Source organism: Sciurus vulgaris (assembly GCF_902686455.1).
Source record: "Sciurus vulgaris genome assembly, chromosome: 15".
Taxonomy (NCBI): Eukaryota; Metazoa; Chordata; class Mammalia; order Rodentia; family Sciuridae; genus Sciurus; species Sciurus vulgaris.
In genome coordinates, this window is record NC_136476.1 from 881,488 (window position 1) to 953,576 (window position 72,089).

A 72,089-nucleotide genomic window follows, 5' to 3' on the forward strand; every position below is an offset into this window, starting at 1 on the left:
ACACACACACACACACTGGAATATTACTAAGCCAAGAAGAATAATAAAATTATGGCATGTGCAGGCAAATGATGAAATTGGAGAATATCATGCTAAGTGAGATAAGCCAATCTCAAAAAACCAAAGGATGAATGATCTCACTGATAAGCGGATGATGACACATAATAGGGGGTGGGAGGGAGGCAAGAAAGGAGGAAGAAGGGACTGTATAGAGGGAAAAGAAGGGTAGGAGGGGTTGGGGGGGAAGGAAAAAAATAACAGGATGAATCAAACACCATTACCCTATGTAAATGTATGATTACACAAATGGTATGCCTCTACTTCATGTACAGAGAAACAAGTTGTACCCCATTTGTTTACAATAAAAAAAATTAAAAAGAAAACGAAGAAGTAAAAAAAAAAAAAGATCATTGAAACCAAAATTTCTTCAGGTTGAATATGTAAGAGAGATATAGGTACCATTGTTAAGGTGTTAAGAATATTGCAGATGTTATAAGCATTATAGCAGGTCTAAGTAGTATTTTCTATTTTAAAAAGGACTAATAATACATGCGGTTATTAGCACTTTTTTTTTTTTTTTTCTTGCGGTACTGGGGATCGAACTCAGGGAGGCAAGCACTCTACCAGCTGAGCTATCTCCCCAGTGGTTGTTAGCACTTTTATGTTCAAGTCTGATCTCTGGAGTAATAAATACACTCTGAAGCAAATAAATATGTGTTGGTTAGGGTACATGCAATGCTTTGTCACTAAATTTGTAATTTTGCTCCATTCATTAGGAAACATGGTCAGGACTTTCACAATAACTTTTCATTAAAATATAGATCATTTTGTATATTTCTTGATTTTAAGTAGTAAAAGATTAGAGATAAAATAATGTGTGATCTTATTACTATTTCTGTATAATTTTGACCTGTGAGATGTTATGTATTGTCATTATTTATCATTGACTGTTACTTACAAAGTTGTTTTTTGCCTCCTTAAATTATTTATCTTCTTTTTACAAAAGATTTATGCTTGCTTGCTAATGAGTTCAAGTCAGAAGGGGGAACTATGGGCCAGCTAGTTTTAAATTTTCATTTTAGGTTAAATTAAATGTTCTAGATCCCTAGCAGTGTCCTAATTTAAATATTCTTTACCCATAAATACATTTGTTATACATATTCAGAGATATTTCATAGAAACCAGATAAGTTGCAGTGGGGCACAACCTGATGTTAATCAATTAAAAATTTATGTCAAAAGCACAAACAAAAAAAAAGAAATATCCTCAGCTAAATATTTCATGTAATTGTTCACAAATTCCATCTTTTACAAACACTAGAACACAAACAATTTAACCAAGTGCCTTGCCACTTTATAACAATAGTCATCTTAAGACATTATATTATGCTAATAATATGTCTATTTCTGTATATGATGTTATTGAAGTAGCTACTTTGCTCCCAAATTTCATGAGAATTTAATATGTAAAGATGACATTGCAGATTGCTGGAGAAGATGGTTTTTAAATTAATGATGTGTCAGTTAGCTTCTCCTGGATAACAAAACTTTCTAACACTTAGTGGCTTAACCCGAAACCACAATTCTTTCTTATCAGGGTGAGGGTTGTTTGGGCAGTTTTTCTGGCCCCAAGGCACAATCTCATTGTAGAAGGAGTGGTTGAGGACTGTTGAGTTGTGGAAAGGTTAGTTGGTTGACTGAGGCCAGAGGTGGCCCACAGTCACTGGGCCAAGGCTGACAGGTGTAAAAATGTGACATAGGACTGGCTAGCAGAAAGGCTGCAGAGTGCTGGCAGACAAGGAACTGCAGGTCCAAAACAACTACTCTCCAGGGTGCAGGCAGGCAGAGGCAGCCATCACACATTCATGGTGGCCCTGCTGTGAGTTGGGCACATTCTGGACACCAGGGATTGAAGCAGGTGTGGTCCCCCATTCTTATTGACTGACTGCCTACAAAGGATGATCTCAAATCCATCTGAGACTTCTCCAAGGATATTTTTCATGTACAATCTTGCATTTTCAAAATGGAATTCTCAAGTGTTTTAGTGCTAAATGCCCAACTTACTTACAAGTTTCCCATTAGTGACTCCACCAAGGTCTCTTTCCATTATGAATGCACGGATTTTGTTTTTTATTGAGTTGTGAGAATCAACCATCTTAGTCTTTGCAAACATGGTAAAAATAATAGTCAGTCCTTTCTTGGTGATCCAGACCCTTCTTGAGCCTGAATTTCTTCTTCAGAGAAAGGAGTAGCATCCACCCAGTGGGTGATTAAAAGATGATGTGAAGTCTGGTTATAATTTCTGGTGCACAAAAAAGTAGTTACTCAATGGTAGCGAAGATCATGACTGAGACAAGGCAATGAAGGAGGACATGATCATACTGTGGAGCCATCGAGGATATAGTTTCTTTTCCTCATTTCATGTGACTCTAGTCTGCAGGGTGGTAGCGTCACTCCTATTTTGCAGTTTTACCCAGGCAAGTTCCTTGAGAAGAGTTTGGCTTAGCCGAATGGTATGCAATGGACAATGGCTTGCTGTAGGGCCACCACAGCCTGCCTGGCTTTTGCCACCACTGTCCTGTGCAGTAAGAGTCCACAGTCACTCATGCTGCCCTTGGTCACTCCAGAAGCTGGTTACCTCCTACTCAGTGTCTCAGTCACAGAATGACTTTTAATCTTTGCCTTGTTCAGATCTTGAAAATATTTCAGATTGGGTAGTTTATAAACAATAGAAATTTATTTATCACAGTTCTAGAGACTAGGAATTCCAAGATTAAGGCATTGAAAGATTTGGTGTCTGTTAAGGACTTTTCTGCCTGCTTCCAGGATAGCACTTTGTCACTTTTCTTGACTTGGTGGAAGATGGAAGGGAAAAATGCACTAGGGCCCTTCATTTAAACTCTTTTATAGGATCACTAATCCATTAATGAGAGAAGAGCTCTCATGACTTTATCCACCTCTTAATGTCTTCATTTTGGGGCTTAAATTCCAACATATGAATTTTGGAGGTACATATACATTCAAACCATAACAACATCCATATTTCTATAAACATTCTGTACATGATTATTCATGTATTCTTTTAGAAGATGGAAGCTCTTCTCTCACTTTCCTCTCTTCTTTCTTAATAGTAGACATATGAGAGGCTGGGAGATCAATTTGCATTGTGATTCAGCCATTTGCAGGATGAGATTCTACATTTGGTTTTCACCAATCTTAGCCCTATAGCTATAGGATATAAGGTTCTCCTTATCCTCAGGGCACATGTAGAAGATTTTTGGGACATGATTTGGATATAGAATTAGCAAAAATCCCCGAGCTCATAATTTTTCTTTTCACTGCTTTGTCCAGCAAATTAGGAGAAAACAATTCTGTAATATTCATTAGATTTTCAAAAATGTTCAAAAGCAAAATTGATCAAATTATGTTGTGTTCATATATGAATATGTAACAACAAATTCCACTATTATGTATAATTAAAATCCAGCAATAAAAAAAAATTAAAGTTTCATATGCAGTTACTCAGTTTCTCGCTTCCTTTAAGTGTTTGATTAGGAGTATCCAGTAGAGATATTTTTTGTCTCTACTGCCAAATCACACCAAGGACTATAAGCACTCTCTTTATTTCTGAAAATAGAGAAATAGAGTCATTAGTTTCCTTAAATATAATCATTATATTTGTTTTCTAGGTATAAATCTGATTTCCACTAGCTTTCATTACATTAGTACAGCATGTCTGGGTAATATTCTGTTCTGAAGTGAAATGAATTGTTGTTAATTTGATGGTGATGTCCTCACCAAGTTCTGTCAGTTCATAAAAGCAGAGATTCTTGGTGGTAGCCAAAGGCTCATGCCACACTTTGGATCTGGAATGACTTCCAAAGGCTTAGGTGTTACTGATTTAGTTTCCTACTTAGTGCTGGCTCTTGAGAGGTGGTGGAAATTTTAAGAATTGGGGCCTAGTGGAGGGCTTCTGGTTACTGGGGACATGTCCTTAAAGAGGATACTGAAGTGTCAGACCCCCCTCTTCCTTTCTTTTGCTTCCCAGCCACCCTGAGGTGATCAGTTTTGCTTCACCATGTACTCCCTGCTGTTGATGACTGCCTTGCCACAAGTCCAAAAGCAACGATGAAGGTGGACTGAAACCTACAACATGGTAAGCCAAATGGTCCTTTCCTCTTTATATGTTGATTATCTCTGGTATTTGTTACAGTGACAGAAGGCTAACACTGATAATGGGTACTGAGAAATGGGGCAATTTTTCTGTGCCTGAAACAATATGAAGAAGTCTTTAGGAATTGGTTTGTAGGGAATTTGGAAGAGTTTGGAGAAGCAAGATAGGGAAAGCTTTAATGTTATAAGCAGAACTTAATGGGCAATTAAGATACTATAACTGTGTGTCCCTTCCCTTCCCTGCCACAATTTATATATGTTGAAGTTCCTACACCTGATGCCTCAGATGTGACTACATTTGGAGATAGCATATTTAAAGTGGGCATTAAGTTAAAGTTAGGTTGTTAGCATGGACCCGAATCTGATATGACTAGTGTCCCTATAAGAAGAGGAAATTTGGACACAGACATGCACAGAGGGAAGATCATGTGGAGACACATGAAGAAAGAGAGTCGTCTGCAAGTCAAGGAGGGGTCCTAAAAAGAAACTAACCCTTCCAACACCTTGATATAAGACTTCTGTTCCCAGATTGTGCGGAAATAAATTTCTGTTGTTTAAGCCAACCAGTCTGGGGTACTAATACCCTAACAATGAATACTAGTAGTCGCTTCTAGGGGATCAAAATCAATCATCAAATCTAAAAGATTTGTTTCAGTATCTTTGACATACAAATCATACAGGCTCCATTCTTCTAGAGGTGGAGTAATTTTAATATCCTAAAGAAGTTCAGACAGGTATATTTAATTTGACCCTCAAACTACTGGTCTTCTATGTGGGGTGTGTGGCTTTTCTGTTTGTTATCATCTTCTACTTCCCTTTTCTTTCCCCCCTTCTTCTTGGAGACATTTCCTTTAAAGTGAGAGCACAAAATCACTTCTCAAGTTGGGCCACTTAAAGCTGCTCCCAGCTGGAGAGCAATAACAGTATTTCTACCAACTGTGCTTAGCCACTCTATCCATATGTGAACGTTCTAAGTACAGTGCACTGTGGCAAGTTATATTATGGTGGATCCAAGGCAATCACAGTGTTTTGTGTGCTTACTGTGTTCCAGGCACTGTGCAATGGGAGAGGGAAGCAAAGATGAATGAGACACTATGCTTGCCTTTATGGGTGTAAATTCCTCAAATACAATGATGTCATCTGGTAACAGTAAGTGGGAAATGATATAACAGGGTACTTGGAATTACTTAGCAGGAAACTAAGAGGAATCCCTTGGTAATGGATAATGAGATATGGCCTTTCTCTGCTGATAAATTTCTGTGTATATTTGCCTGTGTAGTCCCTAGATCCCCGATGTGCCTGCATTATCAAAGTACACCAGGATAAGAGAGAAGTTGGAGAAAGATAAATGCCTAAATCTTTCCATGGAACTAGGGTCCCTTGCCTGTTTTTGGAGCGGGGGAATCACTCTGGGTTGTATAATTTAAGAAGTTTTCTACAATGTTCTGGGCATTTAACATGGCATAAAAGAGCACATTATTTGCTCCCAATGCATTGCATGCTACAATTTAGAGAGAATGGGAAATATCTCAAACAAAGACCTTGGTAGAAACAGGGGCTGTGCTGGAAGAGCAGAGAAGTGGGAGGCAAGGCAGCTGATAGTGAGTGGTATTGTGCACAGTCTGGCAAAATGCAGGAGGGGAGAAGAAAGCCTGTAATTTTTTTTTTTTCAAGTTTGGAAAAGAAATCAGATGCTATTTCTTGGTTCATGAGCTTTGGTATGGTTTGAGTTTGCCCTCAGAAGGTTGATGGTGTGGGCGGATGGCATTGTTTGATTGCAAAGTAGGGCAGCATTTGGTGAGCGGCTAATTTAAAAGTCATTGGTCTGACAGAACAACCCATGTGTCCTCTCCCATATGCGTGGGAAACGGAGCCAGCACTGCATTTACTGTTTGAATCAACTCCATGTAGCAGATCTTAGCAACCCTATTTTGCAGAAGACATAGATTTAGAGAGTTAAAACAACTTAGCCAAGGTTAAGTTGGGAGCAGAGCTAGGATTTGAATTTAGTTTAAGCTGTTCACCTTCCACCAAAGAATGGTTTTTTCTTATCTTTATCAATATTATTATTTAATGCTAAATAGAAGATACTCAATAGTTCCTAGCTGAAGGGAGAGAAAAGGTACATGTGTGACTTCCCAGTGGAAACCGCGACTGGGCACAGGCTTCCCCAGGTGAACATTCTTCTGGAGCAACTTCTTTCTGATGTGTGGTCAGCAGGGCCACCTTTATCCACTCACATATGGGGCAGAAATCTCCATGTTGGAGAACCTTCAGCATGTCAGTGGGTCACGATGGTAACTAATGACTAACCAGCCCTTCTTAGAGGCTCTCCTCAGGCTAAGGAAGATCAGGTGAAGAGGGCTTCGATTGATCTGAAACAGTCATTAACTTGAAGATTAGCAGATAGGCATATGAAATGTAATGTTCCTGAGCCATTTTCAAAGTAGTGAGATCTTTTTTCAAATATTAACTAAGAATCCCTGTTACCATGTTCTACTCTATTGCTGCCAAATCTGAGGAACAGGGAACCCTCTATTCACCACTATAAGGAAAAGGCAAAGCAACAGTAAGAGGAGAACAATGAGATTGGCTTTTTTTTTTTTTTTTTAAAGGCAAAATTATTATTTTTAAATAATTGTAGTTGCAGGTGGACAGAATACCTTTATTTTATTCATTTATTTTTAATGTGGTGCTGAGGATCAAACCTAGTGCCTCACACATGCTAGGCAAGTGCGCTGCCACTGAACTACAACCCTAGACTCACCACTTGGCTTTTAAGTTTTGTAATAGTGACATAAAAATAAAGTGAAGAATACTCTTGTGCACCTTAAGCAATACAATAAATTTAGAAGAACACAAATAACTAGAGAACAAAGCTTTTCTTCCCTTCTTCCACCTAGAAAAAAACATCCTGGACCAAGGGAGTGGAGAAAGGGAACAAGGTTTTTTAAGGTTCTAGATGAGAGTCTGGGGTCTTAGTAGACCCTAAGCATACATGTCATCAGAGCTCAAAAATCACCAGCCTCCCCTGGAGCAAGCACCATCAGTTACTGCATCCACGCAAGAGCTAAGAAGTATCTGGAAGCCACTGGCACCATGGGACAATATAGCCACACTTCTCATTGCCTTCTGCTAAGGACCTCATTTGACAGTGGTTGTAACTCATCAGTCCCCATCAGGAACATCATGCGTTTGGGCTCTGAGTCTTCTTTCTAAGTCTTCATTTGACTTAACCCACATTTAAAATCTCTGCTTCCAGTTTTCTCCAGATAGAAACTGGGGTCCCAGACACCTAGTGAGGATTTTGGTGGAGGAAGTCAGAGATTTTTTTGAATATGAATGGGCTTAGAGAAACCCAATTCATTAGGCCTCACTGCCATACCCTGCAGCATCTACCTCAGCATGACTTTCTGTAGGTTCTTTCTAAGGACACACATTTTTCCAGGTACAAGAATAGGCAGACATTACCTTGCTAAGACATCAGCTCATGTGTTTCTGTTGCTCTTGTAGGACCAGCAGAAATCTGTCATGAGACAACAGCAGATCTTCTGGCACAAACACTTCAGTGTTTTATGTGCTTAAAATTCCATCTGTGCAAGTTTAGACATGACCCAAGTGCTTGTCAATTCTAGTTCAGTTCAGCCCTCCCAGGGAGTTCAGACTCAGAAGAAGGAAAGTTTCCTCCCTCTTTCTTGCACACCCACCCTGCTGAGCCAGCAATTTCATCTGCCCTGAACTATGTAGCTTTGGACTTGTTGACAAACTTGGGCAATTTCATTATCTCTGCCCGTTACTTACTAAGAGTCAGCCAGGAGCTGCTCCAGGAGCCCTGCTGGCTGCCAGATAAAGACAATCCTTCTGGGAAAGGGTGAGCTATGCTTGCCAGACTTGGACCAAGTTACTAAGCATACAACCCATGAATGGCATCCAAGTCATGGACTTTCTGGAAACCCAGGAAAAAAATATCAGCTTCCCTCGTTATAGTCTGAGATTCTAGAATTCCAAGCACCTGGGTAATACATGGAGGGGTTATATAGTGTGCTGGATATGTACTCCCATTCAGGGAGGACCTATTGCCAGGGCTGCTAGGAGTCAGGTTAGTAGACAGTCTTTGGTTTCCATTTTGTTTCTGGGCTGTCCTCAGTTGCAGAGAGCTGCCTTATCGAAGAGTACACCCTTCCTACCATAGGGCAATGTATTAGCTTTTTATCATCATAATGGAATATTGGAGGTAGCTAGTGTTATACAGAGAAAAGGTTTATTTGGATCACAGTTTTAGAGGGTGAAATTCCAAATGGCATATTATAGGCTTGGTGGCTGCCTTTGGCTTCATCACCTCATGGCACAGATGGCAATGGTGGCTGCATAGCAAGCAAGTGATATGTCTCCAGTCAAGACCAGAGAGAGAGATAGGGCCAGACCCAGCAATTTTCTGTGAAGAACTACTTCCTGTGGGCAAACCCACAGTAATATGAGGACCCCCTGCTAGCCCCATCTTCCTAAAGTTTCCACCATTGCCCAATAGTACCATCCTACAGACCAAACCTTCAATCACAGTGGACCTTTGGAAGACACAATTATACAATTAAACCACATTCAAATTATAGCAGACAGCAATATATACCAATCCCAAATATGCCACTGTGAACTAAGGATTATTTTGAGCTGAAGGAAACTGAGAAGAAGCAGATATAAGAAAAGTTCTCTGACCTCTCTTGATTTGCCTAAAAGCAGAGCATAAATTCATAAAGGTGTCTCCCCTCCCTTCCCTATTAGGAAGGACAGATGCTAATCACTGGAAAAAACTGTAGACCTGTATCTGCACCCTGAGGGCTATCCAGAATTCAGGGATGGGAAAGAACCTGTTCTGGGCTTTGACTGGAGGAGAGTGGAGGTTAAGAGAAAGCATTCTGCACAGGAGGCTGGGCCCAGGCAGGGACAAGAATTCAGGAGTGTTGTTGGTGAAGTTAGTAAAGGATAAAGAGCGGGAAGGGCTAGACCAAAGCTGTAGGAGAGTAGTCGAAGGCTGTCGTGTAGTGGGGGGCTTGAGCTCCTGAGCTATGCTCACAGTAGTCCAGAGGTATGGGCCTATAGGGCCAGCCATGTCTTCTGCATAGCCTTGCGCCTGCTTTGGCTTCTTTCTCCAATTGATGGCACAGATGCTGTCTGAATATAGTTTGCTCTCCTGATCTGTGGGTTCCATATCCACAGATCCAACCAAACACAGATCAAAAATATTTTTAAAAGATGTCTGTACTGAACATGTATGGATTGTTTACCTATTGTTACTCTCTAAACAAGACAGAATAATAACTATTTTCATAGCATTTACATGGTATTAAGTGTTACCAGGAATCCAGAGATAATTTGAATTATGCAGGAGGATGTGTGCAGGTTATATGCAAGTGCTATGCCATAAGGCACTGGAGCATCTTCAGATTTTCGTAGCTGTGAGGTTCCTGGAACCAACACCCTTGGCTACAGAGGAACAACTGTCTTCTTATTCCTGTTCTTTTGCTGGCACTTTCTCAGAGTGCTGGCTGAGGCTATTCCCCTGTATTCCTACCCTCTCCCATGTGTTCACTCCTGGGAGAGCTCAAAAACATCAGAAGAAGCTCCATCCTATCTCTTATTTGTAGAACTGCCTTCATTTGTATCCCAGTCAACACTTTCAACTGTGTTGATACACTCCAGCTTGAATCTCTGACATCCCAAAATAAAACTCACTTTTCTCTGTAAAATGAACTCAGCAGACTCCCACAATTTCATTATATTTTTCAGTCTCAAACTGGAAGACTTAGGTCGTCTTTGATTTTTTTTCTTTTTTTTCTCCAATGTTTCTACTAAACAATTACAAAAACCCTACATTTTCTTCTGTAGATATTTTTCATTCCTTTTTGTTTCAAACACAGCAGTTTCTGTTATGTGTCTCAAATATAGTCCCCTTCTCCATTTCCTTATCTCCAAGCCCCATGAAATCCATCAAACTCTCAGGATGTATTTCCCAGAAACTTGTATTCCTAATAACCTTCTAGGTAATTAATTTGTCCTGCATTGAAATCAGGATTGTGATCCCTGTTGCAGGAGGAATATCAGTGCATTGTCAAAAGAGGTTAGGTTATGCTCCTGTAACAAATCCATCCTGAAATCTCAGAGGCTTAACATAATAAAAATGTCTATTTGTTGTTCAGGCAAGTTCCAATATGGGTTTGTGGTCTCCAAGATGTTGAGACTGGGGAAGAAAGAGCTGAAGGGACATTTCTAAAGGACAAGATTGGAATTTGCTAGAACTGTGACAAGAACTTGATCTAAATTGAAAGTGCATCTAGAAAATGCCCAGAAAGTTCCCAAGAGGAGAGAAGCATCATTGAAGAAGCTGATCAGCAAGGTACGTCTGAGTTTCTTACTCTCTATGAAGGTGGTTGTTCCCAAGTATCCAGCATTGGCTTTTACCACTTTCATCAACTTTGAATGAATCCCTGGTTCTTGTAACAAAAAAAGCTGGACACCCTAGGGCCCTGCTGCAAACACCTCACTAGCAGAGAGTGACCACTTTCTGCTTTAGTGACCACTTTCTCCCAGCTTTCTGCTTTAGCTGCTCAGTTCCTTATGGGTTCTTCAAAATTTTCCCTTGAGTTCTCTGGGATTTCTGGCTGAAGAAAAAATAAGAACTTTCTGGGTATTCCCTGAAGGAAGATCATATATTGACTTAAGCTTTTCTGAGACAAAACAAAGAAGACTTTAGGAATGTGGATCAAAAGTTGAAAGTGCAGACAATCCCCCAGATAAGCATATTAAAGACAAAATTATAACAAATCTAATTTTGCAGATGTTAATTGGCTTTACTTCAATTGTAGAATCAGGCAGCAGTCTGGAGAACACTCCATCCCACCACATGAACAGTTTATATTTCTAACCAGAGACAAGGAAGTGACATACAGGAAACAAAGGGAGGTACAGAGATAGCTTAATTGGATATAGCTTATGTCTTATTTAAATATGATTTGAACAGCTGACTGTTTGTGATTGACCAATACTCAGTTACAACAGTAGGTTACAATCTTTTAAAAATCAAGTGACATTTCACTATATATGAAGGGACCTTTAAGCCAAATTTAAAATATGTTTGCAGGCAGCTTTAGGCCAAACTTGATTGGTGTGAGTTCCCGTGTCCAGAGTGGCTTTCTGGGTGCTGTCTCTAGGCACCCCAGAGTGCTTGCTCTCCTGGATTCAAGGATCTGAGCAGCTTTGGGACCCGAACTGAGCCGCATTTTTCTTATAGACTTACTGCAGAGCAACAGAAGGAAGTACTTAATGTTGTTATAAAACCCTTTTTTACTCTTCAACTGAACATCTGGACTTTCATTTTTGATAGATAACCTGTAAATGTTGATTTCAACAATGAACATAGATCATTTACCCCCAAAATTGGTTCTATGCATGTACTGAAGGAAATTCTGTGAAAAATGAATTCAGTTACCATAGAGGAGAAGGCAGCAATGCAGGGCTGCTGGGATAATGGAGCCCTCTAACAACAAAGAAGCAGCTACTGCTCTTGCTATATACCAACCATCTTCATTTGCCAAGTGACAAACATATCATAACATTGTCTGAGAGAGAGATGATTTTAACCCATCTGAGGTCTTCATAGCTTTTCCTGGAGCCTAGGCATGTCCTAGGTCTGATATTGTCTCTGCTTTTAAGAAATGGATGGAAGTAATGGAGGTGAAGGGTGGGAGTATCCTGTAGGGATCCCCTTCATCATTGCCATGTCTGTTTACTTATCTTTTTCTTCACTCCAAGACCCTGGGTGATGGGAACAGCAAGAAAAGGTGATATTAAGAAAACTAAGGAGTGTGCCTCCAGATCTTCACAGTGGTATTTCTTGGCAGCAGGGTCTCCCTTCTGCTGCGGTGCATGGTGGAGTTTTTCAGTTCGATTTTGCTCTTATATAAAGGAAGTATTGATACCGCCATTTATCCCTGATGAGTTTTGCTTCCACAGATGTTGAAGTATAATGTCAGAGAAGCACGCCAAGGCAAGCATATTATGCAGGTTTTATTTCAAGATAATAATACAGACTTCTCCCAGGAGGGAGAAGGAGGCCATAGCTGAAGTTCTAGAATCCCAAGAAGTGAGTGCACCCCCCACCCCCATCTTTTATAGACTAGGGTCTCCTTTGTTCTCCTATTCTCCCTCCCCACCCCCTACTTATCTCCTTCCATGACTAGGCCCAGGAGATGCAAGGCCCAGGTGACAAGGCAAAAAGGTGAAAAGCAGATGGCAGGGGGAAGGGTCATTAATTAGCAATTCCGCGCCTGTAGCATTTTGGAAGGGGCAGTTAGGCAGGTAACCTTGGTGATCAAAGGGCTCTGAAGACACTGACATTCCAATCTCTGAGGGGTGGTCTCCAACTTCCCAGACTCAGATGGCCTTCATTCCTCAATTTGACCATAATTCTGGCTTCAGTAATTGGGAGGATCTTGGCGTAAGTTGACTTTTGCCATAGAATAAACATGGACTGAAGTATTTTCCACTGATGAGGATAGAACAAAGTATGGTATGCATGAGCTACCTCTGATGGTCAAATAAAATAAGGTGAGCAAACTCTTCAAGTAATTTCTTGACATTTTTTCTCTTAAGATTTTATTTTTTAATCAAAGGTTTGCTAAGACTTCGTTAATTAGCTTCCTTAGTGCACCAACTCACATTTCTTAATATTTTGAACTTAAAGTTAGCCTAGGACAGTTGTACATTCAGTAATATCAGAATTTACAAGCTTAGTTCAATTACACCAAAGTCCAAATAGCCGCAGTATGTATTTTCTCCTTTTCATTATGCTTTCACTCTCCATTTTGATTATGGCAAGTTATGCAAATCAAGCTAGAGAAAAGATTTAATTTAATCAACTGTGGGTTTGCTTACAGTAATTTGAATATTAGCTTCCATCTACATGTAAGAGACTAGAGAGATGAGAACCTGTTGCTATGCACTGGGACCAATTTCTGATGCTGTCCTGGCTGATTAACCTTGTCAGATCTCCATGCAGGCTCAAGGTTATATTTGTTGCTTTGTGAGCCCTGGAGAAAGATACCCAACTTCCTGGTTTCTGTGCCTGTGCCTGGGGTGCTTCTAAAAACTGGCTGCTCTTTTAGCCACTCACAGAGAGAGAAAGAGGTTTCTCTCAACCTAGAATTCTCCATTCATTCCAGGGAAGTTTCTGCATTCTTAGCATTCCAGGCCAGAGGTATCCATCCCCTGAGGACAAATGAGAGACTAGGTTAGGATATTTGAAGCTGTTAGCAACCTAGGAGACAGAAACTTTCTCCAAGTTGCAAATGACCCCAGCGTGCTCCACTGACAAGGCAGCAGAGGAAAGCTAAGAAAGGTAGTTCCTCAGGGCCACCCTTTAGCTAATCCTAAACAAAATTTTCATTTCTTCCAAGTACTAACATTGCTTTTTGTAGGAGAAAGAAGGAGAGGGGATTTCACAGGGTTTGTAAACAAATTTTCAGTTCATCTTAAAGGTACTGGGGGAAGTTTCCAGCACAGATGTTGTTTTGCTTTAGAAAGCTATAGATGTGTTCTTCATAGGAAGGCTGAAAAAATTCTAAACTAATTTTTTGCCGTCTTCTTTTTTTCCCTACCAAACTGGGTCAGGAAGAGAGTTTCATATTTTTGTTGCTGTTGCTACAGTGCCAAGTCAGAAGCAAAATGATTGGCTGAGATGAAGAGCTTAACAATTAACATTAAATACAGGCAGCTGGTTGTGTTTTGATTAAAAGCCACAATCAAGAAATCTGGCAATCTGGAATTTTGTGAGGGCCAAAGCTGTTTTTTTTTTTTTTTTTTTTTTTTAACTCTATTTGCACAGTTGCTAGTCTTTTGGAGTCTTTTCCTTTACTGTCAACTATGATTTTACCTGTTTAAAAAATTGGCAGAAATCTTCTGAGGTAATGCAATCAATGTTCCTTGGTGTCTGACATGGCCAAAGTTGAGCTTGTTGCTGGTGCTATGGTTTACAATTGTGCTCTATTTGGTGAAAATAGTGAAAATGAATGAACACCAAATGTATCTATCAGTTTGTTAGTGCAATGTTTAATTATGCTTTTCCTCTACTCAATTAATTGTTCGTAAATGTTTCAGAAAACAAAAAAGAATTTAACTTCATAATTATAGTGGCCCTGCTTTTCAGGAGGCAAATTGCATTTTGTTGCTTTTAGGGCCACCTTGTGGACAGTTGTACTTAGAAATTGGAAGTAAGGAATGGATTCATTTGGAAAGTGTAATATACTGTTAATGTAAATTTGGAATTCTAGTTATGAAATATGTGTAGGAAATATATGAAATTTTGTACAACATGGTGACTGTGGTTAATAATATAATGTATTCTTGAAAAATTGTGAGAAGAACATGTAAAATGTTCTCACCACAAAATAATAACAGTATGAAGTAATGCATATGTTAATTGGCCAGATTTAGTCATTCCACAATGTGAGTACTTCAAAACATCATGTTGCAGCTGAGCACAGTGGTAAATGTCTGCAATCCCAGCGACCTGGGAAGCTGAAGGAGGAGCATCACAAGCTGGATGCCAGTCTGGGCATTTAGTGATACCCTGTCTCAAAATAAAAAAATAAAAAGAATTGGGGATGTAATTCAGGTTGAATAATCCTTGGTTCAACCCACAGTACTTCAAAAAATGGGACCAACTAACCAACCAACTTCCCCACAATCCCATTTTGTTTTACATAGTAAAAACATATAATTTTATCTGTCAATATAAATAAAAGAGGAAAATAATTACTCTTTCTTGTATGCTGCTTCTGTAACAACCCCCCCCCAAATAAACCCAGAATAAAAAAGAAAAAATATATAGTAGTCCCTCTTACCTGCAATCTTTCTTTTTTCTGTTTCTGTTACCCATGGTCAACTATCATTCAACAATAGTAGTATTTGTTTTGACTCTTTCAAGAAAGACCATGTTTTACATAACTTTTATTCCAGTAATATCATTATAATTATTTTGTGAATTAAACTTTATCTATGAATGTATGTGTATATGGGAAAAAACCATAGTATCTATAGTGTTTGATGGTATTTGATGTTTCAGGCATCCACTGTGGGTTGTTTTTTTTTTTTTTTTTCGCTTAGTATTGGGGATTGAACCCAAGGATGCTCTACCATTGAGTTATATATCCCCACCCACCCTCTTTTATTACTAAGTTACCAAGACTGGCCTCAAACTTGCAAATCTCCTGTCTCAGCCTCCTGATTCGCTGGGATTGTAGGCATGTATCACTGTGCTCAGTCACTGGGGAATCTTAGAACATGTACCCAATGGATAAGGGGGATGACTCTATGTAGAAAATCCAGAATTTGTACTTTATTATAAATCATCTATATTTCTTTACATGTCCCCCATGTTCTGTGGCTGAGAAAGATGAGAGAGGACCTGTTTTCCAATTACCTCAGAATTTCAGATTTCTTCTCACTCTACCTCTCCCCCGGCCATGGCATATGGCTATGCAAGAGTGCTGACATGATCTTAGGGTGGTGGCAAGGAGACCTTGGGTCCCTGGGTACTGAACCCACATCTTTAGTTAAAGGTGAGCCATTCTCTGGACCTCTGCATGGAACCTGTCATGTGCAGCAGATTCCTTCTGGCTTCATGTTGCAAATGGGTCATGAGTCTCCATGCTCCACATAGACCAGATAATCTGTGACCTTTGGTCAGTATATGCTCTCTCAGAACCTTTGAATCTCTCTACTGAGGAAGGGACCAAGGGATGCCTCACCTCTATATATTCACAAATTCCTCTCTTGCAATGGGCAGCTCACTCGCAATCCCCACCTATACCCCCCTGGGTTGCCTCTTAGTTAATATAAGAGTCCCTCCACCTCACCCTGGACTTCAAACCAAATGACACTTTAGATCTCAACATTTTTAGGAATCTTTTTATTTTCTGAGAGCACTAGGGAAATGGAAAGAGATTTCCCTACATTATCTTTACTCTTCCTGCAAACCCAAACTTTCTCTCTCTCTCTCTCTGTCTCTCTCTCTGTCTCTCTCTCTCTCTCTCTCTCTCTCTCTCTCTCTCTCTCTTTGTCCTCCCTCCCTCTCTCTGCCTTTCTATTTCTCACATTCTCATGCTATTTTACTAAAATAATTAATGGCCATTATCATTTTTTCTTCTAGGACTCTTGTTTTGCTTTTCTTAAATGCTATATTTTTCGAGCTCATAATTTTGATCCTATATACCTAGGTTAATGGTTTTTTGATCAGTTCTATTTTTATTCAACTCTAGAGTTATTTTTGAACATGTTACATTGCAATGGAGATTCATCTATAAAAGGCCACAGGTGGGCTGGGGCTATAGCTCAGTGGGTAGTAGTGCTTGCCTTGCATGCACTAGGCCCTGGGTTCAATCCCCAGCACCAAAAAAAAAAAAAAAAAAAAAAAAGCCACAGGCTTTTGCTTTTGTGTTATGTGTATATAGTATTGTCTAATGTGTTGTCTATGTATGTACTTGATAACAAAATTGACATAAATAATGAATGCTCATAAAATTAAAATTTTAAAAATGGAGCCAGATACCCATGTGATTTAAAAGGTTAAATTTAAATTGGGTAAATAAATGGAAGTAAAATGTCTTTGAAATTACCTACCTCACAAGTCTCTAGGTGGTCATATTAATAAAATGTTGATGTTTATAAAATGTCTAATATCAATTGTTTTTAGGACTTTTCTTCCATAGGAAAGAGATGGCAGATACTATTCAATGCACTTGTCTGATATCTTGTTAAATCAGTAGATTTGACAAGTATGAGATTAATCAAATGTGTTTGTTAGAGACATCTGATTAATTTACAAAGTTAAAATGCTAACTGTTAAATGCTCTGTCAAGTACTCTTAACTCCTTAAATTCCATGGTGTAACATAATTAGACATTATTGGTGTTTTCATAGATTGGTAAAATTGCCTTGTATCATCACTAAAAACAATATTACTAAGACTTAAGTTCTAACAGGTATAATTCTATATACAAAGGGATCCAAAAATTTCAACTGTGTTTCAATTAGAGTACTGTACATAACAAAACATTTCATCTTATTAAAATGGAGTAATTGATCTAAATTCAAAAATTTCATAAGAGTTGTTTCAGAATGTGAACAATAGGGGACACAATCTAAAATTCTCTGCAACCCCCACTCCCTCAGCTCAAAAATATTCGGCCTCTCTATTTGATTCCAGATCTCAAACCTTGCAGTCTTATTTTCTATTGCAACATAATCTGACCCCGATATAAGTTAGATAATGACTCCTCTTGGCCAGAGAACGGAACTTATACAACTTCTGTCACTGCAGCAAGCTCTTTCAGCCTTTCCTTGATTTATTTTTTGGATGTAATGTCATTATATTAACTAATATTCACATAGACTCAGGAAAAAAATACATGTAAACTTCGTAAAATGATATTTAAAGAGGAGGCAGAGATCAACTTCAGAACTAGAACACATTACCTAAGATTTGTAAAGAGCCCCACCTTACTTGAGATAAGGCTCTGCTTCCCACCCTGCTACATGTCAGAATGGCTCCAAAATAAGCCAGACTTCAGCTTATTTAAATTTATATTCAAAAGATTATTTTTTTGTTGTAAAATTACTGTGATCTCAAACAGGGGATATAATGTATAGCTCAGCCAAATTCAAGATAGTCATTACACAAACTAAATGTTTTACTGTCGTTAATTCCATTTTGTATTTTATTTGTAAATTCTATAACTGTTGCCTAATTAATGTTTTGCAGAAGTCCTACTTCAAGAACAAACTATCTAAAGTAATTTGAGATAATAAGCCATCACCTATAGGACAGATAAGATAGACCCCAATTAAATAAAAGGGGGTAAGTAACTGTAAAGTCATAAACATTAAAATTAAAGCCCAGTACTCTTACTTTATGATGGGTGAGACTGGCTGGCTGGATGTTTAAGACTGAATTTAGAGATTGAGATTAAAATATAGGGACCAAGAAAACCAATATTTGGTTCTTGCCCTCTATGTCAGCCGGAACCCAGGAAACGAGAAAAGTTTTCTAAGGAGCTTTGCAACTCTGGGCCACATGACCTCTTGATCAGGGAGATTAATGAGACCACTAAAGGATAAAAAGCCAATCAGTGCACCTGCTGCAAAGAGGATGGTCATTGAAAAAGGGAGACATCCCTGATGCTTCCAAAGGAAGCTACTGCATCAAGGAGACCCTACCTAGTGAATGGCACTAAAGGAGCTAAGAAGCTGCTTTCCAATTCTCCACAAGTAACCCCTGTGGGAACTCAGCTGACCCTTAACAACAGATAAGAACAAGGTCAATTTGACCAGCTTGATCTTGAATACCTAGCAAAACAGTTAAAACTAAAACATAGCCATTCCTGGGCATTTAAAAGAAGAAACAATAGTTAAACATATCTTAATATGTACACTTATGTTAGCCCCAAGAATAAGTAAGACTGGAGAAATTCTTTGGCAGGCGTGCCTGATAACCATCAAGAGAAACTGCCAGAGTCAGAAATTTTGGGTTGTTTTAAGGTCTACATATCTTCCTAAACAGGACCATGCCTAATCAGTTGCCTACAGAAGTTCCTACAAGATCAGATACACAAGTTCTGGACCTGATGGACACATACAAGTTCACCAACCAATCGGCCAATCAACTGTTTCTCCTCCAATACTACCAGCACCTGACACCCAAAGTGAAGACCTGTGATTCACTATTGACACCTCTGGCTCCAAAAACTCTGCTCCCACCTAAAGCCCTTCCTAATCCTCTTTTTTACAGGAATGAGACTTTTCATCCCTAACCAGCAGGAAGAAACTACAGAAGAAAGACCATCGTCCCACCCCCCGGTATCTACAAAAACAAAAAGGAAGGAATATTGACATCAGAACTGCTATTTTGCTGCCGCCATTATTCTGCCTCCCCCACACCACTTTAAAACCCAGATTGTTAGCCCATGAACTTCCTAGTCAGTCATTGGTCCATTGTTATTAGCCAGCGAAATTCCACTACTTAAGAATAGCTCCCCCACCATTTTCTCTCTCTCCTCACTCTTGCTACCTCTCTCTCTCTCTCTCTCTCCCTCACTCTCTCTCTCTATGTTCTCTCGATCTCATTTTCTCTCTCACCCTGCAGTCAGACACTCTGCCTGTCTGCTTAATAAAATCTCTTGTGTGAGTTCCCACATCTGAAGTAATGTCTGGGTGCTTTCAGTAAAAGCAAGAAAACTGAGAGAAACTGGTGCATTTTAATAGGGACCCAACTTCCCATTGCAAAGAGCTGAGCCCTCTCATAGACAGTCATTTGTCAATTAGTTCCTACACCAAAACAATATTGATATTTCTAAACAGTAAGACCTTAATTGTGCATTCCTTCCAAAACCTTCAAGGTTCCCCCCCAAAATCTGAAGTTCAGATTTCCAAGTTCCTTACAATAGATAACTTTACCTTTCCAGATATGCCTCCCATTACACTCTACTGGATTTTTTTTTTTTTTTTTTTTTTTTTTGTATACAAACTAGGTCAGCTTGCCCTGCTCTGTCCCTTCCCAGGACCCCACTCTGAACATCCATTTTTTTTTTCTTATACTACTTAGATTTCATTAACTCTCCCAGGCTCAATTCAAATTCATTCTCATCTTTCTCTAATTAATCACCCTCTCTCTTGTTTGAGTGTCTTTGACTTAGTAATTGTTACCTGTAGCTAGCCTGGAATCATCTATGTTTTCTAAGCATGTTCTCGCCTCAGAAATCCCAATTCACTTGTTCTGGGATAGGGTTTACATAGTTCTGAGAACACCCCAAATCTGAGGCTAGTTTACAATCTCATAGGTTTTATAGATTCTGTTGCTTTGTGCTAATCAGCTATCTCTTTGTGGGCAATAAGCTGTCTTGGCTGAGTCTGAAGGACCAGCTATTGAACTGGTCAGAGTGTGATGGTCATGCTTTTCCCCACAGTCTTCTTCATGTTCTAGATACTGTAGGGGCAAAGGGAGCTTCCTCTGCCATCTCTTCAGGTACAGCAGTTAAGCTTCTGAAAAACTTGTATTAAATTAACAGAAGACAATGATGTTTAATTTATCATTGTGCATGGGGCCATTGCATGAAGGAAAGTGAACACCCAAGCCCACTGTAACCTAAAACTTTTTATATCCCCTTTTCAAAAAAGGGAGTAGGTATATGTAGTAAAACTGGGAGAGAAAATGATGATGGAAAGAGCAAACAATCGGGCTCTCAGATGATCAGGTAATAGCTCGTCTGGACTCTATATAATATTCTAGTCTCATCCTCCTGTGGTGTATTGGTTGTTCCTGATATACAGGAATTCCAGGGAGGGTTTTCATGACACTTGGATTGTATCTGGAAGATCCATAGACAGAGGAGATTTAGGGGATGCCCTGCCTATGCTGTGCCCTTCATTTTGATGTCATCAGCACACCAATGGGATGACATTTCTTGGACTACTTCAATTTACCAGCCCTCTAGTTGTTCACAGAATGCTCTGGGGATTCCAGGATGTCAAGGAACACTAAGATTCCTGAATACTTCTCTTGATTTACTCAAGTTGGGAAGACTATAGGCAAGAACAGGAAAGTTTCTACCACTGGACTTCATACCTATAGCACCCTGATGGTATGTGGGATAAATATACACCCAGAAGAAAGAAAAATTGCCACAGAAGAGGAAGAAGTGGTAATTCATTAAACTAATTATCAACAAACAAAAATTAAAGTAATTGCATATATTTAAGGAGCATCTATCATGTATCTGACACTGCACTGGAGATTTGTGACAATAAAGCAGATGAACTGTGTCATTTCCATGGCTCATGAAAGAGGACAGACTAAAAATTCAAATGAATAAATACACAAGACAATTTCAGGTAGTGATGGGACACTAGATTGGCAGTGTACCACATGAAACAGAAAGGACTCTGGTGAAAGAGGAGTGGGGTTTGTTCTATGTGGAGTTGTGGCTCTCCATGGGGTGACATCAGTGGAGAATAAGCCCAGAGCCATGAAGGATAGAATGAGGTTCCTAGGGACCCACATGACAAGGCTGAGGGACCTTTCTCTGAAAACGAGACATAAGGCTTAGCAGAGGTTAGCTGCCTGGGGAAGGTAAGTAGGGACATGAACATAAGTGCCTGGGGCACGAAGGTCAAGGGTCTGATGTAGATTGTGAGCAGTTCAAGGCCAGGACAGTGTCAGTGGGTGCCAGGACAAGAAGCATGGAGGGCCTGGAGCACTGGAACTGCAGGGTTCTCTGTGAAAGATTTTCTCTGCTCCCACCTGCTCAGAATGTGAGCAGGAAAGTGATCCTAGCAGGGACCCTGGGGCACTAGGGTCCTCTCTGTATACAATCCTAAGGACTTGTATAAATTCCTATAGTCAGCAGTGGCTACAAATGAGCTAGTGAGTGCTCAGAGTAAGGAAATCGGTGTATGAGGAGAAATGTGATGGCTAGGTCAAGCTTACTCTGAAGCCTGGCTTGTTTTTATCTCTCTTATTGCAAGCATGTTGAGGCCTCAGATTCTTATATTCTGAGCACCAAGAAAGTGTCTCTGAAGTAGGAACTCAAGTTTCTATTTGATCGCTTTGACCTTGTGCTTTGTTTTTAATTTTTCTCCCATCTGAGGAAGCATTAAAATAAAAGCTGGTGTGTCAATCAGATTTATGTGGATAATTCAGTGGTTAATGAAATTAAGATTTTTTTTTTTTTCTTCCTGATCCTCTTGTAAGCACAACTTGGGTAATTTGCAATTATATCCAAGGAAGAATTAAGCAATCAGATGATGCAAATGAGCTTAAAATGATGCTCTTTGGGATTAAACGCACACAACTGCTCCATTACTGGAGTGTTGCCCAAAGTTTTTGTTTTAGTTGTCTAAGGTTAGTAACAAACCATCCTAAATCTTAGTGATTTGAAAGAACAAATATTTTATTATGTTTCCCTATTCTAGAAGTTAACAAGGTTTATTTGGAAGAAGTTTTTGCTCCATGCAGTTCTGCCTGGTGTACAGTTATTCAGGGGATCAATTGGGTTGAAATGGCACAGAGTTGACCTTTGCATGTCTGACCATTGACTGGGATCTTGGTTAGGACTGTTAGTCCTAGTTCTTTTTCATATGATCCTCTCCATGTGCAGCTTAGGCTTCCTCCTAGCCTGCCATCTCCATTCTAACAAGAGGAATTTAGAAGGAAGGAAAATTGTCAGTTCTCTTAAGGCTGAACTTACCTTCACTACATTCTGTTAGCCAAAGAAGAATGGGGCCAGCACAGATTCAAGAAGAGAGCAAACGAACTTTCCACTGTGAGAGTGGCATACATGTACTGGGCATCTCCATCTTTGGTAAAAACTATCTATCATACTTTTTACTCTGCCTGCCACTGTTCACATCCCTCCCAATTGTAAAGGAATTTCCTTCCTGAATTACCATCATGGTATCAGCTTAAAGTCCAGGATCTCATTAATGGGTCCAGATATGGGAAGAGACCTGTGGATATGACTTTCTGGTATGATCCCGTGAATACACAACTTCTCACATACAATGTGAGAAAGGAACAAGGAAACTGCAGTAAATGCTCCTATTCAAAAAGAGGAAAGACAATAGGCATGATTTTGACTACTTTGCTGTAATTCTGAAATCCAGTCAGACATAGGTTGCCAGTTTTTTGTTTGTTTTAAGTAGGTTCTAGTTCTGCTCCTGGATAGTGATTCTTTATAGCTTTTTTTTTTTTTTTTTTTTTGGTGCTAGGGATTGAACCCAGGGCCTTGTGCTTGCAAGGCAAGCACGCTACCAACTGAGCTATATCCCTAGCCGCCTCTATGGTTCTTGACTCAACTCTGAGAGTCATTCTTTATTTTTCACTGGGAATAATCTGTGCTTGCAGTTGAGTAGCTTTCTCAGCCTCCGCCTTCTCCACTTTTATGGAGAAGAAGCTTCTTTTTATTTTGAACTACTTTCATCTTCCTTTTGGTTCAGGTTAGTATGATTCTTATAAAGACTACAGATTTCTTGTATATCAAATTATAAATCTACTCCATTAAACAAATGCTATTCCTAGAAGTGTCTTTGAGACAGGCACCTCTATACCTTGGACTGAGAATCAGAATGCTGCAGATTAACTCCTTTAGGATTCTTGGGAGACCTATTGTCTATCTGAGAAGCTCTTTGAGACACTGTCTTAAATATTCCTGAAGTCTTACACCTGTATTTTTTATTTGAACTGTTTTTGGAGACAACATTTTACTTGTAGCAACATGAACTTAATTGGTCTTAAGGCCATGTTTCCCTTTGAGAACCTTTTGTTCTCCATGTTTTCTAAACTGTAAACTGAAAAAATTATTTTTTCTTTTCCTTTTGATTAATTATTCTTCCTCTTTATCTCTTTCTTTTTTATTTTTTTGGATTTTTTCACAGACAGCTAAATGAAGCCAGCTGTCACTTTTAACATTTTGCCTTTGCATTGGTCAGCTTTCTAGCACTAAACAAAAAATTGAGATGATTTTAAAGAAAGAAGATTGGGCTGGAGGTGTAAGCACTTTCCATGGTAGAGTGCTTGCCTAGCATGCACTAGAGGCACTGGGTTTGATTCATGGTACTACAAAGAAGAACAACAGCAAGAAGGTGGAGGAAGCTTGAGGGAGGTTTTGGAAGTTTCAGATCACGATTGGTGGTTTCTGTTTCTTTTGGGCCTGTGGCGAATCAGCACATCTTGGCAGGAGTGTGTGGTGGAATAAAATCGCTCAATTTTATGGTCATATATATATAAAGATCTATCTATCTATCTATCTATCTATCTATCTATCTATCTATCTATCTATCTATCTACCTACCTACCTACCTACCTAGGAGCAAAGCTGCTAAGGCATAGACCCAGTGGGGAGTACGACCAACGGGCTCCAGGCCAGGTGGTGGGATGCCTTTGACTTCCGATTCCTCCCACTTAGTGATTGCAATGGATGGGTTGGATGTTCTAGGTTGCGCACTTGCACCTCCGGGGCTTCCAGGGTTGACGTGAAGTGTAATACATGGGGAAGTACTTCCTGACCACAGACAAGGAATTGAAGAATCTGACCTGCTGGCGAATCCAGCCTAGCCAACAGAGCGGGCAGAGCACCACCCTCAGGTTTGGCGGGCGGCTTGGAAAACACTGTGGAGTCTGTGTAGCGGTGCACAACCGTGGGTAACTCCCTGATGGGTCCTCCTGACAATCTCTTGGAGCCCTCTTTGCACGGCAGCCTGTGCCCTACCTTTCCTTTGCACCCACATGCATTCCTGGACTGGAGAAGGAATAGCTGTTGCTCTAAGTTGTCAACCCCTATTTCATTCTCTTACGGTACACAACTTAATGAGAGGTGATTCCCGATCAGCTGGGAACCCGAGGATCTAAAAGGGGCCATAGGATATGAACTACAGTATAAAATCCCAAATCAGAAGTTGAAGGATTAACCATTGACCCATCTCACAGAAACGAAAAGAAACTATACATTGAAGTAAAATAGACAGACTTAATTATTTTTCTCCAAAAAATGAAAAACTGAGAAGAAAAAAATGAACAAATTTTAAAATCTCAGTTACCCTGAAATATTAGCATCATTTGTCTCGAGTATAATCTAAATGTCTAAATGTTTCATGCACTTGAGGACCAAAAGATGGAGTTGATTTTTTTTTTTTTTTTTTTTTAGGGTTATATATTTTTTTAAAAATTTTAATTAAAAATCATAAATTTACATAGGCAATGTTGTTTGATTCATTCTGTTATTTTATTCCCTTCCCCCCACCCCTCCCACCCCTCTTTTCCCTCTATACAGTCCTTCCTTCCTCCATTCTTACCACCCTCCTTATCCCTAACCCTAAACCTAACACTAACCCTAACGCTAACCCCTCCTACCCCCCCCCCCCCTTATATGTCCTCATCCGCTTATCGGCGAGATCATTCGTCCTTTAGTTTTTTGAGATTGGCTTATCTCACTTAGCATGATATTCTCCAATTGCATCCATTTGCCTGAAATGCCATAATTTTATCATTCTTCATGGCGGAGTAATATTCCATTGTATATATATGCCACAGTTTCTTTATCCATTCATCAACTGAAGGGCATCTAGGTTGGTTCCACAATCTGGCTATAGTGAATTGAGCAGCTATGAACATTGATGTGGCTGTATCTCTGTAGTATGCTGATTTTAAGTCCTTTGGGTATAGACCAAGAAGTGGGATAGCTGGGTCAAATGGTGGTTCCCTTCCAAGCTTTCTGAGGAATCTCCATACTGCTTTCCAGAGTGGCTGCACTAATTTTCAATGCCACCAGCAATGTATGAGTGTACCTTTTTCCCCACATCCTCGCCAACACCTATTGTTGCTTGTGTTCTTGATAATCGCCATTCTAATTGGGGTGAGATGGAATCTTAGGATAGTTTTGATTTGCATTTCTCTTATTACTAGAGATGTTGAACATTTTTTCATATATGTGTTGATGGCTTGTAGATCTTCTTCTGTGAAGTGTCTGTTCATTTCCTTAGCCCATTTGTTGATTGGATTATTTGTATTCTTGGTGTAGAGTTTTTGAGTTCTTTATAGATTCTGGAAAGTAGCGCTCTATCTGAAGTATGAGTGGCAAAGATATTCTCCCACTCTGTAGGCTCTCACTTCAGATTACTGATAGTTTCCTTTGCTGAGAGAAAGCTTTTTAGTTTGAATCTATCCCAGTGGTTGATTCTAGCTTTTATTTCTTGTGCTATGAGAGTCCTGTTAAGGAAGTCTGGTCCTAAGCCAACAAGTTGAAGGTTTGGACCTACTTTTTCTTCTATAAGATGCAGGGTCTCTGGTTTGATTCCGAGGTCCTTGATCCATTTTGAGTTGAGTTTTGTGCAGGGTGAGAGATAGGGATTTAGTTTCATTCTGTTGCATATGGATTTCCAGTTTTCCCAGCACCATTTGTTGAAGAGGCTATCTTTTCTCCATTGCATATTTCTGGAACCTTTGTCTAGTATGAGAAAATTGTATTTATTTGGGTTTGTGTCCATGACTTCTATTCTGTACCATTGATCTACCTGTCTATTTTGGTACCAATACCATGCCGTTTTTGTTACTATTGCTTTGTAATAGAGTTGAAGATCTGGTATTGCGATACCCCCTGCTTCGCTCTTTCTACTGAGGATTGCTTTAGCTATTCTGGGTTTCTTATTCTTCCAGATGAATTTCATAATTGCTTGCTCTATTTCTGTAAGGTATATCATTGGGATTTTAATTGGAATTGCATTGAATCTGTATAGCACTTTTGGTAGTATGGCCATTTTGACAATATTAATTCTTCCTATCCAAGAACATGGGAGATCTTTCCATCTTCTAAGGTTTTCTTGAATTTCTTTCTTTAGTGTTGTATAGTTCTCATTGTAGAGGTCTTTCACCTCTTTTGTGAGATTGATTCCCAAGTATTTTATTTCTTTTGATGCTACTGTGAATGGGGTAGTTTTCCTAATTTCTCTTTCTGAAGATTCATCACTTATGTATAAAAATGCATTGGATTTATGAGCATTGATCTTGTAACCTGCTACTTTACTGAATTCACTTATGAGTTCTAAGAGTTTTCTGGTGGAATTTCCTGGTTCCTATAAATATATAATCATGTCATCAGTGAACAGGGATAGTTTGAGTTCCTCTTTTCCAATTCGTATCCCTTTAATTTCTTTGATTTGTCTAATTGCTCTGGCTAGAGTCTCAAGACCAATGTTGAATAGAAGTGGTGAAAGAGGGCATTCCTGCCTTGTTCCAGTTTTTAGGGGGAATGCTTTCAGTTTTTCACCATTTAGAATGATATTGGCCATGGGCTTAGCATAGATGGCCTTCACAATGTTAAGGAATGATCCCACTACCCCAATTTTCTCTAGTGTTTTGAGCATGAAGGGATGCTGTATTTTATCAAATGCTTTTTCTGCATCTATTGAAATAATCATGTGATTCTTAACTTTTAGTCTGTTGATATGGTGAATGACATTTATTGATTTCCTGATGTTGAACCAACCTTGCATCCCTGAGATAAAACCCACTTGATCGTGGTGCACTATCTTTTTAATATATTTTTGTATGCAATTTGCTAAAATTTTGTTGAGAATTTTTGCATCAATGTTCATTAAGGATATTGGTCTGAAATTTTGTTTCCTTGATGTGTCTCTGTCTGGTTTAGGTATCAGGGTGATATTGGCTTCATAGAATGAGTTTGGGAGGGTTCCTTCCTCTTCTATTTTATGGAATACTTTGAGGAGTATTGGAATGAGCTCTTCTTTAAAGGTTTTGTAGAACTTGGCTGAGAACCCATCTGGTCCTATACTTTTCTTTGTTGGTAAGTTTTTGATGACTTCTTCTATTTCATTACTTGAAATTGATCTTTTTAAATTGTGTATGTCCTCCTCGTTCAGTTTAGGTAATTCATATGTCTCTAGAAACTTGTTGATGTCTTCGAGGTTTTCTGTTTTGTTGGAGTATAGATTTTCAAAATAGCTTCTAATTATGTTTTGTATTTCACTCGTGTCTGTTGTGATATTCCTTGTTCATTCCGAATTTTAGTAATTTGAGTTTTCTCCCTCTTTCTGTTTGTTAATGTGGCTAAGGGTTTATCAATTTTGTTCTCCCTCTTTCTGTTTGTTAGTGTGGCTAAGGGTTTCTCAATTTTGTTCATTTTTTCAAAGAACCAACTATTTAATTTGTTAATTTTTTCGATTGTTTCTTTTGTTTCAATTTCGTTCATTTCGGCTCTGATTTTAACTATTTCCTGTCTTCTACTACTTTTGGTGTTGGTCTGCTCTTCTTTTTCTAGGGTTTTGAGCTGTAGTGTTAAGTCGTTTATTTGTTGATTTCTACTTCTTTTGTTGAATGCACCCCATGAAATTAATCTTCCTCTAAGTACTGCTTTCATAGTGTCCCAGAGATTTTGATATGATGTGACTTTGTTCTCCTTTACTTCTAAAATTTTTTTTATTTCCCTCCTGATGTCTTGTGTTATCCATTCATCATATAATAGTGTATTATTTAATCTCTAGGTATTGGAGAAGTTTCTGTTTTTTATTCTGTCATTTATTTCTAATTCCAATCCATTATGATCTGATAGAGTACAAGGTAGTATCTCTATCTTCTTGTATTTGCTAACAGTAGCTTTGTGGCATAACATATGGTCTATTTTAGAGAAGGATCCATGTGCTGCTGAGAAGAAAGTGTATTCGTTCTTTGTTGGATGGTATATTCTATATAATTCGGTTAAGTCTAAATTGTTGATTGTGTTATTGAGATCTGTGGTTTCTTTATTCAATTTTCGTTTGGACAATCTATCCAGCAGTGAGAGAGGTGTGTTAAAATCGCCTAGTATTATTGTGTTGTGGTCTATTTGATTTCTGGACTTGAGAAGGATTTGTTTGATGTACATGGATGAGCCGATGTTTGGGGCATAGATATTTATGATTGTTATGTCTTGCTGATTTATCCTTCCCTTAAGCAGTATGTAATGTCCTTCTTTATCCCTTCTGACTAGTTTTGGCTTGAAGTCCACATTATCTGAAATGAGGATGGATACTCCAGCTTTTTTGCTGTGTCCGTGTGCATGGTATGTTTTTTCCCATCCTTTCACCTTTAGTCTATGGGTATCTCTTTCTATGAGATGAGTCTCTTGCAGGCAGCAAATTGTTGGACTTTTCTTTTTAATTCATTCTGCCAGTCTATGTCTTTTGATTGATGAGTTCAGGCCATTAACTTTCAGGGTTATTATTGTGATATGCTTTGCATTCTCAGTCATTTGATTCATTTTTGTTTTTTGACATGATTTGGTTTCTCCTTTATTTGGCTATTCCTTTAGGTTAGTTCTTCCCGTTGCTGATTTGCATCATTGTTTTTCATCTCTTCCTCATGGAATATTTAGCTGAGAATGTTCTGCAATGCTGGCTTTCTTTTTGTAAATTCCTTTAGCTTTTGTTTATCATGGAAGGATCTTATTTCATCGTCAAATCTGAAAGGAAGTTTTGCTGGGTATAAGATTCTTGGTTGGCATCTGTTTTCTTTCAGGGCTTGGTAAATGTTGTTTCAGGCCCTTCTAGCTTTTAAGGTCTGGTTTGAAAAATCTGCTGAAATTTTTATTGGTTTCCCCCTGAATGTAATTTGATTCTTTTCTCTCATGGCCTTTAAAATTCTGTCTTTATTTTGTATGTTAGGTATTTTCATAATAATGTGCCTTGGTGTGGGTCTGTTGTAATTTTGTATATTTGGAGCCTATAAGCCTCTTGTACTTGGTTTTCCATTTCATTCTTCAGATTTGGGAAATTTTCTGATATTATTTCAGTGAATAGATTCTTCATTCCTTTGGTTTGTTTCTCTAAGCCTTCCTCAATCCCAATAATTCTTAAATTTGGCCTTTCCATGATATCCCATAATTCTTACAGATTCTGTTTATGATTTCTTACCATCTTTTCTGTTTGGTCAACTTTGTTTTCAAGATTTAATATTTTGTCCTCAATATCTGAGGTTCTGTCTTCCAGGTATTCTATCCTATTGGTTCTGCTTTCTATGGAGTTTTTAACTTGGTTTATTGTTTCCTTCATTTCAAGGATTTCTGTTTGGTTGTTTTTCAATATCTCTAACTCTTTATTGAAATGATCTCTTGCTTCCCATATTTGCTCCTTTAACTGTTGATTGGTGCGATTGTTTAATGCCTGCATTTGCTCTTTCATCTCCTCATTTGCTTCTCTGATTGTTTTAATTATGTACATTCTGAACTCCCTTTCTGACATTTCTTCTGCTGTGCTGTCATTGGGTTTCATTGATATAGTATCTAGGTTTGTTTGGGACATTTTCTTCCCTTGTTTTCTCATATTGGTCAGGTGTCAGTGGGACTTTGTGATATTGCAGGATTCTTCTATTGGCTTATATTGTCCCTGTAGATTTCCAGTGTATCACCTTCCTGCCTTCAGTAGCCTGAAGTCTTGGAGTAACTTGATAATGCAGTGCTTCCAAGGAAAGCTGCCCCTAGTCCTCTACTGGTTCCAGGACTTGGAGCTGGCTCTTTGTGGAAAGGCTCTCACTGGGGGGTTTGTTTCCGAGAAGCTAGCCTGGAAAGGCGCTTCCCACCGGAGGGGGCCCGGCTGCGGGCTGCTTGGGGAATTCCCTGGCTGCCCTGTCCTGGTCCCTGAAGCAACCTGTGGGCAGGAACTCACCGCCCTGGTTCAGGGACTTGAAGCTTGGTTGTGTGCAGAAAGGCTCTCAGTGGGAGGCCTGCTCCGAGATGCTGGAGAATCTGGCCCTGTGGGAGGAGCCCACCACCGGAGTGCACAGGGCCGCCTGGGGAGGACTCTAGCTGCTCTGCCCTACTCTAATAAGCCACCCGAATCTGGGCCTGCCGCCCGGGCAGCGCTTCACTGGGTGGGGGAGACTCACCCCGAGGCTCTATTTTAGTCTGAGTCTCTCAATGCCTCCTCTTCTTGAATCCTGGGTTCTGGAGCGACTGGAGATGCAGTCACCCTCTAGTCCGCCATCTTGGATCGCCCCGTGGAAAAAGCCTGTGGCGGGGGGACCAGGGGGCAGGTCCGCCTGGAGAGGTTTCTGGCTGCCTTGCCCTGGTCCCAGAGGCTGCTTGCGGGCCAGAGGTCACCGCTGGCTTGGGGACTTGTGGCTGGCTCTGTGTGGAAAGGCTCTCACTGGGCGGTCTGCCCCGAGAAGCTAGCCTGGAAAGACGCTTCCCGCCGGAGGGGGCCGGGTGCGGGCTGCTTGGGGAAGTCCCTGGCTGCCCTGTCCTGGTCCCTGAAGCAATCTGCGGGCAGGAACTCACCGCCTTGGTTCAGGGAATTGAAGCTTGGTTCTGTGCAGAAAGGCTCTCACTCTGGAGTTGGTTTTTATCTTTAAAATGATATTGTCAATGATCTGATACAACTGTAAATATTCACTTGATGAAGATGCATGGACCTGTCTTTTGTTTGGACTAGTTTATGACAGTTCTTCAATCAGTTTTTATTTGAAAATTCAAATATTTAAAGAATATTGGGTTAAAAATAGCAATAATGTTGCACTTTCTCGGAAAATTTTACTTTGAAAAGTCTGCAGTTGGATTCCAATAATTTTCTCCAATCAAAGTGATTGATGTCAGTCTTCTGATAACTTAATTTTGAAGAATTTTATATTTACCTACAACTCCAGAAGATGGGAGAAAAAAAATGGTGATGCAAGAACTTTCTGGATGAAACTGGAAGTTGATGGAAAAGTGAACTTTGTATTTGAAAAAGTGCAAAATATGTTATAGTCACTGAAACAAAAGATCAAAGATAGGTCTGCCACAAATAAAGAATACATACAAGCAATGATTCTAGTGAATGAAGCAACTCTAAGTAACAATTCAACATTGATTAAAGATCCTAGGCCTGTGACTTGGAATGAATGGGAAAACAAATCAAATGTATTTTCCTCTTCATCATATGAAAACTTCTTCCCAGCAAACTGTATATTTCTGTCTAAGAAAATAAGGGAATTCTCCCTCTGGAAAATAGTTATAGACTTCAGGGGAAAAAAGTCATCTTTGAATTTATCTTATCAAAGTCATGGTTGCTCTGGTGCTTGTCTGATGAAAATACCACCAAATTTCAAACTCTCTACAGCTACCATTCAAGTGTCACTTCCAAAGACAACATGCAAAGACAAATTCTCATTCTTGTGCACTCCATATGAGTTATAGAACTTCTCATGGAAGAAGTCCATGAAATGTGGAGGAAGTCTTTCATTACTTGTTTGAGATAGAGTGTAACTTTTTTTTACAGATAACTTTTCTTTCAATACCTAGGTTCAGTTGACTTGGAATTACCCAAAACAAGAAGAAATTATTTCTGATGTGGATATTAGCAATGGAGTGGAATCAGTACCTATTTCTTTCTGTAATGAAATTGATAGTAGAAAGCTTCCACAGTTTAAGTACAGAAAGACTATGTGGCCATGAACATATTTTCTAAACAACTTTTCCAACATGTTCACGGATTCATGTGACTGTTCTGAGGGTTGCATAGACATAACAAAATGTGCACATCTTCCACTCACAGCAAGGAACGCCAAAAGTTGTCCTTTGTCAAGTAATAAAAATAACCACTGGATATAAGTAGAAAAGGCAAATACCTACTGGATACCTTGAGGATTTGTTGTAGGGTGTTTGTATCTTTTGAGCATTTATGAATGCAACCTGTTGTGCAAGTATAATCTACAAAGGTGTCAAAACTGAGTCATCCAACATGGTCCTCAAGTGAGGCTACAGGTGTTCAAAACTGAGAAGAAAGTATGGGGGGTATGCTGCTTAGATGACATTGACAGAGGGACATTTGTTTGCATCTATTCAGATTGCTAAATGGAGTTAGTCTTCAGAAACCTAATGCTGTTGATGAAGATGGAAGAGAATGTTAAGAAAAATATGTTTTCAAAAAAGAGGAAAATAGAAGTTACATGTTCAGATTGTGAGGTTGAAGTTATCCCACTAGAATTGGAAAAGCAACCTAGAAGTGCTAAAACTGAGGAATATCCACCTAAGTTTAGTAATAAATAAGAAGGGCCTATTATGGAGATGAGCTATAACAATATCTCAAGAACTCAGTATCATTCAGTTATTAGAAGTCCTAAATCCAAGACAGCCATTTTTCCACACAAAGGGAAAAAGATGGGATGCTGAGACTCATTGTCCTGAAGAATAAATTTTTTTTGACTTCCACTCCTGGATTATGTATCTTCTGATTTTTCTTAACATATAATTTTATATATAGATATACATACATATATATAAATGATTTGGTTTATCTTTGTCATATGAAAATATATTTAAGTATTCATTTCCTAATTGACCATCTTTAGGAAGTTTCCATTGGCAACCACAGCTATGAAATATGAGGAAACATGCAAATTATTTCTGCTTTATTGCTTTTATTTGCATTATAAATTATATATTTTTAAAAAATTGCATTTTAAACATTCAGTGCTATTACAGAGATTGCGATTTTTTCCTTTAGTATGTCTGATTTTTGACTCGGTAAGATTGTGCATGTTAAAGTCTGCAATTCTAATTCATTAATATTTATTGTTATATATCATCTTTGCTGATTATGCTACAGAATTATAATTCATTTTTATATTGATGGACATTTAGATAATCTGGGTAATCTCTTCTTCATCTTTTTGCTCCATCTCTTTTTTTGCTATTTCACAATAATGCAACAATAAAATTTTAAGTTTCTTTGTAGACTTGTGTGAGATTTTTCTTTTGCAAGATGTTCCAGCAAGTGGAACTACTGGGCTGAGGAGATTCAGATACCTCTTCTGTACAATTCATAGTCTCTTGACCTGACCTGTTTTTCCAGTTATTGTTATGACAACCAGCTCTCTGCCAGCTTGCCGTGTTTTTCCCCAGGCCCTAACCAATATTCCCCACCTCATGCTTCAGGTGCCTAATTTACCTTGGCTTAGGGAGAGGAACATGTTCAAAGTATACATGAGCATGAGCTCAACTATGAAGTGTGGGGGAGTTTCTGTTACCTGGGGCAACCATTTGACTAGGAAATTGGAGCAGGTGGACTTCTTTCTCTTCTTACATTAGACTAACTGCTCTGTAGTAGTTTCTATGGGTTCCTGAAGGGTGATCTCATTAGACAGTAGCCAGCAGTGCCCTCTTCTGGTGCTCCCCTGTCCCTGCCTCACTCTTCTGTCTCAGATGTCCTCCAGACTCCCTCTGATGGCTTCTAAAGAATTTTCTCTTGTGTACAATGAATCAAAATAATAATAATGATAATAATAAATAAAATAGGATAAAAAATAATTTTCTCTTAGGGAAGTCAAGCAGAGTTTGCAAGGCTTTATCTTCTTGCCCTAGAGAAGTTGCTCTGAAATATTCATAGGTTATAGAAGGAGCACAGAGGAGCTATGGAGAGATAGTTTGCATTATTTGAGTTTTTATGGCATAAGTCAGGCAGAATTCTGTGCACAAAAAAAATGTCTGGAAATCTGTAATTCAGCTCTTTTTTTAATACTAGGCAAAATAGGTGCTATCAGAGGTCCCAGCTTGAGTACTGATTGGAGTAATGGCAATCAATTAGGGACTTAGTTGTATGTTCAACATCAAGAGCTTGAAACCAATGTGACTTGACCCCCTTTACAGGCATGGATGAGTAAGATCAGTGTCAGAGTGGATGACCTAGCAAGGCTTGATTCTGCCTACTTTACAGCTGACACAATTTGCTGGTTGAATGTGCAGCATCATAATGTGTAAAATGATCACTTATAGTACAAGCAATAAAATATATATGTATATATGTTTAGCAGTACTGGGCATTGAATCCAGGGATCCTCTACTATTGAGCTACATATCCCCAGGTCTTTCTGTATTTTTTTTTTTTTTTTTTTTTTTTTTTTTTTTTGAGACAGAGTCTCAATAAATTGCCCAGGCTGGCCTCAAACTTACAATTCTCTTACCTTAGCCTTTAGAGTAGCTGAGATTACAGGTGTGCACTACTGCACAAATATTTATCAAGAAATGTTATGCAAGATGTTGTTCTACATGCTTTATAAACATTATTTTATCCTCATAGCAATTTTCTTTTCTTTTGTTTTAATATCCTAAAGGATTTTACCTACTTCATCAATATCGATATTTACAGGACAGCATGGGTCATAAAGCAATTTTCTGAAACAAGGAGTATTATCTCATTTACAGATGAAGAAATTGAGGCATAGAGAAGATTAGTAAGTTATTTCCTGTCTCAGAGTGGTGGAACTCTCTTTAAACCCAGGAACTCTATCTCTAGTCCCACTTGGCTACACGATTCTCTTGTTAGTCCTTCCTCTTGCCTCCCTTCCTTCCTCTTTTTCTTTTCTTCTTTATATCTCAGGATTGTTGAAGTATAATCAACAATAAGGTACAAACTACCCTTATAAGGTGTAGAGTTCTATGAATTAAAAAAATTTTTTTTTGTAGTTGTAGATGGTCAGCATGCCTTTATTTTATTTATTTATTTTTTATGTGGTGCTGAGGATCAAACCCAGTGCCTCACACTTGCTAGGCAAGTGCTCTGCCACTGAGCTGCAGCCCTAGCCCCAAGTTCTATGCATTTTGAAAACATATATAGTCAAGTATCTACTCCCATAACCAAGTTACGCATATTTTCATCAACCCAAGAAGTTCCTTGTATTTTTTCCTCTATTTCTAGCCTCTGGCAATGGCTGTTCTACTCTGCTTCCCTGTCCTTTTTCTTTGTGGAGACTGCCATGTGAATCGAATCACACCGGGTGAATCCTTTTGAGTGGCCTTCTATACTTAGCTTAATGCATATGATTTTTGTTGCAGGTATTAGTAGTAGTTTGTATATGTTTAGGATGGGGGAACATTCCAATGTATGAATGTATAACATTTACTAGTTAATGGATATTTATATGGAACCCAGGGATGCTCTACTACTGAGCTGAGTCCCTTTTTTATTTTGAGACAGGGTCTTACTAAGTTGCCCAGTCTGGCTTTGAATTTAACATTTGTATTATTATTTCCAGTATCTGGTGATTATGAATGAAACTGCTCTAAGTATTTGCCTACAGGTATTTGTGTAGATGTATATTTTCATCATGTTGGGTAAATATCAAGGAGTAGAACTGCTGGGCCATATAAGTAAGTACTGAATGTTTAAAGAAATAGCCAAACAGTTTTTTAAAAAAATGCTGTCCCATTTGAAATTTTATCACAATGTGTAATTTTTTCCCCAGTAACTCTACATCCTTTTCAGCACTTGGTACAGTTAGTTTAAAAAATTATTTTAGTCATTCCAATAGATGTGTTCTTGTCTTGATATTCATTTCCCTAAGGAGGAATGAGCATGTTAAATTGTGAGGTTAAATGTATGTTTGTTGGTTTACTTGCTATCTAGAATGCTTTAAGTAAAAAATGTTTTATGCAACAATTTTCTTCTTGTAAAAATATTTCAACTTCATCAACTATATGCTTATTAATAAATATGATTAATTTTAATGCTGCATATGGATATTCATGTACCATTCTTTTCTTTTGGTACCAGGGGTGCTTAACCACTGAGCAACATCTTCAGTCCTTTTTTTTTTTATATTTTACTTTGAGACAAGATCTTGCTAAGTTGCCCAGAGCCTCACCAAGTCACTGAGATTGGCTTTGAACTTGGTGATCCTTCTGCCTCAGCCTCCCAAGCTGCTGGAATTACAGGTGTGCATCACTCTGCCTGGCCCATTCAAATATTTTATTTCTAATCATTACAGAAGAAGCAGAATAGTGTAGTGTTTAGGGACAGAAGGAAGGTTCAAGTTGCAGGTCAGTAACTACCTATATGTATTTGAACAAGTGGCTTTGAAATTCTGTGACTCTGTTTTCCCATCTGTAAATGAGGATAACAAGAGTATCTACTAAAAAAGAGTTCTTGTGAGGATAATATGATTCATGTAATATTACATGTAATATTACATGTAATATTACATGTAATATGATTCATAAATTACACATGTAATTTATGTGTATAAATAATGACTGACAAATAATAAGCACTATAGAAGTGTTAGCTATCATCTTCATCTTCATCAACATCATCATCATCACCACCATCACCAGCACTATCATCATCAGCTGGTCCATTTCTAAATTCCATAAAAGTATTCATTAACTGTTATACATTTAACTTAGAGACATTCAGAAGTCACCCGTTTTAACCTAATTCCAGAACAGCAAAGAAATGTAGTCAAACCATTATGCAACAAAATACCTGAGATAATCAGCTTATAAAGAATAAAGGTTTATTTTGTCTTGGTCCCACTGTTTTATGCCTGTGGCAGCACAGTACATCATGGCAGGAGTGTGTGATGGAAGAGGCACATTTACCTTATAGTGGGAATGAAAGGAAGAGGAGGAAGGACCAGAGTCCTGATATCCATTTCAAGGGCACTGTCCCATGTGACCAGAAGACGTCTAAGGAGACCCCAGCTCTTAAAGGTTTCACCGCCTCCCATTAGCATCCTGGACTGGGGATCAAGTCTTCAACACATAGGTCTTTGGGAACACTTGAGACCCAAACTATATCAGGGAGGTAAGGAGGTTTTGAGCATTCATAGCTCACATGGTGAGCAATTGAAAAATCCTGGGAATATTTTAGGAAATGTCAAATAAAATATGGAAAATTCTAAAGGTTTCCAGACATACCTTGGAATCTGGAGGAGTAGAGAATCTTTTGATTGCTACTCCAGATTCTCTATAGACTGATCAATAGACCCATACTACTGGAATTCAGATGATCCTTAAAGCATCTAGATTGACATCAATCAAGTTAGATAGACGTGCAAACCATTTTGCCCCTCACAAACACAGTGAGGAAAACACACATGATTTTATTAGGTGAAAATATGGCTTTGGTTTTTGTTGGATACAGCTCAATATTGACTGTATTTTAGAATAGGATAACACTCCCATTACAATTATGAGATAGTAATGGAGTTTGAGTTGGCAGACTGAATTTTTTGAATCATAAATTTATGTGCAAACCATTTAATTTAAAGCTATAAAACAATTATTAATGTTGGTGACCACTCTAAGCAGGACTCCTAACCTGATGAGGATGTAGTTATGCAGTGATTCCACTGAGTGGAGCCATTTCCACGGCAAAGGTACAATTGGTGGAATGGGGATTATGTTCAGGACTCAGCATCAACTTTAGTGTATAAAGATTAAATTGCTTATACAAAATAATGCTACAATAATGCTACAATAATCAGAACCATGCTCAAAAAGTGAATACAAACAATTAGCTGCATTGATTTAAAACAAAATTCTTGTTGAGTTTTGGTGGTGGTATATCTCCCCAGGGGAAAATAAAGAACTTTTTTTTTTTCCCCTCTTTTTCCATTTCCTTCAGAAATACCCAGCACAAATAAAAGTTAATTGTGGGTAACAAGAGAAGTGGAGATGTTTCTTGAGGAATTTCTATGTGCTAAGTGCATTGTAAGCAATGACTTATTCAGTCCTCACAATGATCCTACAATGTTGGAAATAGGTATCATCATTCCCATTTCACAAATGGGAAATGGAGGCACAGAGAGGCTGATCAACCACCAAGATTCACAGAGCTAGTCAAAGCAGGCAGCCTGTACTCACTGAAAGGAAGCCTTTCAATCTTATGGTCCACAAAATGAGACAGTAAAACAGTTCAATTAGGCAATTTAAAAAATGAATCCAGTGATCAGAATCAGAAGTTTTTTTCACTTGAAACTCAGAGAAAAAGGTCAAAGTAGAGAAGTTGGCCTTCTCTAAAATTGCATGAACACAGCACAAATGTCTAAAGAAAATAAATGAAGATGAACTTGTTTGGAATATATTTTAATACTGGAAACTACGTCAAGAGTCCTTAGGGTACTGACGTTGGGAACACAGCAGAACGTTTTGACCCAGATGAAGTGATGAGAGGATCCAAAATGGAGCTTCAGTGAAAAAACATGCTGTGTTGTACAAAACTGAACTTTGTTATGGTTCAGTCTCTTCATATTTTATTAACATTTCAAAACTTGTCTCATCTTCCTGAACTGTCTTTAATAAAAAGTTATTTTTCCTCTCCTCTTTTATTCCTTATTTTGTAGCTGTTTTTGAATCCTCTGGCTTTACCATGTTTCTGTGCTTTGGATGACATGTGAGCCCCCAATCACCAGGTAATGAAAAAGTTCTCCTTGTGAAATTCAAAGAGTTTTTAATAGCTAAGCCAGTTTCCCCCTCCTTAAAATGATTTTAGCTACATGATAGCCAATGCAGAAAATATCAAAGATGAAGAAATGAAATGAATAATTTATAACCCAAAAAAGAGGGGTTAGAAAAAAAAAAATCTCTTCTGTTCTGAGAAAACCATTTAACATGGAGCCTAGGGAGGTGCTCTGAGGCCCACGGAGAGACTCATGACCTGACACCATGCTCACTTTCTGATTATTTTCTTGGCTAAAAAAAAAAAAAAAAAAGACAAAAAGAGGCAATTTAGAAAAATTGACTTATGGAGACATTTTGCTTTGCCAAGGGAAGTGAGAGAACCCTATTTTATTACCCTTGTGAGTCATCTCCTTTCATTGGTTCTGTAAAAAGATTGTTACGAAACTCATCAAATATTACTTAGAAATAAAACCAGTGCTTGTGATCCTTTTATAAAACAGAAAGCAATTAATTTACATCATTAAATGGAAACCTAGCTTTATGGTGCTGTAAAAAAGACATTTGCTGTTGAAGACCTGCCTGTTTTCGGGTGTCAGGTCATATACATGCCTTCCTGGACCCTCTCCTGTGCTTCTTTTCAGTTCAGAATAACAAAGAGAGTCTCTGAATCAACTGTTTGGCCCCCAGGTTGAATGGTGTGAGGAAAGTGACTTGCCTTTTATTCAAGTTTTATTTAACCTCATGAGTAGCCAGGTCGAGGTACAAGATTTGGGGCCCAAAAGGAGCTGGGAGAGTGGGGGCCAGAGCTTGGGCAGGTCCCCAAGAAGGCAGAGGTTTAACTGCAGCGTGCCAAGGATCTTAACTAGAGAGTCACATCTTCCAGTAAGTTCCAGACACGCCGGGGCCTGGGAGGGGTGAGAGAAGCCACCCAGTGTAGGAACCGTTCAGCCACAAGCATAAGCACAAAAGGGGCCACTGCTTGTAGGGCTGTGTACTTGCCACATGTGCCATGGCTAGTCACATTGGTTAAAGTGCATGGTTGGCCGGAAACCACTAAGGCAAGGGAGAAAAATGAAAAAACAAAAAAAAACACATATCTATGTTTTTTTAAAAAAGTATCTGACCATGTTTTTAAAACAAATTCTGCCTGGTAAATGGTATTTTTTTTTTTTTTTAATTTTATTTAGCTTTTAATTTTTTACAGACTGCATTTTGATTCATTGTACACAAATGGGGTACATCATTTCTTTTCTATGGTTGTACACAATGCAGATTCATACCATTCGTGTAATCATACGTGTACGTAGGGCAATGATGTCTGTCTCATTCCACCATTTTTCATACCCCCTTCCCTCTCATTTTCTTCCAAATATTCTAAAGTCAAGACAGTTTCTCAAGAGATTGACCCTTGGTCTATGGATGAGGAAGAAAGGAGCTGGCAAAGAAATGGTCTTGGGTTATGAAGACATATCCATGCTTGCCCTTCACGAAGGTCTCAATGGCCTTTGGGGTTTCCACTTCACTCTCCTGACCTACCGTCCCCACCCCCACAGTCTTGCTGTGTGGTGGGGTAGAGACTCAAAACCATGGTACCCCCATGTCCATGACTGGGAGGGCAGCTAGTTGGGCGGAGGGATTGGGGAATCCCATATGTGGTGGTGGGGACTATGCTTCATTTATAATTTTACATTTTGAGTATTTGATGGTTTTGACAGGTTTCCGTGGGCAAGTCTGAGTATCGTGTGTGATATGTACAGATCAACTCTATGTTTTATATTTAACAGATAGGATACACATGTAGATATGTTATGTAGATGTATGTGGACATATATATTGTATCTATGTTTAGTCAGCTTTTCACCGCTATGACCAAAAGAAAAAGGAAAAGTTTATTTGGCACTCATGGTTTCAGAGGTCTCAGTCCACAGAAGATCAGTTCCAGTGCTCTGGGCCCAAAGTGAGTCACAAGAACATCTTGGTGGAAGAATGTGGAGGAAGAAAGCAGTTTAGGACACAGCAGTCAGGAAGCAGCGACAAAATATAAACCCCCAAAGCATGCTCTGAGTAACCTACCTCCTCCAGCCACATCACACCTATCAAGAGTTACTAACCAGTTAATCTGTATCAGTAGATTAATCCATCGATTAGGTTACATCTCTCGTAATCTACATCATATTTCCTCTGAAAATTCTTGCATTGTCTCACGCATGAGCTTTTGGGTAACACCTCATATTTAAACCATAACAATCTATTATGTAATTTTTGGATAAAAAGTTCTCCCATAGATGTTTTCTTTGAGAACCTAATACCTGAATAGGGAAGGCTGATAAAGATCTATGTTTTCTCCTAGAAGGATCTTAATGTTTTCTCCTAGAAGGATCTTAATATTTTCTACGTCTTAATTTCCATTAAGTAGCCAGATTTAACCATTCTGCAAAGTATTTTATATTCAAAACATCATGTTGTATATGATAAATATGTACAATGTTATCTGTTCGATTAAAAAATAAAAAAAAAATTACAACTGGCTCTTTCTTTTCCAAAGAGAGAGGGGGAGGGGGAGGAGAGAGAGAGAGAGAGAGAGAGAGAGAGAGAGAGAGAGAGAGAGAGAGAGAGAGAGAGAGAGAGAGAGAGAGAGAGAGAGATGCAAGTGGGGAAGTATTAACTTAGATCTCTTCAAAATTTTACTGACTTGGGTTTTCTGTTTATCACACTGGGCACCTGAGGCCTGTTGTGTGTGACAGAATATGACTTACCCATGTGATCATCGTGAATTCTTACTGTTTTGTCTTCAATAATTTAAATAGTTTTTAGTCATTTAATCCTCACAACAGCCCTAGGGGGAGGATGATACCCATTTTATAAATGAGTATATTGAGACAGCTAGTGTCACTCAAACAGTAGGTAAGTTTACCCAGCTAGTGAGATAGGGTCAACAGCCTCAAACCCTCTGCAATAGAAAAGCAAAGCAGTTATGTTTTCCCCCTTTCTTTTTACACTAGAAGAATGGACTGCACTATTTCCCCTGTTCCAAATTTCTTGAGAAAATCTGAATCTCAAGTCTTTTTGACTCTCAAGGAAAAGAAAACTAGCTTTGCTTTAGGGGAGGTTTCTGAGTCTAAAGGGCCATCAATTCCAGTGTCAGTGAACTAGAAGAAGAGAGTTTGAGCTGCAGATGCCTTTGGAAGCAGGTAGGGGCATCTCTAAGACAAAATGAGGGGAGATGAAAAAGGTAGATTACAGAAGGATGTCTAGGAGCTTGGGACTGAGCTGAAAGAGTGAGATGGATGGATCACACCCTGGGAAGACATAGGTGAGTGTGTGGACTTAGCAAAAGGCCACACCTCATGTATGGCAGAATAAGTCATCACACGTGTCACTTTTATGACTCTCAATGAATCACACCTCCAGGCATTCACACACTTGTGTTGTCTCTTCTTAGGTCTGATCTGGGCCAGTGAATTCTTTAAACACTAGATTATTTCAGAGACAATCCAGTGCCTGCTGGCCATTTCTGATTGTGTGTTCTTGGGAGCCTTGAGCCACCATGTGGAAAATATGAATATCCTCCTAGAGAGACCACATGGAGAGGCTGTAGGGAGAGGAATAAGCCTTCAGATTATGTGGAGGACAAAAAAGAACCCAGCCAACTGTATAAATTGAGGCTACAAGATATATAGCTCCCATTGGGTGGCTCAGCGTGCTCCCAGATGTTTGAGTCACTCCAGGTGAGGCACCAGATGCATAACTCAACTCATTTTGTACATTCCAGTCCTGGCTGACACCACATGGGACAGACACAAATGGACACAAGTTCTCTCCCTAAATGTTATCTGAATTTCTGAGCCAAAATGATGAGCGATGGTAAAATAGTTGTTGGTAAAAGCCATCACAAAATTCTGGGTTGTTTGTTTCACAGCAATTAATAACCAAAATAAATGGCATTGTTTGTGTTCCCAGGAGTGGTAGTGAAAGTGAGGTTTCCTCTGCTTCAGACCTGATCCCCTTTTGTTGATATCAATTCCATGGATCTTCTGGCATCTCACCTATTGGCACCTAGCCATATTGCACCATAGATTTTGAACTAATTCTTTCTAGTCTCCTCACAAGGATAGACCTCCCCTGCTTTTTTTGAGGAGCAAAGGATTGAACATCTGGTGGGATGTGTGGTAGTTAATGTGTCAACTTGGTTGGGCAAGGGTGCCCAGATAATTGGTCAAATATCATTCTGGATCGTTTCAGTGAAGGTATTCTTTGGATGAGTAAAGCAGATTCCTCTCCAACCGATTGGTGAAACTCATCTAATCAGTTGAAGTCCACGACTGAGCAAAGACTGACATCCCTAGATTGCCTTAGAAGCAAGAAGGGATTTTGCCAGCAAACTGCAATTGGCCTCAAATTGAATCTCTTCCCTGAGTTTCCAACCTACTGGTCTCCCTCATTAGCATTTGGATTCACCAGGATTCCATAATTGTGTGAGTTAATTCCTTAAAATAAAATTCTCTCTTTCTATTTATACACATTCTGTTGGTTTTGTTTTTCTGGAGAACTTTGACCCACACAGATGGTACAGCTTCTTGTTGAATAGAATAGGCTCAAGACCTTCTTAGCTGGGACAGTAGTGAATGACTGTCAATTACAGTATTAGAACGAGTTTTGGATTGAGATTTTGGATCTTCAGTTAGCCTTCTGGCTCTATTCTTCTGTGGACTTGGTGAAACCAATCAACTTTCCTGGGGCTTGGTTTTATTTTGGCCATAACTTTAAAATTTTTTTGCAATTTAAATATGGTTATTAGGATAAAAAAAAAAAACAATGGAGCCATTGTTGCTGCAATAATGGGTACTTAATCATGGCCCAGGTGGGGATCACATAATAAGTTTTTTTTTTAATAAAGCACTTTAAAAAGTGGGCATATTTTACACTTCTTACTTTCTGCAGTTTAAGTTGTATGAACTGAATAAAGATGAATTCTTGAAGGTTACCATACTTAGTCAATTATCCAACGACATTAAATTGCACACCTGTTCACATTTACCACTTTATTACTTGGCTTCAGAGCCAATACAATTATAGTTTGCCCAATTCACATTCATAACACATTGATTGCTTTTAAGACTCTATTTTCTCCAAGTGTCTGGGTGGATTGGGGAGAATGGACTCTTAAGTGTCAGGGTCTTTAACTTAAAGGGAAACCCAGACAGATTCTCTTTTACTTAAGAGGCCTGAGAGAAGAACAGGCTCCAAGCCAGGGCCTGCTTGCTTTCTGATTTTAGTGTATACTCACTGGATTAATTATTGGCCTATTTAGGAGTAGTACCCCCAGAACCTGGAGCAAGTTGTGGAGGATTCTGGGGGCTCTGTACTCCTGGAGAAATGTCTCATGTTCATTAAGTGTGCCCTGACCCAGGGCCCATGAACAGAGGAATTCTTCAAAATGACTTGAACTCAAACATTGCTTTTAATGCCTCTGAGTTGTTTTCTGATTCCTGGGATGACCCTCTGTGTCTTGCTTGATGTGGCCTAGTCTTGGACAAATACCAATCACAAATTTGTTGCTGCTGTACCATGTGTAATTCAGAACTACAGAGATTTTAGACTAGAAGAGCTAGTCTTAGAGAAGACTAAGAGAAGTTATGACTGTTATGATTTGTAAACTTAATTTTAGCATTAGATCCTTTTGTTCAAAAGAACTATGGTGTGGAAAGCAGAAGTGGGCATGTCAGGTGGAAGTTGCCAAGGGGAGGGTTTAAGGCCTAATACATCCTGGGGCATACCCCTTATCCCTCACAAAGACTCCAAGACAGGAGTCTCTTAGAATAAGTGATGTGGTCAAACTTCTTCTTTTTACACACAAGGAAACTGAGACCTAAGACCAGATGACCTTCCCCAAGAGCATGCAGCAGAAATGTGGTGCAGCCTGGAGTATTTTTTCTAGAAGCTTCTCTCTGAAGTTGTTCCCCACTCAACCATTCTGCTTTTACCCATGACTTGCAACAGTGGTTTCTTGGTTTATCTTTGCTATTGCAAATCATGGTGGGTTGCTCTCCAGGATCTCTTGGGAAAAATTCTGCTGTCACCTCTTTTTTCTGGAGTTGCTTTGTTGGAGGGACAGAGCCCCAGCCTAGGAGTCTGCTGCCCCAGTTACTAGTCCTGATTCTTCCTGATTAACTTTGTGATGATGGGGAGGCTCAATTATTTCACTGGGCTATAAATCTAATCGGGAACATGGAAATCCTCACATCTGGAATGTGAATAGTATTAACTACCTGATAAGGCTGCCATAACAAATGACCATAAACATGGCGGCCTCGAGCAACAGGACTTTATTATTTCACAGTTCTAGGGGATAGAGAGCTGAAATGAACTTCTTTGGGCTGAAATCAAACTATGGGCACATTTCCTCTGATGCTTTAGGGAAGAATCTGTCCTTGCTTTTCCCAGGTTCTGGGGGCTGCTGACATCTTGGTTTATAGTTGCATCACTTTTATTTCTGTTTTCATGGTCACACTACCTACAGCTCTGTATGTGTCAAATCTTCCTCTGCATCCTTCTTACAAGGACACTTGTGATAGCATTTATGGCCTACCTGGTAATCCAGGAAAATCTCCCCAAGTCAGTATTTTTAACTTAAATATACCTGCAAAATTTTCGTCATCTAAGGAAATGTTTACAGGTTCTAGGGGTGAGGACTGCTCTCTTTGGAAGGCATTATTCAACCCACCACTTTAGTCAAGCTCAGGGGCTTGTTGTGGCACTTAAGGAACAAGATATATGTGAAAATACTTTCTTAATGGCAAAAAGTTAGCAAAGGTGTTGAGGTATTTTTATTATAATAATTATATTATCTATCTCAATTACAGAATGTGTATTAACATAGCATAACAGATGTGGGCATTAATAAAATTAAGTAGGATCTTACATGAGAAAAATTAGAGGTGCTTCTTCATTCTCCAAATTTGATTGAGCACCTACTGTGTGCCAGCACTCTTCTCAATTGTTGAAATCCATTAGTAAATAAAGACCTTTGACTTCCTGTGATTTATGTTCAATTCTAGTAGTAAGACATAATAAATAATATAAATAAAAATAATGTATAAGTTTCTTAAGTTAGGAAGTTGGATAATGATTGCTGTGGAGAAGGCAGGGTGAAGTGACAGGGACTGGGGTGGGTGGGTGGTTCTTGATATATTTTAGCTACCTGCAGGATTGTGGGGTGTATGCCCTGAAGGGGTCTGGAAGGATAGTGGTCTAGGTTGACCATAGTTGTGAGAGGCTGTTGTGGACATTTGAGTAAACTATTAGAGGAAATGAAATCATCAATGCTCAATTAAATCTTTTTTTCCGATACATTTCCACTATTTGTCTGCCTCAGAGACTGTGAATTAAAAAACCTCTAGAGGTCAGGTATAGCATTAACAAGTCAGGCCTGAAGCAAAGTGATAATAAGCAATAGCAATGGCAGAGAGGGGCTCGTCCTACAGAATAGAAAGCTGTAGGTATTGGTGTTATGAAGGATGGAAACCCATTGTGGCTGGGTTTGTCAGCTTTCCAGAAGAGAATCTGGAAATCCAGAATTGTCATATGCAATTTCCCAATTTTTAATATGCCAACAGCAATTCATTTATTAAAATGGTGACCAAACTAAACACATCTGTGAACTAGATTTGGCTGACAGGCCATCACTTTTCAATGTCTATTTTGTGAGACATATTTTCCAAACCTCAGCATGTCTGCCCAGCTGCTATGATTTAAAATGTGTCCCTCAAATTTTGTGTGCTGGCAATTTGGTGTCCAATGAAGCAGTGTTGAGAGGTATGAACTGGGAGATGACTAGGTCATGAGGGCTCCTCATTCATGTAGTAACAGATTAATAGGTCATTGACTTTCAGTACTTTTTTTTTGTGTGTGGTGCTAGGAATTGAAACCAGGTCCTCATGTTTGTCAGGCAAGAGCTCTACCACTGAGCCACATCCCCATCCCTTAATAGGTTATTAAGAGAGTGGCTTTATTATAGAAGTGAGCTCTCTCTGGCATGCTTGTTCTGTCTCACCATGTGATGCCATCTGTACACACTGATGCAGCAAAGAGACCCTCACCAGAAGCAGAATAGATGCCAGCACCATGCTCTTTGACTTCCCACCCGCCAGGACTGCAAAAAAAAAAAAAAAAAAAAAAAAAAAAAAGTTATTTTCTTTATAAATTCCCCAGTCTTAGGTATCTTAGATAATGGACTAGGATACCAGGGTCAGCATGGGGAGTGCAGAGTAGGTGATACAGGGTCATCTGCAGTGTGGGTTTGTGTTGTCTTCCCATGAAGCTTTCTGTGAAGTTAGTCCCATACTGCCCACTCTTTTCTCTCACATCCTTTTTTACTTAGGTTTAGAATTCAGTCTAGTTTTGGTTAGTTTTCATACTTTTTTATGCATTTTGCTTTATTTCATAGCATAGTGTAAGAATATGAAGGGAAGGAATATTTCAAAACTTTTCTGGAGGCTTTTCATATTACTTGATGGAGTGAACATATAAGAAAATGTTATGAATATTTTAAAGCACTCCATAAATGTCAGTTGTGGCTTTCATTGTGGTTGTCAATAGATGTCTTGCTATTATTGCCAGCATAACTAGTGGCTTAAGCCTAGAGACCCATTATAATCACATTTTGGTGCTTTCTTGTATTAGCAGAAAGATAAAGAGAATACAAATGGCAAGTTATATCCTCTTTGGGAATCATTGCCCTGTCCCAGTTGTTATTGCTGTGCATTGTGGCAGATATTAACCCTCCTCAGCAATGTCTAGGAAGATTGTACATCCATGCTCATTGAAATTAGGCATGATTGGTACTTGCTTTGACCAATGAAATATCGGTGGAAGCAACATGTCATTTCCCAGATTTGAGGACTTTAGTTGATGATGTATAATTCTCAATCTCTGTCCTGCTCTAGCAAGTATGGAATTTTTACTGTATGGAGAAGTAATGCTGAGCCATCCCATAAAGGACAGTTTCCCTGAAGAATGGCCTTGACCTCTAAGAGATATTTTATGTCACCAAGATTTGGGGGCTCTTTGTTTCCATAAATGACCATAGCCCATATTGATTGATACAAAATACATATATGCATGTATGTGTGTGAGGCCATTGTTTAATGAAGAGTCACCACATGCTATGGAAAAACCACAGGCTTTGGAATTAGACGTCAGTTTTTGTATAGGCCCTACTATTTGTTATTGTTAGCCAAGAGATCTCCAAGACTCAGTTTCCTTGTTTATGTGATGGAGACATAATGATGAGGATCAACTTATTTTGAATGAAGTTGTGTAAGCGATGCATGTTAAAGCACCTTGAGGTTCTCAGTGTGGTATAAAGTATCATCAGGATGAGGCAAGCAATAGTTATGGTGCAAACTGTAGCACAGTGCTTGCTTTCAGGCACATGTCGGCGTTTTCATGCCCTTATGTAGACTCACAAGGGTAGTAGGCCCTGGAGGAAAATGAAGTATATGTGACTCTGACTATCAAGGAACATATGATCTCCTGTGGAAGAGGAACAGATATGTCTCTAGGGGCTGATAGTCCCATAAGAAGATACAGATGCTTGAGAGGCAGGAGGTGCAGATGTGGTGGAGAGGGTCAGAACAGCTAGATGCTGGATTTAAAAGATCAGGGATGTTCATCAGGTATGGTAGGAAAGGTAGGGCCTCTCAAGCAGAAGAAAAACACAAGAAAAGGTACAAAGGAGTGAAGCAGCTTGGGTAATTTGAGGGCAGGTAGAAATTTGGGACAACTAAGAACAATGTTCACAGTGGAGAGTCTCTTGGAGTGACCATGGTGGAATAGAAGTGGATGGGGGAGACTTGTGGAGAGTGATGTGGGCTAGAGAGTTAGGAGGTAGTCATATGGTAAAACAATAGGTTTTAGAATTTTTAAGCATGCATAATCTCATGACATTTGCAAAAACTACTTTAACATTACCTTTATATTTGTTTTATTTGTTATTGCCATGTTACATGACATCCAGAGTTTGGAGCTTGACATAATCATTGTATGATGCTCATAGTTTCAGAGGGTCAGGAATTAACAAAAGACACTGTGAGGACAGCTTATCTTTGCTTGGAAACCCATTTACTCCTAGGTCTGCCATGAGTGGGAGGATTCAGACACTAGGACTGCAGGTTGGAGTGCATTCAAGTGTCTTTCCATGTGGCTTGGGCTTGCTGTGGTAATGGTTGTCAGACTTTTTATGTGGCGTCTCCAACCATAAATGTTTCAGCAAGAAGGCATCACAGTACTTCATTTCAAAATATATTATAGAACCATTGTAACAAAATAGCATGGTATTGGCATAAAAATAGACACATAGAGCAATGAGGTTCCAGGAATAAATCTGTGCATATAGAGTCATCTGATTCTTAATAGAGGAGCCAAAAATACATATTGGAGTTAAGAGACAGCCTTCTTAACAAATGGTGCCGGGAAAACTGGATATACACATGTAGAAAATTGAAACTAAACCCCTGTACAAACTGCTAGAAGAAAGCATAGGAGAAACATTTTAAAATATTGGTATAGGTAATTCCTGGATAGGACTTCAATTGCTCAGGAATTAATAGCAAGATTTAACAAATGGAATTTTATCCAATTAAAAGCTATTGTACAGCAAAGAAAACAATAACAGAGAGAAGAGAGAACCTACAGAATGGGAGAAAATCTTAGTCAGCTATTCATCTGACAGAGAGTTAATATCGGAATATATAAAGAACCCCAAAAAGCTAACATCAAAAGAAAAAGTTACCCAATCAATAAATCGGTAAATGAACTGAACAGACACTTTTCAAAAGAACTACAAATGGTCTATAACTATGTGAAAAAATTGCTTTAACATCTTTTGACCTTAGGGAAATACAAATCAAAAGTAGTAGAGATTCCATCTCACCCCATTCAAAATGGCTACTATCAAGAGAAGAATTCTCAGAAAACTTGGAATGGACCCACCTTTTGACCCAGTTATCCCACTTTTCCGTATATACCCAAAGGACTTAAAATTAGCATACTACAGTGACACAGTCACACCAATGTTTATAGCAGCTCAATTTACAATAACTAGATGGTAGAACCAAACTAGATACCCTTTAACAGATGAATGGATAAAGAAACTGTGATATATATATACACAATGGAATATTATTCAGTCATAAAGAAGGATAATATGGCATTTGCAGATAAATGGATGGAACTGGAGAATATAATGCTAAGTGAAATAAGCCAATCCCCAAAAACTGAAGGCCAAATGTTTTCCCTGATAAGTGGATGATGATATAAAATGGAGGTGAGGGGGTGGAGGGTGAGAGAAGAACGGAGGAAGTTTAGATTTACATAGAGGGAAATGAGGTGGGTGTATGAAAAATAGTGGAATAAGACAGACATCATTACCCTATGTACATGTATGATTACACAAATGGTATGAATCTACATCATGCACAACTATAGAAATGAAATGATGTACCCCATTTGTGTACAATGAATCAAAATGCAGTCTGTAAAAATAAAAAAAAAAATAACAAATATTGTGAATATGTGGGGAAAAAGGAATCAGTATACACTGTTAATGGAAATGCAAATAAAACTATGTTTAATCAAAGCACTATTTTCAGAAATCAATTTGTGGAATTAGCCTAGATGCCAATCAGTGGATGAATGAATAAAGAAATCAATTATATATATAATGGAGTATTATTAGTCATAAAGAAAAACAAAATTATGTCATTTGCAGAAAAATGGATCAAACTGGAAATTATTATGTCACACGAGATAAACTAGACCTGAAGAGTCACATATTTGCTTTCACATGTGGAGTCTAGAAAAGAAGGGGACATGACATGAAAGTAGAAAGGGGGCAACTGGGGAAGGGATCAAGACTAGGGGGAGGGGAATTGACGGAGGTAGAGGGGAGGGTTCATATAAAGCACATTATACGTATGTATGTATAGAAATGACACAATGAAACCCATTAATTCATTCAATTACTATGTGCTAATAATCAAGCAAAAAAATATTTCAGCAGTTAAGGTAACTTCCACGACCTACCTTTTTAAGTCATGCAGCATCATTTGACTGCATTCTATTGATTATATGTAAGTTACAAGATGGTTCAGATTCAAGGGGAGGGGGCAAAGACACCTCTCAAAAGGAGTAGAGTCAAAGTCTTACTATAGAAGAGCATGAGAGGTGGGAGTCATTTTGCAGCTGACTTTGGAAAATAAAATCTGCCACAGCATTCGCTTAGTCACTTTATGCATTTTTTTTCTTTTTTGTTTTTGCATCCTGCTAATCTTGCTAAGCCTGATAACGTAAGAGTGTTTTCCTGTGTCTCAGTATTGTCCTACAGTGTTGACATTTCAGAGTGCTGACATTGTCCTCAACTGCTTCTGAATTGTGAACTCAGCTGCATGTGCTAGCAGGTGACAAGAGCAGAGAGGCAGGTTTGCCAGTAGTACTGTCAGCAAAAGATGACCTGAGAGAAGCCCTTAACCAGAGGAACAGTATCCTTCTGGAGCTTTAGGAAATGCTCCTCTTTGAATGGAGTTTGGAAAACCAGCTGATATGTCAGCAATTTTTCTACCTCCATGATTTTCATTTATAGAAGAACAGATCGGCACGTTCCTCCTGACAATCAGAATGAGAACTAATATTAAAAAAAAACCAAAAAACAAAAAAACAAGCAAACCTCCACTGCTAGTCTCAGACCATCAACTTTTAAAGAAATCCATGCTCTTGCCTTTCAGTTGGTGTTAGCTGTGATGCTTTGAAAAAAGGGAAAGGGGACTTACAGGGCCAAGGGTCAGCCAAGGTTATCAGAGGGACTTTGAGGATGCTCTTTTGGTTCATATTTACTGTTGGCAAATTCCCAATCCACTGTTGTCCATAAAGGAGCTAGAGACAATATTTACCCCAACCAGGCAGAATTCCAAATTACTGGCTAAACTAGACTAAACTAGGACACATGGAAAAAACTTGCCAGTGTCTTTTAATAGTTGAGTCAGTTTAAAGGCTTGGAGGCAAGACTATCAGTGTTCTGGACATTGTACAAAAGGAAATTCCAAATTCATCAGGATAACTTGCAACACATATTGGTTTTACATTGTATCTCTCTTGTCCTTTTTTCTCCTGCACTTTAATCATTTATTTTATTTTTTTTTTGGCAGAAAACAGGAGGAAAGAATATGTCACCTCTCCCCTTTGCCTCTTTTCAGCTGACTAAAAGTACACTATGAAATGAACTGGGAAATTGGCAATGATTTGATTTATTTCATCAATGTAGCGGCTTAAGGTGTCAAGCAAAACAATCCAACATATGTCAGGGATCTCAATATTGAGTTTAGTCACCCTCCTTCATAAATAGGCAAGTGATCATCACACTTCACAGCAATAGATGTATCTTCTATCATGTGATTTTAAAATACCTTGAGTTCTGCAAAACTGAGTACAAAAAAACAGGGCTTATCTTTACTTTTGCTCTCTTGTTATTAGACAACATAAACAATCAAACAATTATAATAAAATGACTAACAAATTTTAAAAGAGGTTAAGTTTCTAATAAAACAGAAATAAAAAAACCTAAAAACACCACAGAAATACTGCTAAAATATAGAACTTGACCTTTAAAACAATGAGGAAAGTAGCTTGATTGGAGGGGATGTACCACAAAGGGAGGCTGCTGAATTCTGGAGATGGATGTAATGCACAAAGCTTGAGAACAGAGCAAAGTGCTCTTCCTAAATGAAATGCATGGCCAGACTGGGCAAAGAACGTGGAAGTGAACTGGCATCATGCACTGTATTGTATTCCTTCATGCTGGCGGTACTCCCTGTGAGTATACATGGAAATGTAGTATTACTTTAACACACTGGGATTAATCACATTCTAATCCATGTAACTCCTGGTTTCTACTTCCAATTAGTTCATAGTTTGTGTTATGGAAAAGTGCATTGTGGCAGAACCGATTCACTGAATTTATGTTCAGTCATGATCTGGGTAGGACTGAGAGCAAGAAATTTGGCAAGTTGAATATTGACAAAGAGCGCTCCTACAATCCTTATTTAACTCTTTCTTCCCCACACACGTTTCCCTTGTTCAGAAGAAACTTATACCATTGTCATGTATTAACTTTCATTTGGTATTATTTCATAAGAGAAACTTCTCTCTTCTTTAAAAACATTAAATATATGAACAAATATTTAAATCATTTAAATAAGCATAGTGAAAAGTTTTAGAGTAAATGAATCCAGATTTGGATAAGGGAAGGATGTTTGGCTTCCCAATTTCTCTTATTTTAGTCACCATTGGCAGAGGAAATTGTTATCCTGAAGGCATCTAGATATTTTAGGAAAAATAAAATCTTGAGCCTTTCCTTTTTTAAGCTCTTTTGAGGCCTGGCAAAATCCCAAATATATTTGCTGCTTTTATTTTAGTTTTTGCTAAACACTCTGTCTATTAACTTCAAAATCTAAGTGAACTTCAAGAGCAGTTTAATCTGTACAATATGTTTCTGATTATTTGTATATAACTCAGCAAAATGGTGTTTGGTAAGGGTTCTTTGTTTTTCATCTCTTTAATTTTGATTGAAACTCATGAATTTTTCTTTTCCATTTCCTTTCTTTGACTTTAATTTAATGAATGTCTTTTTCATGGACAATAAAATATTTGCATTCTGAAAGGCTCTAATTTTGCCCAAACACCAGTATTAGCAAAGTGGGACACGATGCATTTCCCCTGAGAATTCTGGGGCTGTTAGGAAGTTGGAGGTGGGGCTTGGAAATATTTTACTATTTCTTTTAACTATTTACTTACTTTTTTGGTACTTCTTGAAGCTAATATGGTTGCTTTGATATTATAAAAAATGGGGAAATCAAGAACAAGAAGGAAAAGCAGTCCTCCCATTCTTATTAGTCCCCACTCTCTTTCACAAGTAAATAAACTTTACCTCCAGGTGTTACTTTAAAAAGGAGTATCCCAAAGTAACACGTTGAAAGAATCCGAAGAATTTTTCAGCAGCTAAGAAAGTAGCAGGAGCATTTACAATCTGCCAAATTTGAGATAGCGTTAAAATCTATTGCGTAACTGATCTTATTTTCCTTCTTTAATTCTGAACCCCTTATTTTATCTAGTTCTGCCCTCCTTCTGTATTCCGAAGTGAACTTGCTCTGTTCCCCCAGATTTCGTGACTGCTATAACTTGTCAGGGACAGCTCTGTTAGACTGCCGCCTTGGAGCGCGGTTCCCAGCGGGAGCTTTGAGAGGACAGCTGGTATCCGAGAACAACCAGGCGGGTCCATGGCTCTTCCTCGGGGTCCAGACCCAGACCCCTGCGGTGGTGACTGCTGACAGCCTCCCCCTGCACAAGGCAGGGTTCTGGAACTTGCTCTTGGGCATCAGCTGTCCCCAGCAACTTTTCCAGCAGTTTATATAATGCTGGCGAATTCTTTGGGGAATTGGAATTCGTGGAAAATAATCCAAGAATCAAAAAATGAGGACCCAGTATTTATTCTTTGCTTAAAATGATCAAACCCTGCCTGTAAAAAGTCGGCCCATATTTCCCCATCCGTGCAACACATTTCCTCTGGGTAATGCCTATGCTCCCAAGCTCCCAAGTTAACATCTTGAATCATGACTGGTTTGATTTACATGCCTTTTCTAGTTTTAATTTATGATATGGATTGTCTGGGTTTAAACTGTATTTCCTTCAGCCTTCAGCAATGCAGATAACTTCAACTAAATAGAATTAATAACTTGTTTGGTTTCCAGATTCACTGCCTGATGTGGGTTGAAAGGTCAAGAGAAGCAGAACGAAAGTGATGATATAAACTCAATTCAAGAATAGGATTTGATTTTTTAAAAAAATAACAGCTCCATTGAGATATATTTCACATACCATAAGATTTCACCATTTTAAAGTGTATGATTCAGTATTTTCTCTCTTTTTTTCTTTTTCTTTTTTCTTTTCTTCTCTGTTTCTCTCTCTCTTTCTCTTTCTCTCAGTATATTCACAAAGTTGAGCAACTATCACTACTATCTAATTCCAGAACATCCCATTACCCCAAAAGAAACCCAATACACCCTCTATTCTCCTATCCTGTCAGCCCTAGTCTACTTTTGTCCCTATGGATTTGCTTAGTATGGACAGTTCACGTAAATGGAATTGTATACTACCTGGTCTTTGGTACTGGCTTTTTATGTTTTTAGGCTTCGTCAATGTCATAGTATGAATCAGCCCTTTATTCCTTTTTATTACTAAACCATATTCCACTGTAGGTATGCACTACATTTATCCTTTTATTAGTTGATGAATATTTGGGGACATTTTTGGCTATTATAAATAACATTGCTATGAACATTTGTGTGTAAGCTTTTGTGTGGACATATGTTTTTAGATATTTTTGGCACGCATGCACCTAGAATTAAAATTGTTTGGTCACATAATAACTGTCTAACATTTTGAGAAGCTGCCTTGTTGTTTTCCAAAGTAGCGGCACCAATGTTATATTCTTCACAGTGAGGGTTCCCATTTCTCTACATCCTCACTAGCATGTGTTATTATCTGTCTTTTTAATTTTATCCATTTGGTGGGTGTGAAATGTCATCTCTGTGGTTTTGATTTGCAGTTCTCTATGACAATAATATCGAGCAGCTCTTCATGTGCTTACTGGTCAGTTCTACATATGCTTTGGAGAAATGTCTATTCAAATGCTCTTCTCATTTTTAAATTGAGTCATTTTGACTTTCTGTTGTTAAGTTACAAGAGTTGCTTATATATTCTGGAAGCAAGTCCCTTATATATGATTTGCAAATATTGTCTTCCATCCTGTGGGGCTTCTTTTCACTTTTTTAGTGTATCCTTTGAAGTATGAAACATTTTTATTTTAGTAAAGTTCTATTTATTTTTTTCTTTTATCACTTCTGCTTTTGGTGTCATTTTTAAGAAACCCAAAGTGATGAATATTTACTCACTTTTTTTTAAAATAAGTTTTACTGTCTTAGCTCTTACATTTTAGTCTTTGGGTTAACTTTTGTATATATTATGAAGCAAGTATTCACCTTCTTTCTTTTACAGCAAATGTTCAGTTGTCCTAGAAGTATTTGTTGAAAAGACTATTCTTTTCCCATAAATTGTCTTGGCATTCTTGTTGAATATCCAGTTTTATTTCTAGTCTCTTAATTCTGTTCCACTAACATGTGTCAGTCTTTATACTTGTACTACTCTGTCTTGATTACTGTGATTTGGCAGAAAGTTTTAAAATTGAGAAATGTGAGTGCTTCGACTTTTGCACTTCTTTTTCATGATATATTTGGTTATTCTGAATCTGTTGCATTCCTATATGAATTTTTGGATCTGTTTCTCAATTTCTGCCAATAAAGACATCTGGCGATTTGATAATGAAATAGGATTTTATTTTAGAAGAAGAACAATGCAAAGCGATCCTGATTCAACCACTGCCTCTAATTTATCTTAAACAATAAGAGGACACGATGATTGTGGAATAAATGTAATAAGAGAGGCAGAGTAAATTATAGAGCATGTCTAGAATCAGAAAGTTCTGGGCTCATCAATTACGAGTATGATTTTGAATATGTTTTCTCTTTCCTCTATAAACGTGAAGAAACTGGGTATACTGGAGGCTGATTGTTAGGGATCAATTTGAGGCTCTTGGCACAGTGGTGGATACATTGGTGCTCTATATATTGCAGTGATTTTCACTGTTATTGGATATTCCCTCTTATTACAAAAAGAAATGAGAAGAAATGAGATGATGCAGATTATCGTACAGAGGAGAACACTTGACACTAAAGTGTGAGTAGTTGGTTGAACAACTTGGTTCTTTACCTGATGGAATCTAAATAAATGGCAAAATGTGCAGGGTGGGTTATTGTAAAACACGCTACTGGCAGCAATGAGAAGAATATCAAAATTTCATCGTTTTCAATGTGACCTGAGATCTGAGAGGTCAAAGCAACCATACTAAGCTGTTGTTTGCCTTTCCCTTCTCATTCTGTCAGAGAATACAGTGAAGTTTTCCAGTGGCTGGATGATGACTGATGATGTCATGTTTATGTAAGATAATGGGATATGTATTCTTCTGTTTTACTTTTTTTTTTTTTTTTTTTGTGGTACTGGGGATCGAACTTAGGGCCTTGTGCTTGTGAGGCAAGCACTCTACCAGCTGAGCTATCTCCCCAGCCCGTATTCTTCTGTTTTAGATGTATTTCAATTTTTATGTCAAATATTATAAATAAGCATAGCTATAACTCTTGAGAACAAAAGCTTTCCAGATAGTTTTTAAAAGTGTAAAGGAGTTTTGATACCAAAATTTCTGCTGCAACAGAAAGTGATATCGATACATTTTTAAGCACTTCCTAAATACTCAGCGCTGTGCCAATACATGTGTCCTTGCCTCATTTCATGGAAATCTGAGGTTAATTCATCATTATATCTCACTTTGGTGATAAGGGTTCTGACTCTGAGAGGAGTTAAGTAATTTGCCAAGGGTGACACATCTGGTAAGTGATAGAGCGAGATTCAAACCCTGTGCATTTTGTTTCCTGGACTGTGTCTTAAGATTCTGCAGCCTTGGAGATTCAAAGGATATTTAACTTCACAGTGAACCCCCTTACATTGGAATTTGAGAAGCCAAAAGTCTGAAGTATGCACTGAGCACATTTTTAGAAGCCAATTTTGGATTATGAATCTCTAGCTGATTGATTGGAACAAAAAGCTCAGACCAGGATAGAGTCCATAATATTCCCAGAGATCTTGCTTTGACACTCCCAGCTCTTTCAAAGAGGTTGTTGGCTGCCTTACATCCTTGACCTTGTTAGATTTATGACTGTAGCAGAGGGGAGCTGGCCAGCACACTGCGCTGCTGGGCTGGAGTACATTAATCACAAGCTCCCTCCCAAGTGAAACTTGGGGTGAGAGAATAGGACAGCCAGGAAAGTTAGTGTAGGTCTGCATCTGGGGATCCTGACTCTTTTGGTGCCAATGTCTCTACTTTTTACATTTCAGAAACAAAAGAAGATTAAGGAAAATCACATGTGGGTGGGATGGAGGGCTGCCACAATCACTGTTAAAAAGGAAGAAAGAAAAAAAGAATAAGCAAACAAGCCAAACACTCATATATTGTGAATAAATGATTTAAACTTATATAGGATGTTATAGATTGTTGAAATTTGCCTAATTAATTTCCATCAGTAAAATAATCTTTCTTTTATTATTATTTATTGCATGTGTGACACATAGGAGACTCTAAGGTTGGCCTTGGCTCACTCTACCAAGCCATGCACAAACCCACCTTGGTGGGGACACTTGCCTCACCTCCCCAATTTCTTGATAAAGAAGCTAAAGAGCAAAGAATCTGAGTGATTTGTTTAAGATCCCACAATTGATTTATAGCACAGATGTCAGCTTTTTTCCTTTTTTTTTTTAGATGTTCCAGATTTCTGGATTTTAAAGATAAGCAAAAATTAAAAAGTGGGGGAGAAGGAGGAGTAATGAAACACAGGATTATTTACTTTAAAACAATTTTTTTTTGTAGTTGTAGATGAACAGAATGCCTTTATTTTATTTGTTTATTTTGATGTGGTGCTAAGGATCAAAATTAGTGCCTCACCCATGCTAGGCAAGAGCTCTGTCATTGAGCTACAGCCCTAGCCCTACTTTTTGTTTTGATAAGAAAAGCCACTTAGGGAGCCACAGCCACTATCTGATGTCAGCACTTATAAAAGAAGGGACTTTTATGACTATTTTAATAGCCTTTGAAGAATCTAAGTTTTTCTATGTATTTCTCTATTTTCCTACCTTCCCTTATTTTTAGGTAATATGGGGTATACTTTGCCAAGCCCACTCTGTCCTCATATTGATGATTGGCCACTGATGAGCTAGACTTTTAATTTGGGAAGAAAAAGAAACATAGCTATATGAGTCAGTTTTCTATTACTGTAACAAAATAACTGAGTTGATCAGTTTATAAAGATAACAGGCTTATTTTGCTCACAACTTTGGAGGTTTTAATCATGATGGAGCAAGCTGCTTACCTTATAGTGGCATGAAAGTGAAAAAACACAGTTATCAGGGTCCCATAATCCCCTGAGGGCATATCCCAATAACTTCAGGTCTCCCACTGAGCCCTACCTCTTAAAGTTTTCACCATCTTCCAATAGCTGAGGATAAGCCTTCAACACAGAGGACTTTGGGGGACATTACAGGTCTAAATTATAGTAATAACCCTCCCATAGTCTATTCTTTGTAGTTTATTGCTATGGTTTGAATGTGTTCCCCCAGAAGTTCATATGTTCAAACTTGATCCCCTAAGTTATATGTTAATAGAATTTTGGAGGTGGGCCTTTCAGAGGTAAATAGAATTAGATGAGGTCTCAAGAATAGAACCTCCAAGATTGCATGAGTGGCTTTATAAGAAGGGAGACCTGAATGAACTAACACACTTGCTTTGCCTTGCCATGTAATGTCCTCTGCCATGTTAAGATGCAGTAAGAAGACTTGCCAGATCTGAGGTGATATCAGCACCATGCTTTTAGATCTTCCAACTTCCAGAATCAGAAACTAAATCACCTCTATTCATAGTGAATTCCCAGTCCCAGACATTTTGTTAAAAATGGACTAACACAGAGTAAGCTCTGTTTTCTGATCATTTGAATGGCAGATGTGAATTCTAGTGTTTGTAAGCTGAACCCCAAAACATGGGCTATAGGCAATCCTCTGAGTCTCATGCATGTGTGCGTGTCTATGTTCCTACCAGGGGAGTACTCGCTTGGCCTGAGTTCCTGGCTACTGTTCAGAATCAATAAAGTGGATCTTATGAGAACCTGGAGAGTGGACTTCCATTTCAATTTCACTTGAATCTCAAACCTACACTTCCACAATGGTGCACAAAGTTTATGCAAAGGTATACATTTTTACTAATTGTCTAACCTTTCACAATTAGGGATCTAAAAGAAACCAGTACCTTAGTTTTCATGTATACTGAACTCAACCAACCATATGAATTGAAGAAAAATTGGTGACCTTTCTTGGTTTCCTTCTCACCTCCAGCAGTCACCTGCAATAATGAAGTTATAGATTAGAATGGGTGAATATGATGGTGCCGTGTACCTGCTGTTGTATACCAAATGCCTTCCCTAAGCTGTTCCATTTACTCCTAAAAAAACAAAACCAAGAAAACAAAACAAAACAAAACAAAACAAAACAAAACAAAACTAACCTTCAAGGTTAGGATGACCAGTGCACTCAGAGGCTTGATCATTCAGGTGACTGACTGACCAGTGGAGTGAACAGAATTTTCACTCCTAAATCCCGGGATAATTTTAGGAACCCTTAGACCTTCCAGGGAGTACTGAGAAGTCTGAACTGAAGTGGGCTATGGAGAATTTCCTAGAGCAGTGGTCAATGCCCAGGATGCTAATCTATATCCATGTGCTCGGGACATTATTCTTCACATTCTGGACCCATGAAGTGGTTTACTTGATTTACCACTCTGCTTCTGATCCTCCTCCACCTTAATTTCCCACATTTGGATTAGTTTTGGAATTTCTAGGTTTAGTCTGGTCTTTCTGTGAACTGCTCATGGTCTGTTGAGATTTGAGGTCATTCTGGTAGTTTAATAAGGTAGAATTAAATTAAACCAACTTAATAAGTATTTTCGGAGCACCTGCTATGTGCGAGTCTCTCTGCAAGTCCCTCATTCTTGTCTCCTTGTTGCAAGTAATGGCACAGGAAACAGTGGCAAAAAATATTTCCAAGTTCTCTAGCAAAGTGTCGAATTGTCAATATAAGAGTGTTTGCTTATTTATCATATGATTTATTTATCATATATTGTGTGCCAAGGACTTTTAATTGTGATATCATTGAAAAACCCTTCAAAGTGAGTGTCACCATCTCTGTTTTATTAAAACTTGAAGGGTTGAGGTGTCTTGCCCAAAGACACATGACTAATAAGTAACAGAATTGGTGGATATGTGTGTCAAAGTTGGGTATAGCATTTTTAAAGTTGATTATCTCTTGTCTGAAATGTTTCAGAATTCAGTTTTTCAGATTCTGGAGTATTTGCATAGACTTTTTTGGTGAACATCTGCAGTCTGAAAGTTCCAACTTGAAATGCTCCAAAAAACTTTTTTTGAGTGTTAAATCAGTGCTCAAAAAGTTTAAGATTTTACAAAATTTTGGATTTTGTAACATTTCAGAATTCAGATTTTTAGATTAGACTGTTCAACCTTTGTGTGATTCTCAGCCCTCTTCATCAGACTCTGTCCAGGAAATAGGGAAGCTGCACCTGGAACCACCAACTCATCCTAAAGTCAATGATCTTCTTAATTTTACCTGTTTTGTTTCGTAGAATTTCAGTGGTCACGCTGATCATGCCGACCTTATCCTAGCACCTGAAATCTCATACTGCTGGAGAAGAATGTTCAGATAAGCTTCTCTGCATCGGACCAAAGCCCACTTCCATAAACACAAAAGATGTGGGAACTGCCTCTCATACTCTGTTCAGCCCATTTGTAAAGAATGACTGGGAAATTACTAATCTTTTTTTCTCTTTGCTGCTTAAAAAGGGGCCTTCAGGTTTAGCATCTTCCTTCCTGAACTATGAATTAGAAAAGCAGATTCAAAAGGCCTTCAGCCTACTTGAGTTTCTCAGTTTCTCAGTTAAATCTAATCAGAAGTTTGGCCATCTACAGAATAGAAGACACAGACAAACACACACAGATATGTCATCTGATCCTTGACAAAGATGCCAGAAACATACATTTGGAGAAAAGACAACCTTTTAAACAAATGATGCTGGGAAAACTGGTTATCCATATGTAGAAGAATAAGATGGGACTCTTATTTCTCACTCTGCACAAAAAAATCAATTCAAAATGAATCAAAGATCTAGAAATTAGAACAGAAACTATACAACTGCTAGAAGAAAATGTAGGGGTCAACACTCCAGCATATAGGCACAGGCAGGGACTTTCTCAATAGAACCCCTAAAGCTTAGGAAATAATGCCAAGATTTAATAAATCAGATGGCATCAAATTAAAAAGCTTCTGCGTAGAAGCAATCAAGAACCGGAAGAGAGAACCTACAAAATGGGAGAACATCTTTGCTAGCTATTCTTCTGACACAGGATTAATATCTAAAATGTATAAAGAACTCAAAAAACTTAACAACAAAAGTCCTCCCCAATAAATCATTAATAAATGAACAAATGAACTAAACAGACACTTCTCAAAAGAAGAAATATATGAAAAAATGTGCAACATCATTAGCAGTTAGGGGAATGCAAATCAGAAGTACCCTGAGGTTTCATCTTGCTGCAGTCAGAATGGCAGTCATTAAGAATACAAACAATAATAAATGCTAGAGAGGATATGGAGAAAAAGGAACACTTTTTCACTTTTAGTGGAACTGTAAATTAGTACAGCCAATTTGGAAATCAATATAGCATTTCCTTAAAAATTAGGCATGGAAACATCATATGACCCAGCTATACCACTCATGGGTTTTTATCTTAAAGAATTAAAGTCATCATATTATAGTGATACACACATACACATGTTTATAGCAACACAATTCACAATAGCCAAACTATGGAACCAGACTAGGTGTTCATCAGAGGATGAATGGATAAAGAATATGTGGTATATATGTACAATGGAATTTTATACAGTCATAAAGAAGAATGAAGTCATGTGTGTGGTGGTGCATGCCTATAATCACAGTGGCTTGAGAGGCTGAGGCAGGAGGAATATCAACTCAAAGCCAGCCTTAGCAATTTAGCAGGACTCTGTCTCAAAATTAACAAAAAAAAAAAAAAAAAAAAAAAAAAAGGACTGGGGATATATATGAATCAGTGGTTAAGTGACCCTGGGTTCAATCCCTGGTAACAAGCATAAATAAATAAATAATAAATAAATAAATAAAATGAAATTATGTCATTTGCTGGAAAATGGATAAAGCACTATAAGTCAAAGTCAGAAGGTTAAAGGTTGAATGTTTTCTCTCACATGTGGTAGCTAGAGAGGAAAAAGGAGAAGAAAGGTGAAGGGAGGGATCTCATGAAAACTGAAGGAAGATCAGTGAGAAAGGAACCTGGTACTGGGGGAGGAGGGGAGAGAAAGGTGAAATACTGGGGAATGATATTGGCCAAATTATAGTGTTATATTGTGTGCATTTACAAATATAACAACAAATTCCACCATTATGTACAACTATAATACACTAATAAAAATATGAATAAAAAAATCAAACACTGACCAGCACTGAATTTTAAAAAATGAGCTTTGCTACTTTCTAGGCCATGGCTGTAGAAATGTCTGGAAATTTAGTGATCTCCTCTGTCCATTAAGAGATCTGATAGACATGAAGTTTTATAAGGTAAGGACCAAAAATGGATCAAGTTTCTGATGCCAAATTTCCATTAGGTCTGAAATAAAGGATGCAGTTGATCTATTTAGCAGATATATTTTGAGGTAGTGAAACCAAGTCAAATAATAAGGTCTTTCTGATTTAATGTTTATTCCAGGGACTGATTATTCAAAAGAGAAACTTTCTTAGTGTAACTGAGTAATATGTTTTTTTGCTCTATTTTTCTTTGAAGGCCTAGTTACTTTTCTCATTTACCTGGGGACAATAGTGCACTTTTTTCTATAACAGCTTGCCAGCTCACCAGGGAATATATAGGGGCCCCTTGCTGGTGCTTTTTCTAAACTGGCTTTGATTCCATCACCAAAAGAGTTGAAGCCAACTCTTGTCAATCAGTTTAACTGTGTCTGGCCTCTATCTTTCACAAAAATGATAAAAAACATTTGATCTGTTCTGAGAAATTTATTAAGTAATCACATAACTTGGACAGAAGATTGTATGGAGAGGTTGATTTGAACACATAGAGCTACCACATTTTCAGTCCTGAAACTGATAGAAAAAAATTGCTGAAAAAAACTAGATTCTTTGGCATAAGAAAAGATCATCAGGGAGAAGAAATTTTTATGTAGTCCTGGACTTGAGAAGAGCCTAAGGTTGGATTTTTCAGAAAAAACGTAGGGTAGAAAATGCAAAGCCCAGGCACTTCAAAGATCACTAAGGAAGTAAATACCATTTCAGTGATACTCTAGGCTTCCTCCCATTTAGCCCCCTTGGATGCAGATGAAGATTGAGCAGACGGTGGGTTTAACCAGGACTGGATTTACAAATGACTATGATAGTAGGAGACAGGACAAGACAGCAGGGTGGCTTATATGTGTAGAATAATGTTTAATCATGGGCTCTGTAGTCTACTTTGAAAACAGTGTATGTCTCGTCATCTGGAGGTCATGGGGGTTGAAGAATTGCTGAAGACAAAGCCTATGAGAGGAGGCGATCAGAGATAGTGAAATGTTGAAAGTAGTGACAGGTCCTGACAAGGTTCTAAATGTGATTGAAGAGATGCTGTTTGTATGGATGGAGGAAGTTATCATTGTAAAGTAGAAGGACCTGGAACCCTGACCTCGTGACTAAAACAAAAAGTCCAAGCTGAACAACCACAAAAACCCATTATCACCATCACCACTAAATAGAGTTGAATGTTTTCACAGGAAAACATTTATCTCTTTTTTCCCTTTTTCTTTGGGATGCTGGGGATTGAACCCAGGGCCTTAGGCTTTCAAGGCAAGCACTCTACCAACTGAGCTATATCCCCAGCCCTAGGAAAACATTTAAAATAAAACAACTGAGGAATGAATCTACGAATACATATGTGTATATATGTATATGTATATATATGTGTGTGTATATGTGTATATACACATACATAATTTCCTTTTTTCTCTTTCTTTTCTTTTTGTGGTACTGGGGAATGAACTGAACTCAGGGGTGCTCTACCATTGAGCCATATATCCACCCCTTTCTATTTTTAATTTGAGACAGGTTCTCATTAAGTTGCTGAGGCTGGCTTTGAACTTTCGATCCTCCTCCCTCAGCTTCCAGAGTTGCTGGGATTACACTGTACTACCATGCTCAGAATATTAAACATACAAGGAATGGCAAATTCTGGTCAAAAGAAAACCAAGCACAACAATATTGATAACTGATATAATAACATTTGAGGGAAAAGCATTGAATGAGAAAAAGTTATTTTTATTTGGTGAAATTGACATCACATAATAAGATGAATATGTTTCTAATTATGTAGATTTGAAATATACAAAAATCAAAGTATTAGTGGAAACATAAATTCACATGGTGGTGAATTTAGTCAGATATTAGAACAGATGCAGTAAATAGCAGTTATTAATGCACTTATTTTATTTATGCATGCATATTTAATTTTCTATTATTTTAGAATCTATGATCATTTCTAAAGAAGAATCTCCGAGACATGTATTTTGTAGAAAAGGTTAATTAAAATTCCTTTCACTAGTTAGAAGAAAATTCAAAGTTTATTAACTGATTGCTGATTGTCTCAATCACAAGAAAGCTTAAGTCATAAAATCTAAAAGTAAAGAAATAAAATCTGCTCTATCAATTGAATAGGAGTCTGCATCCAACTGATTCAATTGCTGTTCATGTGTAAGACAAAAGCCTTAAGAGTCATTAAATTCTCATTTTAACTTGTTGCCAACTGGAAGTTAACATACACACTTGTTTTCTTCCACTTCATGTTTATGCATAATGCTTTGAATGTTCTTTGTTTTCCTTGCCTTTGATTGACATTCCATCCATGGTTCTCATTTCCTCTTTTCCCAAGTTTTGGCCTGCCTAATTTTGGAAATTAAAAAAAAAAAAATGCCTGTTCTGTCTTTTTCTCATAGCCTTCATTTGCATTTTAGTCTATTTTGGATTTTTTTCTGCAGTGTCTTCAATGTGCTTTATTTCCTGTTCTCATAAACTTCATGCAACTTAAGAAAAATGTGATCCAAGACATGTCTAGGTTAGAGGTTATTTACTTAAAATTTTTTTTAAACTCTAATATGGAATATATTGACCCACAGAGTGTACATTGGGCATGGCTATTTGCAGATTCGCCTTTGGGGAACATTGACTAGAAGTGATGTTCCAGGACCTTGCATCTTGGTGACTTAGGAAGGCAGCTGATAGAATGTGAATGCAGATAGTTAACATACATGCACTACCCACCCTCTCATTTCCAAGCCAAAAAAGGATGGAAAATGTCTATTCTTTTTCCATTAGCCTAATTCTTTACTTATCATGCTGAGTCCTTTATTATATTCAGTAAAATGCATAATGAGTTTAGGCAAGTGTATCTACTTTGATTAAAATATATTTAATTCTACCATTCCAGAAGGTTAATTTATGCTTCTTCCAGGTGAATTACTATCCCAGTCTTTACACCTCCTGCACCCCAATTTCAGCAACTTCTTACCTGTCTTTATAGATTAGTTTTCTGTATTTATGAACCTAAACCAGGCACACTGGTGCATGTCTGTAATCCTAGCGACTTGGGAGGCTGAGACAGGAGGATAGCAAGTTCAAAGTCAACCTCATCAACTTAGTGAGGCCCTAAGTGACTTAGTGAGACCCTGTCTCAAAATAAAAAATAAAAAGAACTGGGGATGTGGTTCAGTCAGTGGTCAAGCACTCCTGAGTTCTATCCTTTGTACAAAGAAATAAAGAAAAAAAAAGGAACATAACATAAATAGAATAATAATATGCAGTCTTTGTGCTTCATTTCCTTTATCATGTTTTCAAGGTTTATTTGTTTTGTTTTGTATGTCTTCAGTCTGTTGTTTTTTTATTGCTTGGCATTATTCTATTTCATATGGATATACCACAATTTATTTATCCACTTTCCTACTGATGGATACTTGGACTGTTTCCAATTTCCGCTTGCTATGAACAAACTGGTCACTTCTATATGGAGCTGTTGTGAGCACACATACTCATTTCTCTTGGTTTATTTCCAACAGTGTTGTTGCAATGTCACAGGGTGGGTGAATCCAAATTTACTAGTGTTAAATTGTTTTCAAAATAATTGTACAGTTTTAAACACCCACTGGCAATGTACTAGAGTGCTCCAACTCCTTGCTAACACTTAGTAGACTCTGTTTTAATCTTTAGTTCTTTTGATGAGTGTGTAGAGGTATCTCATGGTGGTTTTGTTCTTTATTTTCCTGTTGACCCCTGATATTGAACATTTTTCCATATGCTCTTTTGTTTTTTTGGTACTGGGGATTGAATCCAGGGATACTTAACCACTGAGCTGACATCCCAGTCTTTCTTATTTTTTATTTTGAGATAGGGTCTTGCTGAGTTGCTTAGGACCTCGAGTTTCTGAGCCTGACTTTGATTTTGTCCTCCTGCCTCAGTCTTCTGAGTCACTAGGATTACAGGCATGTATTACTGTACCTGGTGCATATGCTTATTGACCATTTGACTATCTTCTTTTGTAAGTTTCTGTTCAAGTTTTTAATAGTTTTTAAAGAGTTATTTGTATTTTTAATATTGCACATCCCTTTGAAGAGTTTAAATGATCAATGTGCTCTAATCAAGAGCAAACTACATGACTGGATTGCCATAGGTTTTCCAATTTAATATCTTAATTAATCAATACAACCAGCTGAAAAAAATACAACCAGTTGTTGTGGTCAATGTATTATTCCCAGTTTATAGAAAAGGAAACTGAGGTTAAGATCCACTGAAAAACTCCTGCAAGGTTGAAGCTTCGCATTTGAGCTGTGGCCAGAGATTTCTGAGCAGAACTGTTACATGTGCCATTTCTAGGCTTGGATTTTCTTTTTTGTTTGTTTGTTTCTTTGTTTGTTTTTGACCATCTTTCTTCATGTTTTTGGTATGTTTAAACTTTTAAATTAAACAAAATAATTGTACGTATTTAGTGGGTACAGTGTCATATTTCAATACATGTATACAACATGTAATGGTCAAAACAGGGAAATTGGCATATCTATCACCTGGAACATTTATCAGTTTTACTCCTGGCTCTTTGAAAGCCAAACCAAACCAAATATCCTAGCACCCTGTCCTCAGTGTTTTTTCTCTTACTGGGGCTAAGTAAAGAGAGTTCAGAAGACATAGAGAAGATGGAAGCATAAGATAGGACTCTGAGCAAGAAAAATGCTCTCCTGGTCTCTATTGGACTGTGCCTTGGACTATAAAGAAGTATTTATTGTATTAAATTGGCCACTGAGATTTAGGAGTTGTCTACTCTAATGACTAATCTTATTTACCTTTCCTATTAAACACTCTTTGAAAACCCTTAACGTGAGTACTTTTAATGTGTCAAGAACTCTAATCATGCATTGTCTTTTTAAAAAGGGTCTCAGATTGGTCCTTCACCCAGGAATAAAGAATCCTGGTTCCTTTAAAAGATAGTGCAGCTGATACCCTGCATGTGGTATCAGCCACATCTTGTTACTTCCAGTCTTAAAAACAGATTTTTCCCTAAGCTTTTATATCTTATTTAGTTGAGCAGAGTTAGAAAAGACATTCTTATGGAATAAATCATATATATCCAAAACCATTTATCAGCATCTTTAGAACAAATTCTTTAAGCTTAGTATTTATTTCACTGTCTTTGCTCTGTAATCTCCAGAACATAGGAAGCTCCATAGGAAGCATGAGGAACAGTGCTATGTGCATTGCAGGGCATTTTGTGAATTATAAAAATCTGTTCAGTCCTAAAGATCAAAACTTCTACCCATCTGGGATATATAAATCCTCTCCATAGAATTTATGAGGGGGTTATCTTGAATTATGTGTTGGGTGTTAGGTTTGGCACGTAATAAATATAAATGATCCTCACAGGACAGTAGATTAACATTCAGTGGAAAAAAAGTCAGGCATCTGTGGAATTTAAATGGGAAGATGCCCTACTCTTTTCAGAGAGAAGAGAGCTTCCAAACCCCAGGAGACAAGACTAGGATCTTTGTTTCTAAGTCCCTTACTAATTCCTCTCCAAAGGAGAAGAACTGATTTATCTGAGCTAGGATTGGGAAAAGGAGCTGTGCAAGTGTGGTTGCCTCCTCTGGATCCACTTAAAAATTATTTTTCCCCTAGATCTTTCTGCCTGCAAAAGGGTGCATTTGGTGTGTGTTGGGCCAACTACACCAGTGACCCATGGACTTGTCTGTCCAATTCTGAAAGGAGGTGTTAGGAAACCAAGTGAGACTGGTCATTCAAGCCACACTCTCCCAAATAGCTTTGATTAGTAATAAAGCTCACATTTTCATATTTTCATCTTCATATGTATGACCTTTTATCTCTCTATTGGTTCTGAACTTGGAATGTGTATATAGAGGGGGAGGGTGAATAATGCAAATATTTATTGATTCCTTTGATTCTGACATCTGCACAGATAATATAGTATGTGATACATGAATCAGTGAAGCCTATGGCAACTACCATGTGCAAAATTGCAGTGAAGGCTATGTGTGAATTCAAAAATATAAAAGCATTTTTGAGTCTTCTCAACTCCCTGAAGCAAAGGACAAATCTTCATGAAAGTTGAAATCAGCTGAAGATAGGACACAAATCAGGCTTATGTGATGTGGGAAAGACTCCAATTGTATCATGAGTTCAGCAATATAAGATGTTGCTACAAACTAGAATATTCCTAAAGATCAAGCGTGGCCTTTTAGATGCCTATAACACTTGGATGTGTGTAAGTTTATACACGAGGAGAAAAAAAAAATCAATTTATCTCATCCTATGTGGTTTAAGTTTTCTGGGGAAGTAATTTTTCCAGTTTTTTAAAATCTTTTTCCCCACTCCAACTTTCTGGTTGTTATTTCTGCATAAGAAATAATGTGCATGTATGATTACATGAATGGTATGAATCTACATCATGTACAAACATAGAAATGAAATGATGTGCCCCATTTGTGTTCAATGAATCAAAATGCAGTCTGTAAAAAATTTAAAAAATAATTTAAAAATATAAAAGACAATCTAAGGATTTCATATCAATTCATAACTGTGTTTACAAATAATGATGTGTTTACTGAAATTACCATAGCACATCAATGCCAAGGATGTGTCACCAGGAACGATATGAGTTGACATGATTATCAGTCTCTTTTGTTTTTATGTTTTCATTATATGGTTCTCTGCATACAGTATTCCTACTTATTCTTGCTCTGTTATTATTTAGAAAAGTAGGTATGCCAACACTTTCCATGACATCTCCATGAAGTTAAAAAAATGTGGACCTAGCCTGGAATAAAGTAAACAAGTAAACAGAGTGCACACTGGGTACGTGTACACTAAGGACTGATTGTGGAAGCTCTTGTTCTTCAGATACATATAACCTTTGGTTCCATGACATCTGAGCAGCTTTATAGCATGCCCATCACTTTATAGCATGCCCATCACCCAAGATCACCCAAGCAGTGGTCGGCAACTATTTAGTCAGGCACATAGGCCTTACCTTAATGCACCTTACAGAAGCCCACCAAGGTAACCTCAGGTTAGGACATGTGCAGAAATATCTCGAGGAACAATTTCCCAAAGCTCACTTGAAGAGGAGTGCCTTTCCTATCACTGGAAGTGGCTACCTGCTGGAAGTGAGCTGCCATTCAGAAATAAATCTGCAGCCGGCAGTCCTTGTTCTCAAACTCTGTCCCTCTGCCAAGCATTTGCTGTTTGGGTTACTCCTGTTTCTCCTCCTTCTAGTACTCTCAGGTGGCACTGATTTTGAGAGCACTTTTTTTTTTTTTTTCCCTTGCAGTACTGAAGATTGAACTCAGGAGCACTGATCCACATTTTCAACTCTTAATTTTGGGACAGGGTCTCACTGGCTTGAAACTTGTAATCCTCTTGCCTCAGCCTTCTCAGTCACTGGGATTACTGGTATATGCCATCATGCTCACTGACTTTGAGTACTTTGGAGAGATTCATTTCAATGTGTGGAACCTACAAGTCTTGTCAGTTGCACAGATGCCCAGTTCTCTCAGTGCTTGAACCCCACCTTACTTTGGGTGGTGGGCCATTCCCAGCTGTTTCATGAGGTGGGCCTGTGGAGTAGATAGGTAAATCTTTGGTGTTCCTGAGGGTGCTAATGTTGTCCTCTAGTTAGGGTTGCTGTACTTCTGTCATAAGATGAGGTGTATGTGCAATCAGCCTTATTGGACATTATTAAATGATTATTTAAACCTCAGAGATCAACTTTCCAGAGAGTTGAAGTCAAGAGTATTTACTGATTCATTGATGATTGTTATGGTTTGGATACAAGGTGTCCCCCAAAAGCTCACATGTGAGACAATGCAAGAAGGTTCAGAGGGGAAATAATTGGGTTATGAGAGTCTTAACCTAATTGGTGAATTAATTAACTGGAGGTAGGTGGTGTATAACAGAAGGAAGTGGTTAATTTGGGGCGTGGCAGTGGGGGTATATATATTTTGTGTCTGGAGAGTGGAGTCTTTCTCTCTGCTTTCTGATCACCATATGAGCTGCTTCCCTCTGCCACACTCTTCCTCCATGATGTTCTGCATCACTTCAAACCCCGCGGTATGCAGTTGGCCTTCTATGGACTAAGACCTCTGAAACCATGAGCCCTTAAATAAACTTTTCCTCCTCTACAATTGTACTGGTTGGGTCATTTAGTCACAGCAGTGAAATAGCTTACTAAGTGAAGTGATGCTTTCTTTTTTTAGATTTGTTTTTAAAAACATAACCTGGATAACTTTTATCCATTGTGCCATTGACCTGAACTCTAACCTTGCATAACTTAAACCTCTGTATTTCTAATATTTGAGGCAATGGGCTATGGATATGGATTTGTTATACTCCACAGAAGCATCAATTTTGCCTTGTACACATGGTGCAGTCTCTCCCAGTGTCAGTTTCATGGCACTAAGAGACACTCATCACTCATTAAGTGCCACACACACACACACACACACACACACACACACTTAGAGAGAGGGTCAGAGTCAGTAGTTGTTTGTCTAATATTTCTTTTTTCAATCTGACAGAATCAACCTTTTTTCAACCTGGCATTTTGTAGGGTTGCCAAAGTACCTCCCTTAGATATCTGTGTTTCCTAGTTCTACTTGTTGATAAGGGTGGTCATATGATATAATTTCAGCCAAAGAATGTTTACGTAGATAATTAAGTGGGGCTTCTGGGAAAGGAAGTTTAAAGGTAATGGTCTGAACTAGCTACACT

The 72,089-nt window shown here is 38.3% G+C and overlaps 1 pseudogene across 1 annotated transcript; it reads left to right on the plus strand.

Moving 5' to 3' along the window:
- Positions 1-31,204: 31,204 nt before the first annotated feature.
- Positions 31,205-33,018, plus strand: LOC306645683 (histone-lysine N-methyltransferase SETDB2-like; annotated as a pseudogene). Its single transcript has one exon. The product of its transcript is annotated as a histone-lysine N-methyltransferase SETDB2-like (transcript).
- Positions 33,019-72,089: the final 39,071 nt, after the last annotated feature.